General features: G+C 39.6%; 4 protein-coding genes and 1 pseudogene across 5 annotated transcripts; 2 read left to right on the top strand and 3 right to left on the bottom strand.

Moving 5' to 3' along the window:
- Positions 1-10349: 10349 nt before the first annotated feature.
- On the top strand, positions 10350-20620 carry LOC143579819 (ARF guanine-nucleotide exchange factor GNOM-like; annotated as a pseudogene). Its single transcript, XR_013143535.1, has 2 exons — positions 10350-11289; positions 17079-20620. The product of XR_013143535.1 is annotated as an ARF guanine-nucleotide exchange factor GNOM-like (transcript).
- A 1661-nt stretch (positions 20621-22281) lies between these two features.
- LOC143579826 (vesicle transport v-SNARE 13-like) lies at positions 22282-24769 on the top strand. The gene is made up of 6 exons (XM_077063015.1): positions 22282-22296; positions 22410-22522; positions 23850-23908; positions 24000-24188; positions 24275-24445; positions 24525-24769. Exons 2-6 carry the CDS (start codon positions 22429-22431, stop codon positions 24672-24674), a joined length of 663 nt encoding a protein of 220 aa, XP_076919130.1. The 5' UTR covers positions 22282-22296; positions 22410-22428; the 3' UTR covers positions 24675-24769.
- A 976-nt stretch (positions 24770-25745) lies between these two features.
- LOC143579825 (pectinesterase 31-like) lies at positions 25746-28662 on the bottom strand. The gene is made up of 6 exons (XM_077063014.1): positions 28423-28662; positions 27817-27921; positions 27178-27255; positions 26916-27103; positions 26000-26173; positions 25746-25926 (listed from the first exon to the last, which is right to left on the bottom strand). The coding sequence occupies exons 1-6, from the start codon at positions 28660-28662 to the stop codon at positions 25764-25766; spliced, it is 948 nt and encodes a 315-aa protein (XP_076919129.1). The 3' UTR covers positions 25746-25763.
- Positions 28663-30606: 1944 nt separating this feature from the next.
- Positions 30607-33156, bottom strand: LOC143579824 (SPX domain-containing protein 4-like). Its single transcript, XM_077063013.1, has 3 exons — positions 32838-33156; positions 31170-31335; positions 30607-31070 (listed from the first exon to the last, which is right to left on the bottom strand). Exons 1-3 carry the CDS (start codon positions 33138-33140, stop codon positions 30637-30639), a joined length of 903 nt encoding a protein of 300 aa, XP_076919128.1. The 5' UTR covers positions 33141-33156; the 3' UTR covers positions 30607-30636.
- A 14260-nt stretch (positions 33157-47416) lies between these two features.
- On the bottom strand, positions 47417-49268 carry LOC143579822 (transcription factor MYB106-like). The gene is made up of 3 exons (XM_077063012.1): positions 48862-49268; positions 48604-48733; positions 47417-48388 (listed from the first exon to the last, which is right to left on the bottom strand). The coding sequence occupies exons 1-3, from the start codon at positions 48992-48994 to the stop codon at positions 47503-47505; spliced, it is 1149 nt and encodes a 382-aa protein (XP_076919127.1). The 5' UTR covers positions 48995-49268; the 3' UTR covers positions 47417-47502.
- Between the last annotated feature and the right edge of the window lie 22821 nt (positions 49269-72089).

Below are 72089 nucleotides of genomic sequence, written 5' to 3'. Positions count from 1 at the left end.
TATTAGGCTTAAAAGGCTTTAGAACAGTCATTGTGTGTCATGGTAGCTTTTTATGGTGCGTAAAAGTAGATGTGATACAAACTAAATCTACTCGATTTTACGTGGAAACTCCTTAAGAGTTTTGTTTGTCTTCATATATATCTTTCCGAATGATAGGCAGAAAAGCGATTACCCAGTCATACACGAGCCCATAAGTGTTCTGATTCCCGTAAAGATAGTGCATGAAGAAACTGCAGTGATCCAGATTCGGGACTTGCAATTGTTTTACTACTCTGAAGTCTATGTAACATTCACAAAAAAAAAAAAAAAAAAAAAAAAAAAAAAAAAAAAAAAAAAAAAAAAAAAAAAAAAAATTGATTCTTTATGAGTTATTGAAACATTCTAGAGTTAATAATGTCAAGACTTCTCAATTATGGAGTAAGAAAGAAAACGGGAAGCAGATGAAGACACTTACAACCTTAATCAGACACTATGGGTCAAGGTCAATTCGAGGTGACTTGGGGAAAGCCAAATACGCCTTGAGAATAGATAGGAGGCATCATAATCTCTGAGTTGTTATTCACTTAAATTTTGAGACATAATTGAACCTAACTCGTATCACAGAAACGATGAAAACCATTTTAAGTTATTTTCATGCTCATAACCTGTTTCTTTATGTCATAATACAGCTCAACACGGATCTATGTGACAGTCACTTAATTAGTATGAATCCTGTTCGGATCTTTCTCACAAAAAGAATATTCATTATGTCTTGTTCAACTTCGTATATTAAAAAAAAAAAAAAAAAAAAAAAAAAAAAAAAAAAAAAAAAAAAAAAATTTCTCAGTAGATAGTCATATACGTCTGTATGATTTCTTATTATAGATCCTTCTCAACCAAAAATAATGTGTTTTAAATTTTTTTTTTTTGTACAGATGTTTATTTCAGTTTGAATATTATAAAAAGAAACAAGACAAAAATTCAAAAACATTTTTATTCTGAATTAATTTTTCTTTAATTTTATTCTGCTTTAATGTCGATGAGAAATCATTGTGACAGGTAGTCTGATCCCTGTCCCTCCCTGTAAATATTTTGATAAAAACCAAAAAAGATTTTATTTCTATTTATTTTTTTTTTTTTCTTTCTCATTTTATCTATTTCTGTTTGTTTGAGAATCGATGAGAAATCATCGTGACAGGTAGTCTGATCCCTGTCTGTTCCTACTAAATGTTTATCCAGTGTGTAGGAATGAAAGAAAACTTCATGCAGGTTGCTAAATGTTCATCTGTGCAACAGGCTGTGCATGAAAGAAAGAATGAAGTGACAAGAAAACCCAAAGATGTTTGAGCCTGATATTTTTCCATTTGTTACTAATGTATTATGATCTATATGTTCTGTAGGAACGAAGCTCTCAGGATTGGAAAATGTCTACGAAAACTAACCAAGTGTCAAAAGTTTATGTTTTCGTGCAGGTTCAAAGGCATCACGATCGATGGACGGGAAATAAGAAATTTAAAAATTTATTTTTCAAATGTTTTCCCTCATTCGATCGAATAGGTTGCTATTCGAACGAATAACTCGATCGAATGAACAAATTCGATCGAATCAGTGGTTGAGGAATGTAAACAGTTGCGAAGAGACTCATTCGACCGAATAAGAATCTCATTCGATCGAATGGTCCAAACGAACAAGTCCGTTCGATCGAATAAGTCCAAAAATAGTATAAATATTCAAACTCATTCGATCGATCAGTTTTATTCGAAATATTTTACGGATTTTTGCTCTCAAATTGATTTTCCTCAAACCCTCTTTTTGATCCGATCATATTATTCGATTTTTCACGTAGATCACGAAAATGTAAGTTTTACTTGTTTTTAACCGTGTTTTGATCGAGTTCTTGATCGTTTAAGTTTTCCGGGTTCGGTGTTCTTCGTTTCTGGGTTTCTGTTTGAATGAGTCGAACCAGTCCATTCGATCGAACGAGTTTCTTATTCGATCGAATGTGACTTATTCGACCACTAGTTCGATCGAATCAGAAGTCAACGATAAGATCTATCTCATTCGATTGTCTGTGATCGAACCAGATCTCATTCGATCGAATGAATAGCTCAACCGATCGAATGTGTTACTCGTTCGATCGAACTAGTCCAGAAAATTTGAAAAGTTTAAACGCATTCAGTCGTTTCAATATCTGTTCGTTCTAACACGTTTAAGTTTACAGATTCAATGGCTGAAGTTGCAGTAGTGGTTGCCCCGTACAAAACGTCCATCAAGCACAACATCGTGGCTTTTCTAGACGAAAAGTCGAGCCACGGGAAAGACTTTGCAACGGTGATAAAGTTTCTGAAGAGGTCGAGGATCTCTGGACCCATCTCTAGGATTATTGAGCCTATCATGTCTATCCAACAAGAGTTTTGGAGGAATGCCACGCACGACAAAACAGTCGTGCCGTCGGTTATTCGCTCCACCGTTAGAGGGCATGCAATTGTTATATCTGCCCAGGTCATTCGAGAAGTCTGTGGATTTGAAGATGATGAATCAGACCCGACCTCCCTACATCCTGCTGCAACAAGAGGATGTTTCGCACGTATGAAGTATGACGGCGACCTCAATGCCGGTCTGCTTCATAAGGCCAACTTGTGCCCCGAGTTCAAATATTTGGCACACGTTGTGATGCACTGCTTGGGCCCTCAACGAACCAGCTTTGACAAGCTGAGGGAAAGCATGCAGTTCACTGTAGCTGCTTTGGTGATGAACCGACCATACAACTTCTCTCAGATGACTTTCGGTCATATGGTCGAGAACATCACGTTGAAGCAAGGGAAAAGTGAGAAGTTTCTACAGTTCCCACGGTTCGTGCAAATGATTGTCGATACTCAAGCACCAGGGTTACTGAAAGAAAACGAAGGTGATGTGGTGAAACTGGACCACATGAAAAATGAGACTCTCAACCGTCTCAAATCTTACAAGGAACGTCCAACCAGGCCACCAATCAAAAGATGCTTCGGGCATTTGGTGAATCCGTCTTACAGGGCCCCTCCTAAAAGGAAATGGAGAAATGATACCAGTGACTCGGACGTCGAAAACTTACCTTTGCAGGAATCAAGCGACGACTCTGACACTGAGGAGGTGGCGGTCCCTGAAGATACAAGGACCGAAGCTGAAAAGGAGGCTGATTCGTTTCTAAATGAAGAAGAGTTGGAAACTGGTGAGGAAGTCAGAGCCGTGGAAAATCCGGCCGACATAGATGTAGGAGAAGAAAGGCCTGCAAAGAGGCAAAAGAAGAAGGTTACTCGGAAGTATCGAAGCTTATTTCCCGATCAACCGCGTCCCTCAATGTTACCATCCGTCGGGACTTCTGCTGCTCCTCCTGCTCAACCAGCACAGCCACCAACACCGCAGTCAGCTCAACAACCTATTCCTCAAGCTCAACCTGAAATGGCCATACCTCAAAAGGTTGCATCCGAACTTGCTGATTTGCACAAGGCGATGATGAAGATGTTACTGTTCAAGGCAGAGCAAGAAGAACAGAATCGGCTCAGAGATGAGCAGATTGCTAAACTTCAAGCTGAGAACGAAATGCTCAGGCTTGAAAATAGTCAGTTAAATGCTACTGTCGCTGAACAGGGATCTTCGATCAATGAACAAGGTTCTTTGATCACCGAGCTGAGAGAGTCAAATCTACGCCTTGAAGCAAGAGTGACTGAGCTGAAGGGTGATGTTCTTCGTCTGGAAGGTCCAACCAATGTCGATGTGGACACAGACGAACTGGACTCTTCTGATGATGGAGGTGAAGGTAGTTAAGAGTATTTTGAGTGAATGTAGTAAGGACTTAAATGTTAAATCTTTTCAATTAATGATTTGTTTGTAAACCTAGTTTCATATGTAATGATATTGTATTTAATGTTTATGATATTACATATGTTTACTTAAATTTGTTGTTACTTTGTGTTGTGATTATTAATCAAGCAGGTGATGCTGATACATCAAATGTCCAACCGCTGCAGTCAAAAACAGCAGCGGAGTTTTTCACGTATCTCTTGGACAACCCAGATGAACAGCAAATCTTCTCAAGTGGAGACTTGGAAGAAGGTGAGATTTCGCACAACTTCACGGAAGAAGAGCTAGAGCAAATGTTCGAGTTTTCAAACGAAGAAACAGGCAAAGTTCTGGCCTTGCCTTCAACAGAATCCACATCTGCTGCAGCTGCTTCAACCGACTCACCATCACCGACGGCCGCTGATCCGACACAAGTCGATCCTCCTCACTTCGAAGATGTCGAAATAGAAGACTTGACAAGGGAAGAATATCCTGAGTACTACACGTCGCAAACTGACGATATTCCCAACTCATCAAGCTTCTTTCAAAACGTAAACGAGGAGGAAGTGCAGAAGAAGGCTGACGAAAGGTCAAATGCTATGAAACAGCCGTCTGAAGCCGATCAAGCCGAATTTAAAGACAAAACAGAAGAATGCAAGAAAGCGTTCAATGCTATTCTTGAAAAGATCAGGTCTAAACGCCAAGCGAAACCGACCATTCCTCACACAAAGTCATATGATACTAAGGGTCGGAGAACCTCTGGAGAAATCCTAGCTTGGGCGTGTCTGAAAGACCTGAACTGCGTAGCTGTCAAAAGGGAAAAGGGGGTTGAGTACTATCAACGAATCACAGACTTGAAGACTCTTCCAACTTACGATCTTAATCGTCTTAATTACCTGGACATGCTATACGCAAGCTCATCTCCATTCGCATCGTACTATCAGAGTGTATTACGAAAGGAATACAACTCAAAATGGAGATTGATTACACCGCAAAGGCCAAAGCGTTATACAAGTAAAAAGGAGATCGATCCGATCACCAACAGGCCAAAGATTGTTTTGAAGTACATGCCACCACTCACGATGAAGAAGATTCCTCTAAGAAAGATGAAGCAGGACTTCTACAAAGCGTTCAGGCATTGGTACTATGACGGAAGACTGCATGAAGCAGTCATCGTGCTCAACGACAATGGAAATTGGAGCACAATTCGTATCTTTGATCCTATGTGGCTCACAAACTTGTCACGGGAGGACGTCTACACGCTGTACAAGACAGAGATTCTCTACGCCCCCGAAGACATGGAGCAAGCTTTAACGTATAGAAATGTCATTAGGATCTGCTTTGCCTATGACATACATGCAGGATCAAATTGGAAAGAGCAACAGAAGAAGTATGCACAAGAGACTGAAGCTTAATTGTCATGTTTATTTTGTTTCTTGTTGTAATGAAAGGTTTAATCTTCTGGTTGTAATTGTTTTTGAGTTGAATGTAATTTGTTTTGGAACATTGTGATAGATTGTGCTTAAATGTTTATCTAAAGTTTCAATTGACAGCTTCTCAGGATATGCGGAACCTATGGTAAGTCTGACTGACTGGACCATTTGATCCTGAGAGAACTTCATGATGAAAGGAGTTCGTGGATGCAACATGCGCACCATTAGCTTTGAGAAAAGAGAGAGTGAGATAACTCCAAGGGGGAGTTACGATCGAGCAAGAGAACTCGATTGATTGTAAGTAAATAGAACTGGCTCCAAGGGGGAGTTTGTTAGGACATGAAATGTCATGTGTATGTCCCCAGTTCTATCAGGATGGTTCGATATGAAGATAACGATCGTGAAACTAAGTTAACGGACTGAAAATGTCAAAAGAAACTGATTCGATCGAATCAGTGACTGATTCGATCGAACCAGGTCTCGTTCGATCGAATGAGAGACTCATTCGATCGAACCAGTTTTCGATATATAAACGAAACTTAGGAAATTTCACAATAGAGCACACATTCTACACACAGTCACGAACCACCACTCTGCTGAAATACTCTCTGCCCGTTCTTCACGTGTCGGTCCTTTCCTCCGTCCCTAGGTGTCAAACCGTCTTAGGAATCGTTACCGCGCGTTGTTGATCACCACCGAATCGCCGTGTTAGAGGATTCCGCACTCTAACACGTTGCCCCGTGAATCGTTGGGAAACCGTGTCCCGCACCGGTCCGACACCATCTCGGGCGGTAAACGTGGTCACCTCCCTGCAAAACACAAGAAATGTTCTAAGTCATAAAACATACTTATATGGAGGTACGTGCAGCGGGGCAACAAATTAAAACATACCTGCGGGGATGAAGCAGAAACGTCAGCGCCAGCCCCACCAGGAATCTGCGCTGCGAAGTCTTGTGGCATCGCAGGGCTGGCGCGGTCTCCCAAGGAGTCCTCAGCTTGAGCCCCCTCATCCTCCTCATCTTCTTCAATAGGCCTCTTCTCCTGCAACCTGGAGGGCTCCAAACCAGTTTCGCGGGGAGGGCTGCGTGTAGTAGGAGGCGAGGGAGGTCTCGGCGTCGCCATTTCGGCGCGCAATACGGCTTCCTGCTCCTTTGTAATCCCAATAAGGGGAGACTCAGCATTAGCAGGAGCAGGAGCAGAACCAGCGGCGCCGGCAACGGCGCCAGGAGTGTCACCAGCAGCTTCTACGCCAGCTACAACTCCTATGAACAAATCTACAACAAAAAAGGGTTTATGATTTGATCAAAACAAAAAATTCAGAAGACAATGGCGCAAAACATACCTTCGCGCAATTCTGTTCGCACGGCGAACATCGCCATAAAGTTCATTCTACCCTTCTCAGAGGGTAGAACGGGGGACTTCGAAGCAGACCCCGGTACAGCCTCAGCACCTTGTGGCGCCTGCGGCTGATCTGCAACCGTCGCCGGTCCTGCAAACATTCAAAGGAGCAAGGGTTTAATAATAATTCAATCAGATGAAGATAAGCAAAGTATACCTGTCGCAGGCGCGGCACTGCTTCTCTCTTCAGCCGCGCGAACGGAGGAGGTGACGCCACCATACCTCAAGTGGACAGGAGGTCTGCCCACTTTCACAGGCAGGGAAGCTAAAGAACCCTTGGTGGTAAACACCTGGGTTTCCTTAGGTCCCTTCGTTTGAGCATGGGGATGAGCGACAGGGGTGTCATCTTTCTTTTGTCTCTTACTGCCCCCTGCGCCAGATTTCCCCTTAGCTTTGCGCTTTAGTAGGGGCGCCTCCTCTTCCTCCTCCTCCTCCTCCGCGAGCTCCAGCTCGTAGTTTTCGAGCGCATCTGCAAATACAATCAACAGAACTGTTAATAAATTTTGGTATTCTAAAGGAATAAGCATAAATGCGAAGGCTTACCAGGCGCGTCGCTATCAAAATCAAATTCCAGATCCACAGGGATGAACATGTCATCGAAGCGATCTGGGAAACCAACCTCCCCAGCGCCAAGCGCGACGGAGCCACCCTCCACTTGATCATCATAAGCGGCGTGGATATAATCCTTGGTGACTGCACAAAAACAAGTCAAGTGATATCAGCAAAAAGAATTATGTTCGCGCAGAAAAAGAAATAAAGCAATGAAATAAACTTACACAACCCGTCGACTTGGATTACGGGCTCAAGCGCGCTGTCAGCCCACAGCTTACTCATGCCGACCCCTACCAGCGCCTCCTCGCGAATGCTCTTGGCGGGGGATGGTTCAGTGGTCAGCTTATTAACCCAGGCGCCAGTTGGGTTCTTGAGGACACCCTCATCCGCAGGCGCAGAAGAGATAGAGCGCATGGTCATACGGATGGGGATCACACCAGCCCTTATGTAAAAGAACCTCTCAGACCAGTCATGAAGGCTCTTGAATGAAACAGTGGAGCACTTCACCTTCTGACTGCGAGGAATAAAAGAGAACCAATTGTCTTGGATCTTGGGCTTGTAAAAATACTGAAAGCGCCGAGGAGTGGGCTCCTCGCGCTGGGATTTGCACATGAACTCAAGTGAGTCATGCGCACGAGTCCAAACGGATGGACTTGGGATATATGAATCCCATAGAACTTCAGCAGTGCACCCACAAACCTTGTTATCGGGAGTCGAAGGTTGCAGTGGGTGAAAAAATGGCTATATAGGGATATATAGCCGGCAGGCGGGTCCGCCGCCGTTTGCCCGGCCCCAGGCAACATGCAGCCAAACAGGGTGGGAAAGCCCTGAGAGGCGATAAGGCTGTCAAGATCAGCCTGCCTCAATTTGCAGGGGATTTCATTCCACCTCCTCACCACCTTGGTCCTCCTTACCTCCTCCGATGAGCCCTCAGCAACCTTCTTCCCCTTGCCTTTCTTCTTCAACGTCGACATCACTACGGATTTCACGCGGCGTTTTCGAGAAACGATTGAGGTGATCGACGGGTTTGAGGAGTCCGAACTATCAGACATACAACTGAAAATCAAACGGAAAATTCTGAAGAACGGATATTTGGGAAGCAGAAAAAAGGATAACCAGAAGACAAAGAAAGAAAAGCTTAGAAGAATAAGCAAGAAGGTGAAGGATAAAAACTCTAAGGGCTGGCTTTTATAGGCCCAGGAGAGAGAAATTTTGATAAGCGTGATGCTGAACGGACTTCACGCGCCCCCACTCGCAGGTCTTGGCCAATGCGAGCGTCACACGTGTCCCTGACACTGTGTGAGGAGACATGAAAGGAAACTATACGGCTGCTGCCAGAGTTCACGCGCCCCCACTCGCAGGAACGGACCAACGCGAGCGCGACACGTGTCCCTGACAGCATGTGAGGGGACACGAAAGGCAACTGTAGCACCTCGAGCACACGAAATGTCTGACACGTTTCCATCACTGACCCACGTCAGCAACCGTCACGTACACAGACGATTCGTTTTCAACCAAATGGATAGAACTTCGCGCAACGATGGAAACAACCAAGAAAACGACAAAACCCCTTTAAAAGACCAAATCAGTAAGTCTAATATCTATCTTACCGCGCTCGCGCGAGATAAGACACACATTAGACTGGGGGGGCTTGAAGAGGTATGTACCCGCCTCAACATCGAGCGGGGCGGGTCAACTCACAAGATATATACAAGACATTAGAAATCAAAGATATTATCAAGGCACAAAGCCATAACTCATGCTCAGGCATCATCTGCCCAGGCACACATATGCTCGCGCATCACATATGCGCGCGGCGCATCAGCGCGCGGCGCATATCACATGCTCGTGCATATCACATCTGCGCATGAAATATCTGCGCGTGAGAATAAAGAGAAGACCTCGCGCATCCTCAGGATTGGCGCATATCACACATGCACATAATCGACCTCGTCCTTATCCAAATCAGGATTAGGGCAACCTAGATTGTGCACGTCAGACAACCTTCCAGAAGGCATCTTTTTAAGGAGTAAGAATATGCTGATGTTGACAGCTGCCAAATGAAAGGTCGACAACTCAGCATGACACAAGTGCTACCACGCGATTACAACCAACAAGAAAGCGCCAGGTGTCCCAGAGGACACGTGGCGCAATGCGATTGGAAGAGGCCAACGAGGTTGAGCCCAATCAGTGGAAACCCTAGCACTATAAATACAGCATCAACTCCACTTTGATGGACATTCATACTCAATCATTGACAGTTACAGGCAGTGATATCACATTCAATCATATTGAATTACATTCACTCACAGCCAGTTACATACAGAAACACATAGTCACACAATCATACAGTATTCAGCTATTAAGCAATACTCTCAAAATTCCCTTACTCTCACATTATCATCTTCTCCTACATATACTTATTCTCACGCCGGAGGGTTACCCCAAAGAGGACCCCTCTGTCCCTTTCTGAGGGGTAAGTAACGGCGCTGTTCATTTTGTAGGTGGAAGAACACAGATCCAGAAGAACCATTGGTGAGATAGTATAATCATACCCGAGGAAAGTAGATCTGCTACCAGTGAGTAGATCCACGTTTCTTCAATAGTGTTAATTGTAGTTAGTAACAGCATAATAATGGGAGTGAACACTAGGGAAATAAGTCAGATCAAGAGCATCTAGGATCAGAGCAAAGACCTGGTCAAAGATAACAAGGTTGTAGAATCAATGATGGAGTGTATAATTGATAATTTGGTTACAATGTTTATGCCTGCTACTAGTTTATTTAAGTTCATCTTTAGTTTAAAGAGAGTGCAATCTTAATGTGGTGGATATATTGTCAGTTATAAAAAGAAATGAGATATCAAATAATGTACAGGTTATTGAGATATTGAGCTTATAAACTATAACTGAATCTAGGCAGGGGCTAGCAAGCATAGATCTAGGGGCTGGAATGTTAGTTTGGCTTCATGCCATCAATATCAACAAATAAGATTATTATCTTGATCAGATGATTCGTAGGGCGTGGATAAGTGTTTAAGTTTATCACTAAAATAAAAAGAGTACATTCTTAATGATGGATACATTGCCACTCACCTATAGCAAGAACTGAAGTTTCATAAATTGTACAAATTATTGAGATATAGAGGCTAGAATGCTAATTTGGTTTGATGCCATCAATATCAACAAATAAGACAATTATCTTGATTAGATGATTCATAGGATGTAGATAAGTTATCATGTGCTGATTATTTTAGTTTGGTTTACTCACGTTTAAGATCTCTAATGGTTTCAATGCCTCATTTTTTAGGTGTTTATGATCAGCTAAAGTGGTATATTTCTGTAGCTGGATATTAAACACTAATAAAGTTGTTTCATAAAAAGCTTGAAAAGATGGGGTGCCCAAATCAACAGTCTGAAGTTGTTGCGGTTTCCCGAGACACTAAAGATTGTTCCTGTACACCTCCCAGATCTTCTTCAGCATTTATGGTTAATTCAGAAATCGGTGCAGTTTTAGCCGTTATGAGAAGAAACGTACGGTGGGGAGTTCACTACTCAACAGATGAAGATCAACTAGACCACCCTCTTATTAAATCTTTTAAAGAAATAAGGAAACAAGTCTTCTCATGGCAGCATAAGTGGCACACCATCGATCCAGTTGTGTATCTGCAGCCCTTTTTAGATGTCATTCAATCAGATGAAACCAGTGCACCAATAACTGGTGTTGCTTTGTCATCAATTTACAAATTTTTAACACTTGCAGTTCTTGATCTGGACACCATTAATGTAACAGATGCATTGCATTTGATAGTTGATGCTGTGACTAGTTGTCGGTTTGAGGTAACAGATCCTGCATCTGAGGAAGTGGTGTTAATGAAAATACTTCAAGTTTTACTGGCTTGTATGAAGAGTAAGGCAGCAGTTAGCTTGAGTAACCAACATGTATGCAACATAGTGAACACTTGTTTCCAGATAGTTCATCAAGCAATTTCAAAAGGTGAATTGTTGCAGAGAACAGCTCGACACACGATGCATGAGTTGATTAGATGTATTTTTATGCATCTGCCTGATGTTTGTGAGAATAATCAAGATTTTAGTCAGGGTGACGAGGTAAATCAACGTTTCCTGTTTAATGATTGTTGTTTGGCTTGAAGTTTATAATGATGCCATGTAGAGGTGGCAAAATGGCCAGATCTGGTGGGTTGGGCAACAGGTCAAAAGTCAAAACTAAGTCTGGGTAAGAACAGTGGACATTTGTGCTGGCAGAAACATGTAGGGTTGTCCCAAACACCTTGTAAACACCTCGTGTGTAAATTTTTTAAACATTTTTCTATAAACAATCTGTGCATCAATATAGCTACAAAAGTTATATAATTTTCATCATCATCATCATCATCATCATCGTACTCAGTATATCCCACCAATAGCAATGCTATGGTAGGGTCTGAGGAGGGTAAGATGTAGACAGCCTTACCTCTATCCCATAGGGATAGAGAGGCTGCTTCTGGTGAGACCCCCGGCTCGATAGTAGTTTTGAATCAAGCCTTGGACATAAGACACATAACACTCAATCAGCCGGTTAATAGTATTAAATTCTGTAGTAAAATTATTTAGAGGTTTAATGCATTTAGAATATGTACCATGAGCAACTTATCAAACGTTAAAACTCATTTCTTTTATAGCTTGTTAGTTAGTTCATATCGGGTTTTAGCCCGTATATAGTTAGATGGTTAGACAAAGCCCATGGGCCGATTATTTGATGTCATTAGGGTTTATTCCTTGTATATATAGGAGTGTTCACCATTGTATTAATCATTCAGTCAGTAAACATCCTCTTCTTTACATGGTATCAGAGCTACTGCTCTCGATCCAAACCCTAGTCTGAAAAACGAGTTCTGGTCCCCCTGCACAAACCCTAGCCACCACCTCCTGTTCTGTCACAGATCTTTTTCCGACACATCCCCAACCATCACCGCCACCACCATCGTCCCCGGACACCCTCGTTTTAGATAACCCGAAAACCCGTCGCCGAACCGACGCCACACGCGCCCCCACGCGCCACCCTTGTTCCGCCGCTGCCACCCACGCGCCGGCGAGTGATGGCGCGTGGCCCCTTTTCCGGCCACTGGACTTTTTCCAGACGTCTTGTTTTTCACCTCCGAACCTCCCTGTGGTGATAGTTTTCCGATTCGGACACTTTTATTTTTCTGCCCCGGCTCGTGTATTAGTTCTTGCTCGGTGTTCAAATCTTCAGCTTCTATGGCCAACAAGACTTCAGAAACTCAGATTGCTCAGATTGCTCCAGGAATCATCAACTACTCTGCTGTTCTACGCATTCCCATCAAGCTTGACTCCAAAAATTGGAGTTCGTGGAGTCTCTTTGTCCAAAAAGGCCTTACTAGTGTGGACAAAGACGACCATCTCACTAAGCTACCTCCAGATCCGATTACCCGAGAGTGGCGTATCGATGACAGTGGAATACAAATGGCACTATGGAATGCCATGGAACCACAAATTCTCACTATTGCCCAAAACTTTTCCACTGTGAAGAAGATGTGGGATCACCTTTCTTCATCCTTTTCGGCTCAAGAGTCTCTATCTCATGCATATTCTGTGGTCCAGGCCTATGGCAGAGCCGAACAAGGCGATTCTACATTCACCGATTACTTTACATGATTTTCTAAACTCCGGGATGAACTTCGTGCTGCATATCCACCCATTACTGATTTACAGGTCCAGGAGGAGCGAAACACCAAGATGGATGTCATGACCTTCATTGCCGGTTTATCACCCAAGTATTCGAGCGCTCGGCCCTTACTGTTGAGTAACCCTTCGGCTACATCCTCTGTTGAATCAACTTATCATATGTTACGGGAGATGTATGGTCACGATGCAAATCCTACAGACACATCAGCTATGTATACCTCTACTGGTAAAGGTGTTGGTCGAGGCTCTTATACGACCCACAAAAAGGGTATTGGACGAGGTAATGGTCTTGTCTGTCACTATTGCAAGGAACCTGGTCACACTAAATGGGATTGCCCAAATCGTCCCCCAGGAAGCCAGCCACCTCCTCGTCCCAAAGCTCGCATGGCTGCCACCGATGAGGCTTCAGATCCGGTCGCTACTCCGGCCTACACGTTTAGTGAAGAAGACTATTGTCGACTGCAGCATCTTCTAAATTCTCAGACACCCGCCCCCGCTCCACGCGCAGATACGGCCAATTCAGGTACATTTCCTAGTCTCACTTCATCTTGGGTTATTGATTCAGGTGCTACTCATCACATAACTGGGAACCCCGATATCCTTTCTAGCCTACACAAAGTTTCCCACCAGCCAGTTCGACTTGCTGATGGATCTACTTGCCCCGTCCTTGGCATTGGATCCGTCACCAATTCGTCAAACCTAAACCTCTCTTCTATTTTGTTTGTTCCTAAATTTCCTGATAGCCTTTGTTCCGTGAGCCAACTTACTAAACAAAATAATTACTCTGCTAAGTTTTATCCTACTCATTGTATCTTTCAGGAGCTGGGGACGAACCGGCTGATTGGCACAGGTTTTTAATCAGGAGGCCTCTACCGCTTAACCTTCCCGCCACGTCCTACAGCAAACACTTGCGTTTCAAAAGTCAAAGAGGACCACTGCCGGTTAGGTCATCCCTCTACAGCGGTTATGAGGCAAATGAGACCAGATTTACCACTTTCGTCTTTTAATTTTCATTGTGAGTCATGTCAGCTTGGTAAACACACCAGGCGTCCCTATCCCCCTAGAGTGTCTAGTCGAGTCAGTGGTTGTTTTGAACTTTTGCATTCTGATGTATGGGGCCCTTGCCCTACTAAATCTACATTGGGTTTTGAATATTTTGTTACCTTTATTGATGATTATTCTCGTGCTACTTGGGTTTATTTATTGAAATCTCGTAGTGAGGTGTTTTCCACCTTTCGTGAATTTAATGCTTATGTTCAAAACCAATTTAACACAACAATAAAAACTCTACGATCTGATAATGCAAAAGAATATTTTTCCACCGACTTCACATCATACTTAAACACCCATGGGATTGTTCATGAATCCTCGTGTGCATATACATCCCAACAAAATGGTGTCTCTGAACGCAAAAATCGTCACCTGTTGGATGTTGCTCGCACACTCATATTTCAATCTCATGTTCCACATCGCTTCTGGGGGGACGCCGTTCTCACTGCCACATATCTAATAAATCGCATGCCCACACCCGTTCTTCATGGTAAAACACCATTTTCTATCCTTTTTCCTACAGGCACTCCATTTCCTCTAGCACCTAAAGTTTTTGGTTGTGTGGCTTATGTTCATGATCATCGTCCGACGGTCACTAAACTTGACCCCAGAGCTATCCGTTGTGTCTTTCTTGGTTACTCCCGAGTTCAAAAGGGGTATCGGTGCTATAGCCCATCTCTTCACCGATATTTTACTAGTGCCGATGTCACCTTTCATGAGTCATGTCCCTACTTTCTCGAGCCTACCACTTCTGTGTCTGACCCTTTCCCCGACCTTGATCTACCCACCTCTATCTTCATCCCCACATTTCCCATGCCCAGTGTACCAGATTCCCCAGTATTAACTACTTCTGATCCTGCTCCTACGGGTCCACCGACAGACCCTCCACCTCTACTCTTCACATATAGTCGTCAACGTCGTAATCACTCGTCACAGCCTCCTGATTCCCAACCGGACCATGATTTGTCCTCAGTTCCACCTCCCGCTTCCGAGACCAACCTCCCCCCACCCACTCCCGAACCTATTCCTACCTCCACTACACCATATGATCCTCCAGGTGCCCCTTTTCCTGATATACCTATTGCCTTTCGCAAAGAGCCTCGATGTTGCACCCGTTACCCGATTCACGATTATGTTGCCTATTCTCATCTGTCTCCTGAATCTCATGCCTACACTACTACCCTTGATTCCTACCCGATTTCCAGGAATGTGATGACAGCTCTTGCCCATCCAGGATGGAGGCGGGCTATGGAGGAGGAAATTGGGGCTCTTAGATCCAATCATACATGGGATCTTGAAACGCTTCCTGTAGGGAAGCATGTTGTTGGTTGTCGTTGGGTATTCACGGTCAAACTGCACCCGGATGGCTCTTTACATCGCTTAAAGGCGCGATTGGTCGCCAAGGGTTATTCTCAGGCATATGGCATTGATTATGATGAAACTTTCTCGCCGGTTGCTAAAATGCCATCTGTCCGTATTTGCATTGCTCTTGCTGCCATTAATCATTGGCCGCTCCACCAGCTTGATGTCAAGAACGCCTTCCTTAATGGTGTTCTTGAGGAGGAGGTGTATATGGAGCAGCCACCAGAGTTTATTGTTGAGGAGGAGGCATCGAAAGTTTGCAGACTACGTCGTTCTCTTTATGGTCTTAAACAGTCTCCCAGGGCATGGTTTGGTCGATTCTCGAGTGTTATGGGACAGTTCGGGATGACTCGTAGTGCATACGATCACTCTGTTTTTTTTAGACACCACAAAGGGAAAAGGATTATTGTAATTGTTTATGTGGATGACATCATAATCACAGGTGACGATACTACTGGGATCACTGAACTCAAACAGTTCCTTCAGACTCAGTTTCAGGTTAGCGACTTAGGTCGGCTACGGTACTTCCTCGGCATAGAGGTATCTCGCTCTCCACAAGGAATACTTCTCTCTCAACGGAAGTATGTCCTTGATATGTTGACTGAATGCGGCTTGCTGGGTTGCAAACCAGTTGATACCCCAATGCTTCCTACAAAGAAGCTCCTCCCAAAAAAAGGGGATCCTATGAAGGATCCCGAGCGATACAGACGGTTGGTTGGTAAACTTAATTATTTAACTGTCACGTGACCGGATATTTCTTTTTCTGTCAGTGTTTTGAGCCAATTCATGGCTGAACCATGCACCAGTCACTGGGATGCTGCTCTTCGTGTCTTAAGATATCTCAAGGCCACACCAGGCCTTGGCATCCTATATTCTGATCAGGGTCATTGTCGAGTGGGAGCTTTCACAGAAGAGGGAGATGGTCGGATATCAGGTTTCTCAGACGCAGACTGGGCAGGTTGTCCGATTTCACGACGATCTACTACTGGGTATTGTGTGTTTGTCGGAGGAAATCTTGTGTCATGGAAAAGTAAGAAACAACACACGGTTTCTAGATCGAGCGCTGAATCGGAGTATAGAGCTATGGCAGATGTAACATCGGAGATGACATGGATTCGTCGTCTTCTAATAGAACTTGGAGTTGTTTCTAAAGACTTGATGCGGCTATACTGTGATAATCAATCAGCCATTTATATAGCCAAGAATCAAGTTTTTCACGAGAGGACGAAACACATTGAGGTTGATTGCCATCTTATCAGAGACCGGGTAGTAGGCACACAAACAGATCCTCCATCCATTCAACCGATTCATATTAAGACAAACTTTCAGCTTGCGGATATTCTCACTAAGCCTCTTCGGAAACCTCAAATAGATTTTATTTGTAACAAGTTGGGCATGATTAACATATATGCTCCAACTTGAGGAGGAATGTTAGTTAGTTCATATCGGGTTTTAGCCCGTATATAGTTAGATGGTTAGACAAAGCCCATGGGCCGATTATTTGATGTCATTAGGGTTTATTCCTTGTATATATAGGAGTGTTCACCATTGTATTAATCATTCAGTCAGTAAACATTCTCTTCTTTACATAGCTAAACTTTTTTATTTAATCTGTTCAACCCATTGACTCATTCGACCTATTGACCAGTTCCCCTTTTAGCTACTTTTTACCTGTTTGATCAACTCATTTATAACCGAATGTAAATCGCTGCATCTAGACTTAATAGATTTTATGATGTTCTGAGCTGGCATTTTATTATCACATACTTCTGTTTGTACAGATCAGCACTCCTGATAATGATCACTCATCATCAAGTAAACCACCGGATAATGGCTACACCGGTTCAAAAATCGAGTCAGTTGGCAGTCCATTAAACCTTGCCTCCGACGTGCCTGAAGTTACAATGGATCATGAAACTACCGGGGAAGTCGGTCAGAGTAAAAGCCATGTGGCGGAACCTTATGGTGTCCCATGCATGGTGGAAATATTCAACTTCCTATGTTCCTTGTTGAACGCTGTAGAACATGCTGGAGTGGGCCCTAGATCCAATTCGCTAGCATACGATGAAGATGTCCCCTTATTCGCATTCGGGCTGATCAACTCAGCTATTGAGTTAAGTGGGCCCTCTTTGGGCCACCATCCTGAAATGTTGGCATTGGTCCAGAATGACTTATTCCATAGCTTAATGCAGTTCGGGCTTTCTCCAAGCCCGTTAATTCTTTCTACAGTTTGTAGCATTGTTTTGAATCTTTACAATCTTATGCGAGCCAAACTTAAACTCCAGCTGGAAGCGTTTTTCTCTTTGGTTCTTATGAAGCTTGCAGTTAATAAACACGGTGCTTCATATCAACAACAAGAAGTTGCAATGGAAACACTTGTTGATCTTTGCAGGCAACCGGGCTTTATTCATGAAATGTATGCTAATTACGATTGCGAAATTTTGTGTAGCAATCTGTTTGAAGATCTTGCAAATTTGTTATCGAAAAGCGCGTTTCCGGTTAATAGCCCTCTTTCTGCTATACATGTGCTTGCTTTAGAAGGATTAATCGCCATGGTTAGTGGTATGGCTGAAACCATGGGTGATGGTGATCAAGTCACGGGTCCTGAACCGGATGCATCAAATGCTGATTATTATGAGTCGTTTTGGTATGTGAAATGTGCAAGTTATGAAAATCCTGACTGTTGGGTACCGTATATTCATAAGACGAAGCATATTAAGCAGAAGTTGATGGTCGGGGTTGATCATTTTAACCGGGATCCTAAAAAGGCTTTTCAGATTCTTCAAGGGTTGTCTTTGTTGCCTGAAACACTTGACCCGTTGAGTGTGGCGTGTTTTTTAAGGTACACGAGTGGGTTAGATAAGACTTGTTGGAGAGTATCTCGGGAATCATGATCAGTTTTGTGTTGATGTGCTTCAAGAATATGCAAAAACGTTTGATTTTCATGAAATGAATCTCGACATCGCGTTGCGGGTTTTCTTGGAAACGTTTAGATTACCGGGAGAATCTCAGAAAATACAGCGGGTTGTTGAAGCGTTTGCTGAAAGATATTATGAACAGTCTCCTAATATATTTGCGAATAAAGATGCCGCTTTGTTATTATCGTATTCGCTAATAATGCTTAACACAGATCAACACAATTCACAGGTGAAGAAAAAGATGACAGAAGACGATTTTATTCGTAATAATCGGCGAATAAACGGCGGAGAGGATCTCCCCCGGGAATACTTATCCGAGCTTTTCCACTCGATTTGTGAAAACGAGATTCGAATGACACCCGAACAAGGTGTCGGGATTCCAGCTATCACCCATGATAACTGGGTCGGTTTAATTCATAAATCAAGGCAAACCTCTCCATTTATTATATGCGGGTCGGGCGAGCAAATCAACAACAAAATGTTTGCTATTTTGTCGGGCCCAACTGTTGCTGCTCTCTCTGTGGTTCTGGATCTTGTGGATCAAGAAAATGTGTTGCAAACGTGTATTGACGGGTTCTTAAATGTTGCTAAGATTGCGGGTTGTTATCATCTTGATGAAGTTCTTGACGGGCTTTTAGTTTCTCTCTCTAAATTCACAACACTTTTACTCCCAATGTCTATTGAAGAATCTGTTCTTGCTTTTGGTCAAGATTCTAAAGCCCAAAAGTCAACCTTAGCAGTTTTCACTATAGCAAATAAGTATGGTGATTATATACGTTCGGGCTGGCGAAACATTCTTGATTGCATTTTAAGCTTACACAAACTCGGTCTTCTTCCTGCTCGTTTAGCTCGTGATGCAGCTGATGATTTGGAGTCAAATTCTGAGTCAGACTCGGTAAGATCTTCATTGGTTTCCCCGGTCAAACCCGTGCTACCTCCAGCACGTAAGTCATTTGGGCTCATGGGCCGGTTTAGTGAGTTTTTATACTATGACACGGAAAAAACCCGCCCCACAACCTTCTGAAGAGCAGGTTGAAGCTCAGAAACGGGCCATGGAAACCGTTAAAGATTGTCATATCGATAGTGTGTTTACCGAGAGTAAATTTCTTCAATCCGAGTCTCTTTTGAATCTTTCCCGGGCCTTGATTTTAGCTTCCCATGAAGATGAAAATGGTGCGGTTTTTTGCCTTGAATTGCTGATTACCATCACGTTAAACAACCGGGACCGAATTATGCTTTTATGGCAAAGTGTTTACGAGTATATTGCCAACGTTGTCCAGTCAGCAGTGATGCCGAGTACGTTAGTTGAAAAGGCGGTTTTCGGTCTCATCAGAATTTGTAGACGCTTACTTCCGTATAAAGAAGAGTTGACTGATGACCTTCTTAAATCACTTCAACTCATTCTAAAACTCGATGCACGCGTGGCGGATGCATACTGTGAACACATCACACACGAAATTATGCGTTTGGTAAAAGCAAACGCAGGTCAAATAAAGTCCCATTTGGGGTGGCGTATCATCACGTCTCTCCTCTCAATCACAGCCCGTCATCCGGAAGCTTCCGAGCCCGGATTCGAGACTCTCGAGTTCATCATGCTGGATGGGTCCCACTTGCTACCCGCTAACTTTGTCCTCTGTGTCAATGCAGCCCGCCAGTTTGCCGAGTCACGGGTCGGTGACGTGGCAAGGTCAGTTAAGTCTGTGGATTTGATGGCGGGTTCATCGGTTTGTCTAGTCAAGTGGTCCCAAGAAGCAGTCGGGGAAGACCCCGAAACCGTGAGTCAACTATATCAAGATATAGGAGAGATGTGGGTGCGGTTGGTTCAAGGTTTAAGAAAAGTGTGTACCGACTCACGAGAAGAAATCAGGAACCACGCGGTTTTGATGCTGCAACAGTGCTTAACGGGTTTAGACGGGGTTCATTTACCAGACGAGACGTGGGTGCAGTGTTTCGATTCGGTTATATTCCCGTTACTAAACGAGTTGTTGGAAATTGTTGTAGAAAAATCAGCCAAAGAGTATAGAAACATGGAAGGTACACTTATTATCTCCTTGAAACTTTTGTCAAAGTCGTTTTTACATTCGTTACCGCGCGTTTCACGTTCGGCTTCGTTTAGTAAAATATGGGTAGGTGTTTTAAGTTGTATGGAGCATTACACAAAGGTTAAGTTTAGAGGGAAAAGAAGTGAGAAAATACATGAATTAGTGCCTGAGCTTCTTAAGAACACACTGTTTGTCATGAAGTCAACGGGCGTACTTTCACTGAACGGTGCGGATGGTCTTTGGGAGCAGACTTGGTTACATGTAAAAAATCTTGCACCGAAGGTGCAGTCGGAGGTGTTCCCTGACGACGAACCACGGACCGTGGTTGCGGGTGCGGTTCCGGAGGTTAAGGTTCCATGAGGTGGGTTTGGTTCAATTTTGAGGGGCAGGCTGAGAAAAAAGAGTTATAGTTGAGGAGGTTTTTATATATTTGTATACTTTTAGTAGTTTGTATAATTGTTGGTCTTTGATAAAACATGAACAAGTGTTTTTGTTTTGATTTTTCTTTTGGGGTTTTGTTTTTATGAATTTATTGACCTTTTGGTCCATCAAAGGGATATATATAGTCCTTAAAAACATTATATAAACGTTGTGTTACATCAGAAGGTGCATCGTCTTTAGTTTTGTTGGTTTTCAAAACTCACTTGTTTCTTTATAATATCCCATAACTAAATTGTTATTTATTAAGTTCCGTTAATACTAAACAAAATGATCCAATTATAATAGAGAGGCGGGTAAATATATCACGTACAAAGTTTAATCTGTCGTTAAATATGAACCTATTCTAGGTAGATACGCAAGAACTATATAAACTGTATATTTGTACTGCTCTCATTTCATCTCTGGTTACATAGCAAAGTGCTAAGCACAAGTGTATTATTCGATTCTCATAACTAAACTTAAAAATTGTTTTATATTTGCACGAGCGGTATTCAAAATATTAGTATATAAAGAGGCGTTTCATACGTAACCAATTTTAAATAGAGAAGTGAAAGTAAATTACACGATTTTTACCGTCTTACTTAAAATTGATTTTCACCCGAACTCTTCAAATGCATACCTATATTCTATATTCATATCTTGTGATATCGAATTTATTTTATCCCACAAACAATACCATTTTTTAACGATCAACAAATAAAGTTTGTCTATCCGGGGTAACCCTATGGCAAAACCATATACGCTCACGATCGTAGACAACGTTCGGTAGCCTAAGCCCACCATCTTTTGTTCCGAGGAAAACCCGTTGTCCAAAGGCCCACCACAATAAAACTGGGTTTGGATTATATACATGTCTCTTCTCTAAATCTTTACATCCCTCCTATACAAACAATATCATTTACTTGAAGCTTTTAAAAAATGTGAAAATATTTAACAAATTATGTTCACCAGATAAAAAAAAAAAAGTAAATCTTGTAAGTGAGCATAATCATGGAGAATAGAACCGATAAGAATAAGATCGTGCGTGACCGAGCGTAGCGTCAACGCGCTATCGTTTTAATAATTAGCTTGTTCCACCAATTCACCATTCCAATTATAAAAATACAAAACAACTTTCATACTATTATTATTATTATTATTATTATTATAATAAGTGAACAGGGGGTTCTTCAAATATACGGCTTTAGTCAGTTAGAATTTTCAAATTTGCGATTTTTGTTTCCGTGGTTTCATTTACTTGCAATTAAACCGTTAAGTCTGGTCGTTAAAATCATCAGCGTGCTCTTCAAACGAGGGGCACTTCCCCCCCCCCCCCCCCAATACATCCTAGCCCCTTAAGTGAGGGGCCTTGCGAATTAAAATTGTAGTTTATTTAGGGAGAAAATAGACAAAACCGTCATTCACGTGAAGAACACGCTAATAGGTTTAACGACCCGACTTAACGGATTATTGAATTCGGATAATTGCAATTGAAATAAAACTACAAATACGAAAATAAAACCTCTTGTTTACAAATACGATAATAATTTATTTATTATTATTATCACCGCAGACTGCCGAATTTGCCGACCACCTGCAACTTCTCCGATCATCTTCAGGTTCGTCTTCTATATTATTAATCTCTTAACAAACCTATCCACATAATTTCAATTTCAATTTCAATTCTTCTGCTCGTTTCAATCGGTTGACACAATTTACTATTTGTTTGTAGAGTTATTATTGTCGAAGATATGAGTGAGATATTCGAAGGATACGAACGCCAATACTGTGAGTTATCCGCGAGCTTATCGAAGAAGTGTACATCCGCTACTTTACTCGATGGAGGTGAGTCTAAACCCTAATTTTGATCAATTTAACTATGTGTAATTGGTTATATTACTATTATTATTTCTGTTGTTGTTGATTTGATTGTGCTTTAGATTAAGGATGTATTGAAGCAATTAGGAACATCCTAGAGCCTTCACTAGTCACCTAGGGTTGCTCTTGTTAGTTAAGCTTTTAGCTGACAAACGAATGGTTCACGGCATAGTTGTCAATAGCGAATAGCGGTCCATAGTGACAGGCTACCTGTTCGCTACGTGGCGATAGCAATGAAATAGTGTGCGCTATCTGATGTTATATTATTATTGTTGTTGATCTGCTTATGCTTTAGATTAAGGATGTATTGAAGCAATTAGGATGCTAGTAGAGCTTTTACAGTTAGGGCTACGGATGTAAACGAACCGAACGCTCTACGAACTGTGTGTGAATTATTCTGCGGGAAGTTTGTTTGTTTTAATAAATGAACTAAGTAGTTAATGCGGATATATATATATAGCAGCTTTACACTAGCAATTCAGTATACTCTCCTACTATTAACAAATTATCCTTTTGCAACTTACAAAACACTAACAATTGTAGCAAGTAGGAGCTGATTAAGACTCAAAACGCTAACATTAAACACTAAAAGTTGAAAACTAGCACTTAAAACACTGATATCGGGGGTATCAGTGATATATCGGTCAATATCGATGATATTATTGGTACCGATATTCTGACTGATATCGGGGGTATCAGTGATATATCGGTCAAAATTTCTTGTTTGTGTTCGTTTATTAAGGAAATGAACTTGTTTGTGAACGGTTTATGAACACAAACAATGTTTTATTTGATTTGGCTAAGTGAGAATAGTCAGTGCCAATGGTTCAGTCAGGCTATATTATGTTTGTGTTGGTGTTTATTTAATGTTCGTATTCATATTTTAATTTTACGTATAGTTTAATCAGATAAAGCTCGTATATAGTTTTGGTGTGTATTTAAAGATTTTGCTAAAATCTATATGATTAGATCAGAAAAGTCGTTAGAAATATCGAAATCATTTGATGAACAAACATAAACAAACAAACATTAACAAGCATGGCCTCAATTCGTGTTCGTTCATTTAGTTTATCGAACAAAGTTCATTGTTCTTGTTCGCTCATTTATTAAACGAATGAGTGTAGACGGACCTTCCGCCGAACAGCTCTCCGAAAGTTTGGTTCGTTTACAACCCTACCCGCACCATCTGATTTCAAATTGAAATTGCTAAGGTTCTTATTCATTAGATTGTTTGCAAGTACCAAAACAACAAACTTAATGCCATATCAAACTGATGTTTGCTATTAATTTTCAGAGCAAAAGAAGCAAAAGATTTCTGAAGTAAAAGCAGGGATTGATGAAGCTGAATCTCTGGTATTGTGTTAGCTCATTGTCATTATTGTTGCATATTCATCCGACGAACGTATTACGGGTTTAATTTAAACAGTTTTTGTTATTAATCCAGATACGGAAAATGGACATTGAAGCAAGAAACTTGCCACCAAATGTAAAGGCTGTACTCCTTGCCAAATTAAGAGAGTACAAATCTGATCTGAATAATCTGAAAAGTGAAATTAAACGAATTGCATCAACAAACTTAAACCAAGCTGCCCGTGATGAACTATTGGAATCAGGAATGGCCGATGCTGCTGCGGTATGATAACTTATCTACCTCTTAGAAGTATTAAACATTGGTCACTTTTATATACTTTTATAACTAACAAGCGGTTTATATGACAGGTTTCAGCAGATCAAAGAGGAAGATTATTAGTCTCGACCGAAAGATTAAACAAGTCGAGTGACAGAGTTAGGGACAGTAGAAGGACCATGTTGGAGACCGAAGAGCTGGGGGTTTCACTTCTTCAAGATCTTCATCAACAACGGCAGTCTCTGTTGCATGCTCACGGAACCGTATGATAATATATTCTTTTAATAAAGTTTTGGTAAGTTTAAAAAAACACATTTTTAATATCATTTTTGTCTGTTTCAGCTTCATGGAGTTGATGAGAACATAGGCAAGAGTAAAAAGATAATGACAAACATGTCAAGAAGGATGAATCGGAACAAGTGGATAATCGGGCTCATGGTGACTGTACTTGTTATTGCCATCATCTTGATCTTGTACTTCAAGTTGAAGTAGCTGGTGAAAGTGAAAGTTGAGTTTGGCTTGGTTTGTTTATTGGGTCTGTTTTTACTGCAAGTGTGTTATTTACTGTGGATTTGAGATGTTTGTCTGTTTTTACTGCAAGTGTGTTATTTATCGTCGGTGTCATACCTGGTATCTATATAGTATATTCGTATTGATGTTTGTATGCTTGAGATTGTTATGAAACCCTGCAACAATTGAAATGTGTTTCATGTTGTTATGATAATATTTTCATTATTATGCATGCGATTGAAAGTACGTTTGATTGACTAAAACGAAACCTCTTAATCAGTCATAGAGTCTCTCGTCCGGTCATATTAGTCAACCCTCTTAATGATGGCTCAGGTAATGGGTTTCAAACCGCCTATGAGTCAAGTCGTCAACCCTATCATCTTCTACAACAGCATCATTGTCTTTGGGCTATGGGTACGGTGAGTGGATTCGTTGGAAGAGGTGTTTGGGCTATGCAAGGGTTGAAGAGAAGAACTCGCAACGCGGGTCCATGACCATATGAAGCCGGAAGACCTGACCAGAACACATCCCTGTTGAAGTCTGCCTTTGTTTGGTTTTGATTGTAATGTTATGGTACAAACAAGAGAACAAAAAGCCAAGAAATAAATCTCTATTTCATTGCATAAAGATCAAATTAGACAAAGAGAGATTAAATAGTAAATAATTTGAACAAGTCGACGCAATTAGTGTACACTCTGGTTTAATTCGCTTTGATCAGTTCAGTTTTTTCTCACTAGCTCTCGTGTTTTTCTGGATACCGTAAAGTTGTATCTAAATGTTTGACATTGAAATGAAGCAATATGGTTTGAACATTGTAGTTGTTTCCTACAAATAAATAAATAAATTGTTAAAAATTAAAAAATAAGTTTCACTCGTGATATAAGTTAATGTATGGCTTCAACTTCAACAACGGGGCTCGCTTTTACAACCTCGATTACAGTTACCTATAAAATCTTAATTAAGTGCTGAAAACAGAAAACTTTCTTTTAAACCAATGTTTTCTTGGACATTTTACTTATACAAACAACCATAGGTAAATAAACATGTTACAAAAAACATAAGTGGTACATGTTAAGCGGTAAACGGTACTCGAAGTCCGATTCTCTGTGCCAACCAAGGCCTCTCCGGGTTCGGATCAATAAACCTGTGCGCCAAAAACTCCTCCGCCTCTTCCTCCATGAGCTCTCGGGCCCACGTCACTCGTCTTTCCTGACAACTCCCGGGCCCGAAACATCTACATTGTGTAAGGCAAGCGTACCGATTGTAAAAAAAACACATAAGGTTGAATGATTAAATTATAAGTTTACCTGTACTCATAAAAGCAAACACTTCTTTCATTTTCAACTTTGCCATAATTATTCCATCCGTGTCGCTTAATACATGAATCCATGTATGTGTATGTGAAAACCACCCTCCCGAATGGTCCCCATGGCCGCCCGAGGTAAGCATAGGGCACGCCTCCATTCCCGGTTATGATGCACCTGTGATTATTAATAGTTACCAGACACACTTGGTTTAAAAAAGCGCGTCTTAGTCTCAAGAGTGTAATGCGCTTTTTGATACCAATTTAACAAGACATGTTTTTTTACAAATACGGGAAGCAGTGGCGAACCCAGGAAAAACTTCAAAGGGTTGGGGAAAGGGTCGGTGTCAAAAAAAAAAATCATGATTTTAACATATATATATCTCAAAAAAATTTACAGGGGTTCCTACACTTATAGTGTAGGTCCGCCAATGATGGAAAGTGAGCAGTGTGCATAAAACCGAAGAAACCAATCGGTAACCAAAGAAAACAAACCCAAACAAAAAAAAGCGATGGTTTAATTTTAATGTCTTTGTAAAAACCGAATTTTAGGTTCGTTTTTGGTTTTGCGTGCAACTAAAACTAAAAAGACTTAACCAAACCGAATTAATAGATTTTCATTTTTTATTTTGATTGTCAGGTAACTTACAAGAATTTTATAAATAATATAACCCAAATATTTTAGTCCAGATGTATAATAATCTAATAATCATTGTTTTTTCCAAAACTTTTTTGGCCCAAAAGATTAACGCTCAAATATATAATAATCAATTAATCAATAATTAACAAAACTTTTCGGCCCAAAACTAAAACTATAACGGTTTTCGACTTTTCGGTTTTCAAAGATTCAAAATTGAATTTTCGGTTTTTAGTTCAGTTTGAGCCCAAAACCGACCAACATAAAGTAGTTGAATGCAAACCTTAAGAACACGTAACCAGTTGTCTCTTGACACGATTTTCTACTTTGCGCAGTTACGAAACCGGTTGACTTGCAGTGAATGTGGCAATGCTCCAACAATGCAGTGCTGTTACCAAATATAAAGTCCACACTTCCCTCAATGTAACAGTTTTTCAAGTATTGTTTTCCGCAGTGTAAGTACAAAGTGTTCTGCAAACATTATTAACAAATTTTTAGCTTCAAGAGCATAAGATCAATGGCAACATTTGGGATGAATATCTCGCCTGCCACCCGAGAAATCTGCAGTTGTAGAAAGCACATCTATCCGCGGTTACTCTGATAGCCACTGCTTGCCCGGAACCCTGATTTAAAAAGTTAAAAACACCGATGAAAGGGTAACTTCGCGCAATAATAACCAAATTTCTCAAATGAAACATTAAAGTCACTAGCTTCTCAAGCATACCACTCGAGTGATATTCTGTTCTTTTAAGTCGATCAGCTTTCATTAAACTTTTTAAAGTTTTTTAAAATTATAAAGCTTAAAAGTTTTTTAAAATTATAAAGTTATTTAAAATTATAAGTTTTTTAAAATTAAACTTTTTTAAGTTTTCTAAAATTATAAATTTTTTTAAAATTATAAGTTTTTTAAAATTAAACTCGAGTGATTTTCTGTTCTTTTAAGTCACTTGTGAAATTTTTTTATGTGGTTTTAAATTTTTTAAAATTATGCGATACAAATGAAACATATGATTTTTTTTTTTACTTAATTGAACAATTATAAAGCTTAGTTACCATTTAGTGAATTTTCTTTCTTCAAGTTAATTTACAAAAATAATAACTAAGAATAATATTCATATATGTTCCACTTACATTTGTACCACATATTGAAAATATCCTATAAAATTGTCGAAAAGGATGAACACCTCAGGAGCAGAATTCTCAAATGTAATGTTTTCACTGATGAAATCTTCTCCTTCAACAATGACGGTCCCGCATCCGAAGGTTCCTGTTCCAATTACTCGTGACGCCTGTATATACATCAATAACGAATACACAAAACAAGTGAAATCATTTGCGAGAATCAAGGTCGTTTTAACTCGATCGAACTGATAGCGTTATACATATACAGGGTGTAAACGAGCCAACCCGCTCACGAGCTAGCTTGTGCAATGCTCGAATCGAGCCAAGCTTGATCTCGACCCTAAAAATAAGCTTAGCTTAATAAACGAGTCTAGGACCGAGCCTAACTTAACTTTTCGAACTTACGCGAGCTCACGAGCCTAAATAAGTATATTAATCACTTAATAAATATTGTTACAAATAAAAATTATATAAAAATAACTAAATAATTAAAAATAAATATAAAAATAATTAACTCATGTATAATAAACAAGCCAAGCCGGAACAAAACTCCAGCATGAATAAAACTACTCTCAAACTTAGCCACAAAGTGACAAAACCAAGCTGCGGCTTGAAAAACTACTCACACTCGAGATTTAGAAATAAAGCTCTTTATAAGTTAAACGGACCTGATGATGATCTATATTTGTGGCGGTGTTGTCCCAAGTAACAAGGGTGGTTTCGGGTTGTAACCCGGCTAGTGTGATGAGGTTTTTGGTCTTGGGGATGTACAAAGGTTGTTTGTATGTACCCGGTGATATTCGGATCACCGTCCGGCATGTGTTGCCGAGAGGCACGTCGTCGATGGCTTCTTGTATGCTTCGGTAGTCACCGCCACCGATCTGTGCCACCGTTAACACTCGTGCCATCTTTTCTCTCTCTTCTCTTGGTTATATTATCATTATTATTATTAGTTTGTTATAGACTTATAGTTATCTTGTATGCATAATATTATATTATATTTTGTTATGTTTTGCAATGAAGTCCGTGTAGTAGTGCTAGCGATTGACGAGTGTCATGTGTGACATCATTAGTGACGAATAAAGTTAGTTAATTTTTTTTTACAGGTTGTTGGGTTCTTTAAAAGGCTTACACCCTGCTGATTCACGTATAACTAGTGTTGTAAAAAGCAATAATCGCTAGTCGGGTAATGGAATAGGGCTTAGCGATTAATCGGGTTTAATCGAGATTAATTGGGATTGATTGGATTGGACTTTAATGTATGATTTTTAGTTTTATATATGTCAAGGTTGCAAAAGTCGGGTAACTGGATTGGATTGGGCTAGGCATGAACCCTAGACGGGTAACTGGGAAGTTGGGTGTAATAGGAGTATTCGGGGAGTACTCGGAAATGGTAAACATGAATAAAGTTAATTTTGGATATTATATATATGTCAAATATCATAAGTATATTAATATTTTTAACAAAATAATTAAATATCAATATAAATAAGAGAAATACATACTTAAATATTAAATTATTCTGAAATTTGTTGATCATTAACTAAAAAAAGGATATTCTTTTTTTAATACTATAGAAATATGAATTATGTTTTCCTTTTTAAGTCAAAATCGGCCCAAGTTGACCGACTAGATGTGATTTTGGCTGAGGTTGACCGCATTTGATGCCCTTGGAGACCTACTTTTACAACATTACACACACACATTTTTATGTGTAATTTTAAGTTTAATACATACACAAACACATTTTGGCTGGAATATCGTTGAAAACCGCTAATTTTGGGTAGAATCTCGTCCAAAATCGCTGATTTTGGCCTGAATCTAGCAGGAATCCCCGATTTTGGCCAGAACCTCGTCAGAAAAAGCCGATTAAGTCCGATTAATCTTGATTTTGGCTGGATTTGACCATTGACCGATTAGCCCAAAATTAATTAGTGAAGTGGTGACTAACGATTAATCAGGAATTTTTGCAACACTGCGTACAACACACTTTACTCGAGTTCAAATCCTAGAAAAGTGGTGCTCTATATTACTGGAATACATTTGTTGGAATCGAACTGAGACCCTTGGGAGGTTCCTACAAAACTCTTGTCACATGTGTGGTACCGAACCCTGATACATCCCCTTGTCTCACACTTAACCCAGCTAGGATCATTGAGATTGTTTTTAATAACGAAAAGAAAAGTGGCCTAGTATATGTGGCATTAGTGAAATTAGGAGTGTGGATTATTACCGTGAATGAATTCTAGATTGAATTATTAAAATCTAATTTGTGTTATAAATATGTATGGAGATAGATAATAAATAGATAACAAAATGGATTTATACTAAGCCGAGTTTAAGCTCAAAGTACCAGGCTAAACACATTTTATCATATTATTCACACGTCATTGACAACTTAATAAGGCATGTATGATATGTGCAAAATGTTATACGTCCTGTATAAGTCGTCAACGATAAGCTTTTATACGAATCATTTCAAGGTGGTCTACAAAAATTATGCGCCCGTAAATAACAAAACTAACCTATGCATATGTGGTGTGTTGTGCCAGAAGTTATATGACCATATCCTTACATAACTCAACCGAAACTGACTAATGTGGCAGTGGTGTGTCACTGTGTTGTGCGAGAAGTTATATTGAGCGTATAACCTTATACGGTCCATATAACTAACGCTAACGGTGTATCTACAACAACACTCATACAATAATAAACAACAAGCTAAACAGATTACCTTGACACACACATAGTTGTACAAAATCATTGTTCTGATATTCCAATGTCCCACAAAAACATAATGCAAAAAACAAACTATATAAGTTGTCAATAAACCGAAACCGAAACCGAAACCGAAAACCTACTATGATCTATCGACAAGCCGATCATTCCGATCCCACTGTTTTTTCATCATGAACAGAAGACGAGGAGTTTGTAGGCGAGTCACTGTTAGTTATAGCACCCACATCAACATCCTGGTTACCAAAAATAGCTGCAAACGAAAGCGGATTCGAGGTTGAACTCTCTTTTTTTAAACCCTTTATTGTTCTCATTGCATCTATTGTTCTTCTATATACATCTGAAGTTTCTACTTCAATTGATTTGGTTATTATATTTTCGGCATCTTCGGGTTTGCTAGATGATTCCACTACTTCAGCTTCTAAGGGGAAAAGTAGTTCAAGATTTTCCTCACATTCATGAACCAATCTAGTAAGCGGTTCGGTTGTGAAAAACGGTTGACGAAGGGTTAGTTGTGTAAAATGTACACGTAATAATCCCCCGGTTCGTTTGTCATACTTCTTCAAAATTTTTATAATCCCTAATCATAACAAGTTGACAACAAGAACACGATTTACAAGCAGCAGTGGCGGATACATGAATTTATAAACAATTATTAAAAAAGTTAAAAATGTGGTACCTGCAAAGTTTAAGGAGCTATAGTTTTTAAGAAGCACCATTTCACCATGAATCGTGACAAAGTCCCTGCGTATTGACATCATCTCGTCACTAAATTCGCTTTCTGATGAAAAGTTTCCATCTTTCCAGCTTTTCGCCTGCACTCGCTCGATTCTTTCCTTTAATTCCTGATTAAATCAAGAAGTTATGAAGCAAATGTGATGCAGCAGAGTGATGCTCAATATAATAATTGTTTACAGATTCAAATTACATGAGACCACAATAAATTAGCATGTAGAAACACTGAACATGTATGAACCTAGAAGCTATTAGATAGAATCAGAAGTGCAAACGAGCCGAGCCAAGCCAGTCGCAAGCTACTCAAGCTTGGATCGATAAAATGCTCGAAACAAACCAAGCTTTTTCGAGCTGGAGCCTCAAACAAAGCTGGTTTAGTTATTGAGTCCAGGCTTGAGCCTTGTATGGAAATCCCGTTTAGGCTCGTCGAGCCTTAACAAGCCTTCTGTATTTTGAAGTTTTACCTCTTCAGGACTTATGTGTACTAATTTTACACTGCACATTGAGCTTGAGCCGAGCTTTGGCTCGTTTAAGGTACTACACGAGCTCAAGCCAAGCCCGAGCCTCAAATAAAGCTCTTTTACTTATCGAGCCCGAGCTTGAGCCTTGTATGAGAAGCTTGTTTAGGCTCATCGAGCCTTAACAAGCCTTGTGTATTTTTAAGTTTTACCTCTTCTAGATTTATATGTACTAATTTTACACTGCACAACTGAGCTTTAGCCGAGCATTTGCTCGTTTAAAGTACCACATGAGCTCGAGCTTGAGCCTTGTATAGGAAGCTTGTTTAGGATCGTCAAGCCTTAACGAACCTTATGTATTTTTAAGTTTGACCTCTTTTAGACTTTTAAGTATTTAATTTACACTGCACAACTGAGCTTAAACCAATCATTTCGCTCGTTTAAGATACCACACATGAGTAGAGTGAGAGGGCTGTTCAAAAAGCTCGAGGCTCGAAGCTCGGGCTCGTGGCTAGCTCAATAAAATCTCGAATAAAACTAGCTATAAAAAGTTGATTTGAAACATCATGAGCTGATTTATATCATTTTTGTAACCGAGCCAAAATCGACCTAGGCTCGCTCGAGTCATGGCTCGATCTTAAGCTTGTTTTAACTTCAAAATCAAGCTATAGAGCCTAGCTAAGTTGCCTCATTTAATTTCGAACCCAAGCTCGAAACGACCCTGACTCGACTCGTGAACAGCCGGCAGATGAGCTCTCAAAATATATAAAAATAATAAAAAGCGTATACATATTAATTAATAAATAATAAATGAGTCAAGCCTAAACTTTAAAAAACACCTCGCAAGCCGAGCGCAATCTCAAGCTCTCGTAAGCCAACTCGAGCCACGCCAAGCTCAAGCTCGGGCTCTCGTAAGTCAAAACGAGCCGAGCTTGAGCCTAGCTGAGCTCAGGCTCAGCTCATTTAAACCCTAATAATTTATCTATTCTTTAGATACTATCAGTTAAAATATCTATTGATTCATATAGATTCAAGTTCATAGCATACAATCAATACTTACTGATAATTAAAAACCCCAAAATTCTATTCTAATAATAACAATTGCATATTATATCATTATATAATAATAATAATAATAATAATAAATCAAACACCTTAAACCGGATGACGAACTCCTCCTCCTTATCAACATAAAAATCATTAAACTTCTCAATTTCTTCTTCCAAAACCCTAACGAAACAGTCCTGAAGATCGGCCAGGTGCGACGGCAACGGCGGAATGTTCCAATCCACGGCGGCGGCGGCCGGCGGCGGACGGCGATCGTCATCACCGGCCGTTGGATTAGGGTTTGGTAAGTGTTTGAGGAAGCTTTTGAGGAGCTTGTAAGAGAGGTATTTGTCTCGCCATTCAGGTAGGGTTTGGTCGAGGTGTATTCCGAATTCTTTTCCGAATTTCATTAGTTTGATATTGAATTGGATTTAGTATATAATATAATATAATATAATATAATATACATAATATGATATGATGAAGTAATTGAAGAAGATGATAATATTGGAATTGGAATCTGGGAATTGGAATTGGAATGTGGAAATGGAAGTAGGAATATTCTTCTTTTGTTTGGAGTACTATTTTGTCAAAACTCGTAGGCTGAGGGGTGTGGGGGGCTCTAACGGAGGCGCGAGTGGGGGCTCCAGCCAATAATATTGTGACGTGTGGCAGAGAGAGAAACTGGATAAGATGGGTGTTGGAGCCCCCGCTGGAGCCCCTGGCCCTGGTGTGGAGGGGCGCGAGCAGGGGCTCCAGCGGATTTTTTTTTTTTTTTATAAATATATTCACGTGTCCCAATGCTAAGCAAACCACCGGATCAGACAGACAGACACCATGGCTGCTACAACCGCCACCGCCGCCATCAGCTCTCCGTTCTCCTTAAAATCAATACCATGGCCTTCCGATCCCATGTTTCTTACATTAAAATCCACAACACCCATGCTGCAAATCTCAACATCATTACCTCAATCTCGTGTAAGAATCGAACCGATACCCATGTCCGGCAAGTGGCCGGCGATGAGGGTGTCGGCGTCTGTGGCTCAAGAAGAGGCGGCAGTGTCGGCGACGGAGGAGGAGGAGACGGTGGCCGTGACGGAAGAAGAAGAACAAGTCTCCGGTGACGGAGGAGATCAGTCTCCGACCGACAGTAGCTCGGTAAATACAAAGCTGTATTTTGGGAACCTGCCGTATCTATGTGATAGTGCTCAGCTCGCCGGAATAATTCAAGACTACGGCAGCCCGGAGCTTGTTGAGGTACATATTACATATCCCTCATATATGATTCTTTCATATACTTTACTTTTATTATCATGTAAATGATCCAACGGCTATGTCACGTCTCCCAATGCTCCTAACCGCCACCTTTCTCCCGCGACCCACCTTGCGCCCGCCTAGTTTTCCGCTCTCGCGGCCCTCTCGCGCCCCTCTCGCGCCTCGGTGGTGTGGTGCTCGCGCCTGGGGGCGCGAGTGGAGGGGCTCTCGCGCCCCCGCTGAAGCCCCACACCCCTCAGCCTTAAATATGGATTGTTTTATGATTATTTTAATTTGAAAAAGAAAATTAATGTTTTCCTAGAACCTGATATTTGGAATTAGGGGTGGGGTGCAACCGAGGCAAATTTGAGCTCGAGCTCGGCTCGTTTAATTTATACAGAGCTCGAGCTCGAATATTTCGAGCTTTGTTTTTAAAGCTCGAGATTGGTTTGTGAGTAGATTTTTAAGCTTAAGTTCGGCTCGGGCTCGACTCGTTTACTATTTATCAATTATTTTTTATATGATTATAATTATTTTTATATATTTTTTTATTATAATTTTATGTATAAAATAATTATATTATTTAGTTATTTTTATTTATTTTCTTCATAACATTATATATATATATATATATATATATATATTAATAATTATTAAATATATATTTCTAAAAAATTATATAAGTGGCCACTCGTTTAGGCTCACGAGCCGGCTCAAGCTTGATACGTGAAGCTTGAGCTCGGGCTCGTTTATTAAATCGGGCTCGATGAAGCTCGGCTCGATTGAGCTTTTTAACAAATCGATCTCGAGTAGCTCTACTCGTTTGCACCCCTATATTTGGTTACTGATTAGTAGTACAAGGGTGTGTATGTTTTGATTCGAGTTGATTACTAGCCCTCTTGTTAGACCAACAAGTTGAGCTTGAGCTTTCAGTTGAGATTGCCTTAAGTGTCTTTGGGATTTTTTATGAACTCTTTATAACTTTTCAATAAGTTAATAAGGGGGTATTTGTGATTCCTTATTTTACCTTCTTATAACTTTCATTATTATAGTTACTAAGTTATAATTTTGTAACTTATTAACTTATTTCCTCACAATACCAAACACCTTTTTACTTTTTCAAAAGTTCATACGTCATAAGTTGCTCAAAATAAGCAACCCTAAACACCCCATAAGTTACAAAAGTGTAACTTATTAACTTGTCACTCTCACACCAAAAACAAACCAAAACACTTTATTACTTTTTAATATGTTAATAAGTTATATGTAGGCTATAATAACCAATCCCAAACACCCCCTTAGTCGAGAAGTGTGCTCCTTTCACTTTCCTACTTATTCATTAAGGTTAGTGGCTATGCACTTACAAGAGAGCTGGTTAGTCGTACTTTCCTCACCAGCTAGGTGTTTGTCGAAGAGGGGATTGCGAAAGTTGTTATGCTTTCCTAGTTTCACTCACTCAAATTAATCAGCTGGTTTTCAGTTAAATGATTCAGTTTATTCGTTTGATTTTTTTTTTTATTTTTGTTAGTTTAATAACCAAAACTAAATCTGTGCTAAAATTTTTTTACTTAAAAATAGATGAAATTAATAAATAAATACATGAATAAGGTATACATAGTTAAATTGGATATGTAAATACATGAAATGGAGTATAAATATTTGCAATGATGGTGTTAAACATGAAATACATAAATAGAAATACAAAAACTATAAATATATGAAAATATGCATGGTTCAATTCGATTCGGTTAATTTCAGCTAACCAAAGGTATAAAAAATAACCGGTAACTAATTTTAGGATATCGGTTAATTATGGTTCGGTTTCATCGATTTTCATCTCGGTTCGATTAGAGCAATTCCAATAACTCATTTGTGAGAGATTTGTGGGCTACAATGAGAGAGAAAGGAGAGGGGCATACATTTGCACGCAATCGTGTGCTTACTTTATGTGGAGACATGGCATTGTTTGTAAGCATTTTATTCGAGAAGCTCTTATCCGTATCTAATAGAAACGTGGTAATAAGACTGGTTTGGTTTTTAAATTTGTTCGAATTGAGTTTTCATCTAGAAGCATAGGATACTCTTTATGCTAAGAAATACATACAGCTCTGACCTCTCATGTTTATCTAAATATTACTCAACTTTATTTATATTTTTTTTTCTTATTATAGGTTTTGCAAAAGTATTATAAAAATACTCAAACTTGAGCTAGCCTTGGCTTGACTCGCTAACAATCTATCTACAAGTGTTGTAATCCGCTGCATTGTGCAGGCCAAACTAGTTATTATTGATAAAGGAGCATATCAATAATAAAAATATGCTTAAAGTAGAATTTCACGAGGAATCATATTCATTTTATGATATGCTAATTTGTGCAGGCCAACATGGAATCATATTCATTTTATTTAGAATTGTGCAGGCCAACAATGCATAAAGGAGCATTGTGCAGGCCAACATGGAATCATATTCATTTTATTTAGAATTTCACGAGGGTTGTGAGTCGAATAAAAATATGCTTAAAGTAAATCAATAATTATAAAAAATAAAAAGAATAGCACAAAAGCATGTGTTTAGTTGTTTACTTATCCTTCACGCAGGATACTGCTGTGCCGACACCCCACCCATGGCCCACCAAGCCCATAAAGTAACACCCACCGGCCCACATGCCAGATGCCACCCACAATATTTAACGTCTTCTTTTAAACCAACTTCTATTCTAAGAAACATGATATGCTAATTTGTGATTAAAATGGATTGACACAAAAATTAAAATTTTCTACAAGTTTGAAAGATGATTTATGTAACTTACTTTTAAAGTATATCACTTTCTTATAAAATACTTCATTTGCAATTGTATTTAATTCGGTTCACACATTTGACGCTAGAAATATCAATGAAGTTTTAAGTTTCGTTTGCAGGACAACGAGTCCACTGATTGATACCTCATATAAGGTGGCGTGTAAAACAAAGCTAGGTGTTCACGTATCTAATTTTAGTCGATATCATAATTCTTGTGTTCGATTAATCGTATATATATATATAAGTATAATTAAAATAATACATTTGTATAACGTATATTTAAAAAAAAATATAAAACCTTAATACAAGAGAATAAGAATGAAACTAAATTTTAAATCCTAAAATTGAGAGAAAAATAGAATGAAACTAAATTTCAGATTCTTTTTCTATATATAAAAATAAATGTTGATATAGAATATCTATGTAAAAGGTAAACTCGGTATATTAATAATCATTTTCTTGCATTTCTATATGAAATTTTCCCCCGGCTTGAAAACGTGGCCTCCATATCATTTCACAACAAACGATTCAAAATACATACAATGTTGAGGTATAAATGAGTTATACAACTAAAACGTTGAGGTGTAAATGAGTTGTGAATTTATACCGACTATGCACTAAAATTTGGATCAACGACTTATTTTTTCCAGTGTTAAAAGTGGTTAATAAAAAATAATGGCTGTAAAAATCACGCCTAATCGTTGATTAATCGCTATCTATATAAAAACCAACAAAATTGAAAAGTTTATCTATAAAACTTTGTATATATGTGTATATTTAAAAAATTACCTATAATTTACAATCTTATTAATCATTGGTTTCTATCCCACTATCCGACTAGCATTTAGAGAAAACGGTTTGGGTTAAAAATAGTTTGGTTTGGTCAACAAAAGTCAAAACCAGTTTATGATCAGTTTCGGTTCAGGTTGAAATCGATTTCTTGATCAGATTACGATTGGTTTCGGTTTTGACCGGTTTCTGCCCGGTTTCGATTCGGCCAACCAATTTGAAACCAGTTTCAATCGGTTCCCAACAGGTTTCTATATAATCTATTTCAGACTGATTCGGTTTCAGTCGGTTTCAGCTAGGGTCAATACATCATTTGTTGGTGTAGAAGTTGCCAAACATATTTCTTCCTATTTTAAAAACCTAAAATGGTTAAAACTTCAAATGAGAGATTTGATTTTTGAAATGGTTACGTTATTTTAATAACCTTTTATTTTATTTTTTTAAAACTAAACGTGTTTGTAATATTTTAATTGTAATAAGCAAGATTGGGATAGTTTTTTTTTTTTTTAAACTAAACATCGAAACAGAAGACAAGCGGGTAACAAGCTGCGCCGTTACCTCATTTTGAATTGTAAAACCCAATCTTTTAAAAACTACATTCGCTGACCTTGGAGTCATAACACTACTATGCATTACCCGTGGAACTTGGGTAAGTAACTCCATAGTAGAGGTGCACAAGACTGTTCGGTTTGGTCAACAAAAGTCAAAACCGGTTTATGATCGGTTTCGCTTCGGGTTGAAACCGGTTTCTTACAATGCTACGATCGGTTTCGGTTTGGGTTTTGACCAGTTTCAATTCGGTTAACCGGTTTTGGTGGAGAAAATTACAAACCGGTTCCGAACCTACAATTTCAATCAGCTCGAAACCGGTTTCTACATAATCAATTTCAAACCAGTTCAGTTTCAGTTTAATTTTCAGATCGACTTGTTAACCGCTTTAATTGTCCACCTCTACTCCACAGCAGTGATTAATAAACACGCAAACGGTAACACGCGTCCCCCTCCCCCACTAATAACCGCTATAAAAGCTTTGTAACTCCTCCACCAAGCTTCCAAATACCATCACAATATTCTTCATTCACACACCACAGAGCAGGTGAAATCATCATCATCAATCAAAGAGAAGATGCCTTCAGAAGGTACTCTTAACTGCATCGACATCATTCTCGCCATCATCCTCCCACCTCTCGGTGTCTTCTTCAAGTTCGGCTGTCAAGTAATTAATTATTAACTCTCTATTTCTCCATTTCTAATAATAATAATTACTCTGGTCTAAAAGTTACAGTGTAATAACAATTACTCTAGAGTAATTATCTATGATAAAAGTATTATTATCTATAACTTTTAGACCAGATTAATTATTATTATTATTTTCTAGTTTAAAACTGTAATTACTTTAGTTATTTAGTTATTTGTATGCTAGAGTAATTATCTATGATAAAAGTATTATTATCTATAACTTTTAGACCAGATTAATTATTATTATTATTTTCTAGTTTAAAACTGTAATTACTTTAGTTATTTAGTTATTTGTATTTTTAGTATGATAGTTTTATTTGTATCGAATATAAAAGTATTATTATCTACAACTTTTAGACCAGATTATTATTAATTATTAATATTATTATTATTTTCTAGTTTAAAACTGTAATTAGTTATTTGTATGTTTAGTATGCTAATCTTATTTGTAGCGGATCGCACCATATAATAATAATAATGTGTGAAATTATGATTGTAGGTGGAGTTTTGGATCTGCGTGTTGCTGACGTTATTCGGATGGGTGCCTGGAGTAATCTACGCGATTTACGCCATTACTAAGTGATTCTTAAGCAGTCGGATGATCGGAATTAAGATTTCGTTTATTTTAGGTTTTGATTTCGGTTGTTTGCTATGTGTATGTATTTTGATTAAGCTTTTGAACTGAAATTTGACTGGATTTAATTGGTGTTTGTTATGCATGGATTGATATTATTATTATTATTATTATTATTATTATTATTATTATGCTGTACATTGTGAATAAGTGTCACTGTTTGTTTGATTAGATGTTAATCGTAATTTGAAGAAGAGTAATCGATATGAAGGAGATTATTATTAATAAATTGGAGTTGGTTACAGTCGGCAATGATGGTGACGGTTACACGAAAGATGATGACGTGGACGGTTTACGGAATATTTGAGTCTATAATTTGCGAAAAAGCACTAAAACGCCAAGGCTCACCACCCCGGGCGGGTGTTTTGTACACAGCGCTGATGGTAGGAGTAATGATTGAAAGGGGCTTTTATCACTATATTACTTGTTAGAGAAAAAGTTTATTAAAAAAAATTTATTAATGAGCGTCGCGTATCACTAGGGGTGCAAACGAGCTCGACTAGGCTTGCACTTCACTCGTTTAATTTACACCAGAGCTCGAGCTCGGCTCGTAAGTAGATTTTCAAGCTCGAGCTTATCTCGGGCTCGGCTCGGCTTGTTTACCATTTATCAATTATTTTTTATATAATTACAATTATTTATTTATAATTTTACCATTATAATTTTATGTTTAAAAAATATATGCTATTTAGTTGTTTTTATTTATTTTTTTCATAACATTATATGCATTAATTAATAATTATTAAATATATATTTTAAAAAATTATATAAATGACAGCTTGTTTAGGCTTGCGAGCCAGCTCGAACTTGATAAGTGAAGCTCGGACTCGAACTCGGTTATTAAACGAGCTTACTTTTAGGTTTGGGCTTGATGAAACTCAACTCGATCGAGTTTTTTAATGAACCAATCTCAAATAGCTCGCAAGCAATCTGGCTTGTTACAACCCTACTTATCACAAAACCGGTAAGATGGGGCTTTACCACAATAAATGGTCTAGCAATAACTTTTTTTCTTAAAGTTATAATAAAGATGTGTGGGGTTGGTTAACAATCAATAGGTTTTTGTTTTTACAATATTGATAAAGACGTGTGGTTTGTTAACAAATAACTTTTCTTAAAAGTTAAGATACTGATAAAGCATTTTTTTTTATTAATAACCAACGGTCATGCTATTAAGTATTATCTCTGCATATCATACGGGTCGTATGTTGTCATATCAACTTAGCTCGGCTACGCATACATCAATGTGACAAAGAAAAATAATTGTGATTTGTTACTATATAAGTAATTTTCTTTGTTAGTCAAACATATTATATAGGTCGTATGATTTGCACCCTGTAGACCCACATGACCTTTTTAGCATGTTATACGACACCTTATGATATATCGTATGATATACACCCGCATGACCATCTTAGCATGCTATATATGACCGACCGTTTACCATGTCATACATACAACCCATTCACATCGTAAGTGATGTTCGTAAGTGTGTTGGTGTTGTTTGTATAGCTTTAGCATAAATTTAAAAAAAAAACGAAAATAAGTGTCGGTGCGTTTGTATAGCTATAGCATAAATTAAAAAAAAAACGAAAATGACTTGACGTTAGTTTTGTAAACTTTGATAAAGACAAGTTCGATAAGCACCAAAGAAATAAAAATAAATTATTTAGATAAATAAAAATATATATGTTCTTACATTTGATGTTTAAATTGAGGCTCGAACACACAAATTTATTAGATGAGACATACACTTTTATCATTAGCCTCAACTATTAGATTGCAACATTATTATCAGAAAAACTCAAATACAAAGACAAAATTTATAACTAAGTACGGCCGGTTGGATTTAAATAGCCCGGTCGAGCCGAAATACAAAGGCCATAACGAGTAACGAAATATATAAATTAATTTTCTTAAACGGCGGTTTTATATCATCAATAAACATAGAAAAATATAGTTTATTTATTTTTCAGGCTTTTATTTTAGTTTGGGTCCGGTAACTTAAACTTGATTAAGGGGGTGTTCGGAATTCCTTATTTTATCTTCTTATAACTTATAGGTTACAAATTATAAGGTTTTTGAGAAAATTAAATAAGTCATAAGGAGGTAAGATAAGGAATTAAAAATGTTTTGGGTCCAATATTATAAGATGATAAAATCCCAACCGTAGTTTATAAGATTTATATTTTTAAATATATACATAGGAAATATAAAAAATTTGGCCCTGTCTCGGCCGACCAATCAATGACACTAAGAACTGGGTTATTGTTTACCAATTGAGGAAAGCCCAATAACCATAACCCAGAAGCCCAAACCAACTGATTCGGGCATAAGCCCAGACGTAAGGAATCAAATGTCAAGCAAAGAATACCAATATTTTCTGGCTACTCATGGTCTCATGGATGGTTGGTTATCTTAGTCTTCAATTTATTAGTTCATAATTTATTCTATTCTTGCATTTATACTTTTTGCAGTATGTTTATTTACATTTTACACCAACTGGGGAGAAATCCTTGAAAGAACGACAACAAGCGATAGGTTTTCGAGTAAAGATAATATCTTAGTTACAAGTGATTTCGATAAAGGGCAAACATTGATGGGTCTTAATGTTGTAGAAGAATCCATTTTTCCTAGCAATGAGCGATAGGTTTTCGGCTTACTCTCTTAGTGTACATGAAGGATCTTAATGTAGTAGAGGAATCTTTTTTTTAATTTTGTTTACTAGCAACATGCCCATCAACTTATTGATGAATTGCCCATCACTAGGACCATTTATATTCACTTCGATGTTTATCTGCAGCCTTTTTCAAGTCCGCATCGATAAACAAACACGAACTAAAAGACTAGCTCTCGTTTAGATTAATTAGAAAATATAACTCAAAACACTATTAAATCTCTCAAAACCTAACTCGGTTTGACTCTTGAACTCTTGATGAATCCTAACTCGGTTGCATCTCACGTGTCTTTCTTAATGTCTAACCATGACTTTGTTTATGCAGACTAACCTAACTTGCTATCCAAGACATAACCTATTTTAATTACAATACAATTGGGAAATATTTTATAATTAGAAAACATAATCAACTATGACATACTTGTCAATGTTGATCCCTCAATGAAGCATAATCAATGTTGGACATAATTTCATACTCGACTTGTGACTTGGAGTATGAAATTATGTCCAACATTGATTATGCTTCATTGAACTAGCGTAGAATATAGCTTCAATTCGAGTTTTGATGCATATGCACTAATGCACACCTATATCTTGGAACAAAGATGTTTGCAATATATGCTAAGAGAGATTGATTCTCTAAAACCTTCCGTAATGGATGGCATTATGTGGTATTTTGGAGCCATAATGCCTGGAACACTGCCCCCAGGCATTATGGATGACATTATGGTGAGGAGCGTTATGTACATAACGTTGTGTTGGCTCGAGTTTTGAGGGTTTTGTGTTTTGGGGACATTTCCCTACTATACTCATTTTTTGCAAAATGCTCAAAAGCTGACGAGGCGCTACATGGCGCAAAATGCCCGGATATGCCTGGTTTTGAATACGCATGGTCTAAGGAAGGAAAAATAGAGGATTCATGCTTTTTGGTTCCAACAAATTTTACACGAGTGGCTGGCTACTCCTCGTATTACTGTACATCTGCCCCTGCGGTATATTTTATTACAAAATCAATAGTCAATGAGTACTTTTACACCAATGTCCATGACAAGTTTTGACCTCTCGATCTTTAAAGGAGAGAACATCTTATAACACCCAAAGAGAACATCTTATAACACCCAAGATACTACTAGGCCAAATGTGTTTGACCAATACATACAAGAGTTCTAATTGGTTCTATAATGATCCTTGATTCGATATTGCATTTATTTATATAATAGGAGTTAATTAGAGAATTTGATACATACTTACCATTGAATAGTGGTTCTTTTTCAAAGATAAATAATAGTTGTTAAGTATGGTTAAATACTTAAATTCAAGTGAGAAAGTTTGAGACTACACACTTGTGCATATGTTAACAATGTCAAAATATTGTGGAGTTAACATCATACGATTTCGAATATTGGTGGTTTTGTTATGTGGATCAAGCGTGAGTGACCAAACACAAGTTTTTTAGTGTTGAGTTGTTTGATGCCGACAAGGGATTGGCATGTCGCATGAGATTACTAGGTTAGCGAGGACCACTAATATCTTTTAATATATTTATGGCTCTGTCATGAGTTTGATCTTCCATATAATGACATTCGTATCTAGGCTGATCCAAAATGTAGTCTAGCGTGGACGTCACCGGTTAGCTTCAACATGTGGCTGAATTCCGTCCACTCTAAAGTGACTCATTGTGCATGTGCTACTTGGTCCGAGTGGATCATGGGTCATTAAAGAACTTAGAGTACAACAACCGATTTTGAACTAAGCAAGCTAACAACATTAAGAACAACATGACTAGATACAACAAGCTACAACTACTTAAGGATAATAATAAGGACAAAAGCAATAGTCTCTTGCTAAAAATTCTCCAAACATTAATCCTGAAAAAGAAAAAAAATATAATAAAGAAGCCAAAAGTTTCAAATTCCAAATTTGTTGTACATCAAATAATTAATACTTTATTAATAGAATTTATTGAACAAACCCCACACTGTTTAAGTGTTTTATTAGGAGGGCAATGTTAGTTGAGATTTTTGAGGTCTCAGGTTCAAAAGCTAACTCATGAGTGTTTTCTCCTTGGGTGGGCATGTATGAGGCGTAAAAAACAGTATCGACGGTTGACATCCCGCCTCAAACAAACTGACTCGCTATTGAGAGTAGTACCAAGAGTTGTTCAAAATAATAATAATAGTAATAAAATAATGACATAATAATAATAATAATAATAATAATAATAATAATAATAATAATAATAATAATAATAGGGGCCATTATAGTTTTAAAGACTTGAAATCCCACTTCTTGTAATTTAGTGATCTTCATTTAACCCTTTCTCTGTTTCTAATAAACGCTTTTATTAAAGAAAAAAATGATGATTTCATTCACCCGTAAAAGCGGCCCATTATAAATTTATAATGTCTATTTCTTAATATTTTTTATTTATTTATACACTTATTACATTCTCTACGGTTCTAAATAGATCTAATTTGACCCTAATCAATCGACTTTATCAAGAAATATTACTTTTCTTTTTTAGATTAAGAGGTTGATAGCGAGATCTCAAATCAACCAACTGGTTTTATGATATATCTCATTAACAAAGATGATACCCAAAGTTTGTATTTGTTTATAAATAAACTCTTTTAGCGGATCGTTAATATTGAGAGTGACACTTTATGATACTATGTAATTTGTGGCTTTGTGCAACCATATGTACATACAATATGCATGGGAAATCCGTAAATAGGTCCACTCTTTTATTCAAGATAATGAAATATATAAAATTAATAGCTATATTTTTGTTAAAAGGTTTCTACAAGTATATGACAACTTGAAATGAAAAAATGTAATCTGTTTTATAAAGAAAAAATAATATGAAAGTATTTTTATAAAATGTTGGATGATTCACTTGTCATGACAGCCACTTTTATATTATTCTTATTCAGTTATTTGCTTGTGTCTAAAAATACTTTAAAATGACATTTGACATTAATCTTACAAATATAAGGATTTAATTAAGAGGATCTAATGTCGTATTCTTGAATTTTGGATGATTCTTGACATTTGACAATTGACTAAAAATACTTTTAAGTATCCATATATACATATTAATCCAAAATACCTATTAATTAAGAGGATTTAATGTAGTATTCTTGAATTTCTCAACGAGTAGATATCTCTCTGAATCACGAAGTTCACCTTAAGACCAGAGTATTTCGTTTAACACAAATTCGTTAATCGGATAAGACCAAACGATTTTCTTATATAGAGTTCAACAGGGGCAATGAACCGTCGCAAATTTTCATGAATGTCATGAAAATTAACGGTTATAACATAACTGCTGCAATACAAAACTTTCACACAGAAGAACAAAGTTGATTTTGATCCATAGTTTGGTTCTAAAGACCAAAGTTATGAATTATGATAACCAATTATAAATCTCAATACCAAAGTTAATACTAATGATCAAATTCAAGCACCTCTAAGCAAAACTTTGCGATTCTTGAACAACTTCTAATGAAAAAGAGTTAATCCCATCCAGATGCTTTGCTTCTTGGACCACATTAGGTAGCCCTGCGACCTTGCTACTTACTATGCAGTCGATATCTCCAATATATTACCGATATATCATTGTTGGTCCTTTGGTAAAATATCAGTTAAAATATCGGTCAGAATATTGGTACCGAGATATTGACCGATACTGGACTAATTTTTGATCGATATATCACCGATATTCCCGATATCAAAGTTTAAGTCTTAATTATGAACTTTTAGTGTCCAATGTTAGTGTCTTAAGTCTTAATAAATTCTTATTTGCTACAATTGTTAGTATTTTGCAAGTTCCAAAAGGTTAATTTGTTAATGCTAGAAGACTATACTGAATTACTAGTGTTAAATTGTTATATATATAAATTTTACATGGTACTAAAATTACTAATATCCCAACGATATCTCAATGCGATAACCGATATCTCAGATATCGGTCCTTGACCGATATCCAATATTTTTCCGCATTAACTGCATAGCAACCAATGACGCCGCCACCGTACCTCGTCGTTTAGTGGGCTCCACTCACTTAATCTATCGATCACAAAGTTATGCATAAGAAACTAGAAAGAACAAGTTCTATAAAATCTGAACTTCACACCTTCTAAGTTAGATTAATGTATATTCTATATTTTTATTTGGTTGAATATCATATTTCCAAACTAAAATGATGATACTAAAATCATATATATTACATAAGTTTAAAAGATAAATCATCACTTATATTTTTCACCATGCAAATTTTTTTCTTTCCTTTTATCTTAAACCCCTACAAAATTTGTATAAACAAATATATTTCTAAACGTCATGCACGTTATATCAAAAAACTAACATTTTAGAATTTGTGCACATAAAAATATGAAGATATATCCTTTGGATTTTTATTGAAAATTTAGAATGTGACGTGAAACAAACAGCAATAAATGCGTTCCATCCCATCCGAACTATAAATGCACTTCTAATAATTCATCAATACTATTTAGTATTTATTATTATATTATTAAATGCAATAAATAAATGTCAATATAAATATATAATCACTCTCCACAAAATATGGTTACACATTTTTGTTCGTTCTCTTTTAAATATAAAAATAAGAGTAAGGCTCTAAACAAAACTAAAATTAGCAATCGACACGAACACATGTCTTGCTCAACGTTTATAAACATTTGTTTGTGTTCATTTATCTTTACTTACATATATTTTAAGTTTATTTATTATTAGTAATTAGTAATACCATTATCTTTTATGCATTTTTACATATAAAATTAAGAGTAAGCCTCTAAACAAAACTAAAATTAACAATTAACATGAACATATGTCTCGCTTAACGTTTATAAACATTTGTTTGTGTTCATTTATCTTTACTTACATATGTTTTTAAGTTTATTTATTATTAGTTATTAGTAATACCATTCACTTTTATGCATTTTTATAACAAAAATACAAATAGGAAACTAATAAATGTTTATGACATCTCTTTATTGTGTTACTATAAATATATATTAAATTATTTGCTACATAATGATATTTTTATAGTTGTATACTTGAATTATATTCGTGATTCATCCAATGGTCCATGTGTTTTCTTTTAAGAGTCTCATTTGATAGGACTAAATAATGGAAAGCAATGCATGTGAAACTATAGCAAAAAAACGAGTACAAGTACAATAAAAGCATTAAAATCGAAATTAAACACCATTTTGGACCAAAGTTTTTAACTTTTTTTTATTTCTGAAAAGTTGCTTTAAAATCATTTTCAACTTTGGTAGTAAATAATATAACATTTGACACAATGAAAGGGTTTATAATAGTAACTATTACATGGTTAAACTATTTATTAAAACTAAGGAAACCCTAGAGGTGGATCTTGTAGTGAAGAATTCACCAAATCAAGAATGTTATTCCAGTAATTCTTGTTATTGTCATCATAGCAAATGCCATTGACTCCGGTATCCTCGTGAGCCACGTTTGACTCGCCTTCGGTTTCATGAACACGAGGATTACTAGTACTTGAACTGCTTAGTAGAAGATCTGTAAAACTCGCTAGGAAGCTGCCACTAGGTATTTGCTGGTTTCCATTGTTATGATCATCAACGTTGGGTTGCATGCTAATTCCGTTGAACCCTGGAATTGAATTCACCATATGATCATTGTTTTCGTCTTTGCATTCCCATTCATCATCACATTCTTCGCCTGTGTTCCCATCATCACACGACCCAGACGAGTGCCCACCAACAAACTCGAAAAAGTTAGTCGAGCTTTCTCTTACACCCGTGGTGGAAATTTTAGATGTTGGCGATTCCAAATCTCCGTTTCCATTCCCCTTATTAATGTCATTGTGTTTATTTCCCCAAACCTTATTCCAGGCCTTCAATATATCAACACATGACCTAGTAGGTGCCCCAGATACAGGCGTAGACAATTTATTAGTCATCGACGATGATTCAGTTGAACCTACTGTCTTTTCAGCTGGGCTCGAGGATCGAAGCCTAGATTGCTTGACTAGTCTGGCTTCAGCCTCGAGCCTAGCACTCTCCCACTGGGCCATGTGACTCAAGTTAGCCACACTCTTGGATTGACCATCAATACACAAAAGGGTATCGTTTTTCGGTTTGTGGCTAACCGGATCAATCCCCATTTTTGTCAACCTCTTTTTGAGATGAGTGTTCCAGTAGTTCTTGATCTCATTATCTGTTCTTTTTGGTAGGTGAGTTGCTATTGCTGACCACCTAACCACACGAGCATAATACAATATTAGATTTGTTTTATTAGACCATTTCCATCGCGACCACTTCACAAGCGGCATGCCCCGCCTCTATGTCAGGGCATGAGCCACTCTTTGTCCCCTTTCCTCTCACATCCTTCGCACGGACGATTGAAGGCCACGATGGAGACGGTCTTGGACAACAAAAACAACACCCTCAAAGGCTAGAAATCACATTACCTATTTCCCAAAAGAGCATGCAGTTGAATGATTGTTTGTTCTTCTTGACCAGTGAATTTGCCTCTCTTAATATCCGGTCGAAGATAATTCGTCCATCTTAACCTGCAACTTTTCCCACATCTTTGCAAGCCTGTTTCATGTTTTCACATCAACATTTGTATGATCACACAAGATGCTAAATTACTAACTAGCATTATATCATATCACACTACTAAATTCTACAAGTTCACAGAATTAATCAAGTAAAAGAAGTAAAACCGGCTTTTGTAGGCAAAGCATGCCAACTTCCATGGCCATGTTCTTCAATATAAGCTAAAAGCTTTTGATCTTCTTCTGGAGTCCATGGTCCTTTCTTCAAGCCGACCTTGTCACAACATGGAGATCGGCCCATTCGACGATATTGGTTTGAATATCAAAGGAGCAAAAAGGCTACACAACAAGCTTCTCTTTATATACTTGCAACAACACCTTCTACACCTCTCTATATGTTCTTAAAGACTACCACCATAAATACCATATGATTATATGCTCAGGGATATAAATAATTTTATGGTTATGATTTTTTCAGAAGTAATAACTACACATAGGGTAATTTAATAAACAAACTGAATAATGCAGTTCATATATTTAAGAGGGTTGTCCAGCTAGTCATTCCTTTGCCATCATCAAGTTGAGAGAGAGTCGGTATTGAATTCAGTGGCGTATCTATAAATTAATTTAAAGGTATCTTGAAAAAACTTTCTGGACCTAGGAGTTTACTAATATTTGCTCAGACAGGTTATCCGAATACATAAAACGAGAAGAATATTATAGGCACCTTATTAGATACACAATGATACTATATATTAGGTCAAAGTGATTAAAAGTATAATAATAGGTTGTTTGGTTTAAGGTGTATCAAAGAGTGAAACTAAATCCACAACTTTTAAATCATATGTCACTTTTAAAATAAGCATTTTCTTTTAATTTCAAGTGGTATATTGATTATGATAAATCTGCCTTAAAACTCAATTTTTGTCACATATAATTAAAAGATGTCATCAAAATGGTTGTTGTCATTTGATGGATTTTTTTGATAATTTTAATTACTTGATTAGCAGGTGTTTTAGGGTACCCGTTGAATAATATATCAACTACGAGTTTAAGTTGTATACGTATCTTGGTAGCGTACCAAATTGATACCGGGCAAACATCAATGGAACCATACTAATATTCTCTATTTAGGTTTTCGGTATAATTAATAATATTGGAATCGAACTGACAAAACTAATACAGTATAGTGTTTATGTTTCCATTCGTTTTTAGTTTGGGTTTGATATGGTACTAACGATACCCCTACTTCTTGTTGAAAATGAAAGAAAAATCTATAAACTCGCAGTTTTTAATTAATTCAATGGTATGCACATTTTTATTTACACACGAAGAGAAATGAAACAATTACCAAGAAAAATACAGCAAATGGTGTAAATTTAAAAGTATGTCCGGGTGTGTGAGTTTGACATTATAAAAGGAAAGAAACTATAAAACACTAAGTGGCACTTGTTATCCGTTCCGTGCTTGATAAGATTCTAGAATGGTTTTCAGTTTTATAGTTCAAAGCGAGCTATGGGTATTGAGTTGGAGCTTACACCACGATCCACCATCGATTAATGTGGTGTTAGGCTTTTTATTACATATAACCCGTGTCTTTCTTAATGTGGTGTTAGGCTTCTTATTACAATGCTAATGTAATATTGTTAACTTGATGTAAGAAGTGTGAGTCTCAGGGTCAAAACAGTCATTTCAATACCTCTTTTAACACCTATTTCAATACCTCTTTTAACACCTAACATGTGGATACTAAATCACTGGACAAAGTAGTCATAACTCATAACGGGACCCCTACCATTGTATTAAAACAAACAATTAGTAGTAAGGGAAAATAGAAAGTTGCCAGAGTACATACTCTTCTCAGAACCAACGATAAAAGCAGTGTAAATAGCCATATATTTTTTATTGAGTAAACCGCGTTTTCCGTTCATGTGGTTTTCGTTTGTCTAAATCTGCGGTTTTAATTTAATAGTTTTAAATTTGCAATTTTCGTCATGTGGTTTCATTTCACTTGCAATTAAACCCGAATTCATTAACCACGTTAGGTCTGGTTGTTAAATCCATCAGCGTGTCCTTCACGTGAGGGCAGCTTTGTCCTTTTTTTCCCAAAATACACCTCCGCCCCTCACGTGAGCAGGCTTGCGAATTAGGACTGGGGTTTATTTTGAGAGAAAAATGACAAAACTGCCCCTCACGTGAAGGACACGCTGATAGGTTTAATGACCAGACTTAAGGGGATTAGTGAATTTGGGTTTGATTGCAAGTGAAATGAAACCACATTGACGAAAATCACAAATTTGATATTATTGGACTAAAACCATAGATTTAGGCAAACCACAGGGATAAAAACCGCAGTTTACTATTTATTTTTATAATGCTTTCATATTGTAACTCAATTCTTTTACTTTATGTTTTATGCTTAGATCTAAGGGTTACAATCTAGTTATGTAAAATAGACCGATTAACCATCCGAACCTGCAGGATCGGTTTGTTTCGATTCAAATTTAGTTTATGAATTTTTAACCTTCTAGTTACTGGTCCGGTCGAGTCTAAACCTATTTTAACTAAGAGGAACTGAAGGACCGGTTTTCGACTACTTTTAACTTCAAAATGTTATAATTTATCACACATATAAAAATACTTGCAAAGTATTCGTTCAACTTAAAACATATAACTACTATATACTATTTTTTATTTTTAATGTGCATTAAAGAAAAACAATGCCCAACACACGTTTCTTTAAAAACCACTGGTCTGGGTGACGTACCGTCTAAACTTAACCGATCTTGACCGAAACCTAATCAGACTAGTCTTTGGTTTGGAAATTCTTACATTTTTGGTCTCCCCCGGCTCATTCTAGACGGGTTCGGTTTTCAACCATGAAAGCTCCTGGTTGTAATGTTAAAAAAAATCTATTTAAAAAATATATATTACAGTATAGAAAACATTTTAGTTGAAGCTAGATATTGTGATATTAATCATGGGGTTAATGGTCTATTAGCAAAAACATATACGGAGTAACAAAGGTTTTATGTTTAACTCCCACATACAACAAGGTTAAAAGAAATTCGTTGCTAATAAAAATAAAAGATATTGTGATGTTAAATGTTATAATATTTTTGGGATAAGAGTATTTATTATAACTGATGAGTCAATATGCAATAGCAATACTACTCTGCCAAAATAAATGAGAAGCAGTGCTCTTTTCACGATAAGAATGTCTTTTTCAACTTGCATAAAAAATAAATTCGGTTACGTTACTATATGAAACTTATTCACATATAAGTTAAAGATCATTTATTACGCTATATATTCTAATATTCTACATGCCTTAGTGTTATATTTTACAATTTTTATAGTGTAACAATGTGTTAATTCACCTTGAGACGGGTTAAATATAACATTTTGAGTTGGTATGCAATATTAAGGAAATGATGGCCGACGAGTAGAGGTGCACAAACCGGTTTAAAACTCAAAACCGGTTTGGGTTGAAACCAATTCGGTTTGGTCAACAAAAGTCAAAACCGGTTTATTACTGGTTTCAGTTCGGATTGAAACCGGTTACTTACTATGTTATGATCGGTTTCGGTTCGGGTTTTGATCGGTTTTGGTTAAGGTTTTAATCGGTTTTGGTTCGGGCTTTGTTTTTGCCCGGTTTTGGTTCGGTTAACCGGTTTGGAACCGGTTTTAGTGGAGAAAATGACAAACCGGTTCCGAACCTACAGTTTCAACCGGTTTCTACATAATTGGTTTCAGATTGGTTCAGTTTCGGTTTGATTTTCAGGTCGATTTGGTTAACTGGTTTATTTGCCCACCTCTGCCGACGAGTACTTAGGTAGTTTAGTGATACGTTTTGTGAAAACATACTAGTTACTTAAGTTAGTAAGACATCTTGTTGTGGGGCTTCAAAAAGAGTGGCAAAATGACATGGCATGGCTTTAAAGTCCTTAATACGCCAAGGCTTTAAATTGGGGGCGGTAAACGGGTGGGCTGCAATGTGTTGCCGAACGTGAAAGGGGATTGTGATGGGGCCAACTCATGTTTTCAAGGTAAGAGCGTTCCCATCATATCGACTATTTTATAGTGAGTGGATTTTTTATAATTTAGGATGATTTAGGGTGTTATGGGTAGAGAAGAGAAAAAACGCAGTGATTTTTTTTGTATATTTGAAAAGTTATTATAGCACCCTATAAATTTTTTAATATATTTTGAAATTGGTTCTGGGTGAAATATAGAGAAAATGTAATGATAAAGATATTAAATAATATTATTTAATTGAAAATGAGATGGAAAATATAGTGATTTTTAATGTAATTTTGAATTTGAAGATAGAAGAATGAGATGAGAATGATCTAAGAGAATTGGACTTTAAAAAATATAATTTAAGTTAAATGGTAATGAGATTTTAAGAGAATTGGGTTTTAAAGCCCTCATTGCATACGTGACAGTGACGTAACACTTTAACCGTCTAATTATTGAAGGTTGAAGTTGTCAGGACACAAGATGTGAAGTTGGTAGAGCAAACTAATTTGTAGGTTTTTAGGCTAACGAAGTCGTATAAACATCAACTTAAACTTTGCCATATGTAAATGGAGACCTTTTTATAATGAGATAAAAATATATATGTGAGTTTTTCTATTTACATGAAAGCTTAAGTCATTAATAGAATGTCAATTATATTAAACTTTTGGTGAATAATGGAAGACATGAAAATTGCAATTGCTTGTGGTTTGTTCTCACCAAAAGTAGAACTCTATGTCCTTTAAAAAGTTTTAATTGGGACTTACCAATTAGTATCATAGTTCCACCATTTTTTATTTTTATTTTTTTAATGCTGTATAATGAAAAGTATTAAAAAAAATCCTGAACTCATAAAAAAAAAATTTAGCTGTATTTAACAAGTGGACATCTTTTTTGTTTGGTTTTACTTTATATTATTCTTAATTTGGCTAACATTTAACATGGGTAAGCCTAAACCTAAACAAGGCCCGTATATTCGTGGTCTTACCCTAATACAATTCGTTTGACCAGTTGAGTTTTTCTTCTAGGTGTTAAGCGGGTCACACTCGCAGGTTTGCGGTTCCAACGCGACTTAAATTCGAAAACCTGAAACAAATCCGAAAACGACTTGGGCCCTGTACGTTTACGCCTATATACGTGTCCGGGTCAGGGCTGGCTCGTGTAAGACTGGGTTAAGTTGTAAAAACACAAACGAGCCGATCTGGAATACAATTTGTTTTTTACCTGAACAAACTAATTTAAATCGTTAAAAAATATAAATTTAAATAACAAATTTCGCCAGGTCAAAACATGCAAAAGGCTCCCTTTATGAGCAGCAAACAAATGTACCACAAATTGTTGCTACACTGCCACACACAGCATCTGCTCTCAGAGGCGAAACTTGAATGAAAATATTAGGGTTACCAGATTTAATACATATAAAATTTTTAATAAACCGAAGTGGTTGGGCTAAAACGGTTTAATTTATACTGTGTGTAAAAATTTTCGAACAAAAATGCATATGAGAAAAAAACAAGGGGTGGCCAAAGACACAACATGAGATGTGGTTGGCTCAAGAATAAAGCTGAGCAGTCTTTGATTTTGTAATGGGTCAAAATGTTTATGTTTTTGACGTCTACAAAATTTCATTTTTTATCGAGTCAAAACAGGTTTTGTTAGATTAAAAATAAACCCAAATAGAATCGACCCATTTGTTCTTATATATGAAAACCCCAAAGTAAATATAAAGAAGGGGTTTTCATTGCTTCGCCGCTTCAGGATCCGGGGGGGGTACCCTATCTATCGAGTAGTAAGAGTATGTGAAGCCTTCTACTACTAAACAAAATAAATTGATATAACTCACCAAAACAAAAACGTAATTGGCTAATTCCCAAACACTTTATTAATCATAAAAGCTATCTCAAAAACTTGATTACAATTCTCGATAAGCCTAACATGAATTCTTTGGGGTTATATAGAGACTCGATTAATTAATGAGATTGATCCATTAACTCGAACTGTAACCTATTTAACTCGATTAATTAATGAGACTCAATAAGCCTAACTAGATTACCATTTATTTTTTAACCATTAAATAAAATTCGTTACGTATCTAATAAATAAAATAGATAATTATTTCTAATTGCAATAATTAATTAATTAATGAGATTGATCCATTAACTCGACTGGCCCTACCTTATTGACCCATAACTCAGGTTTGGAAATTAACTCCAACAATATACGAGTGAAAGTTTTTGAATTTAGTGTCAACACCATTCAGGTCAAAGACTAACAGGCAAAAAATATGGTATGATTAAGTGAAGTGATATTAACACAACCAAAATATCAATAGAATCAGACAATTAGAAACTAGATTTCAATGGATAGACTGAAGGGTTACAATTTTGGTGAAAAATGAACCGTACACAATCATGAACAAACAAAAATTACAAGAAGAGATGAGAAATTAGACTAGAATCTGAGATGAGAGAAGAACCATCATTTACTTAACCTTTATAAACTCTAAATCAGCCCATATTTTATATCTGAATAGGTTTTATTCATGCTCCCCCGGTTCCTCTTGTTGGGCTTCTTATACGGACTGTTGAGTTAGGCCCATAAGATTCATAACATATCAACGCGACAACGCGGATTGTCGCAACGTTTGGGTAAAATTATTGATAGGATATAATTAAGTAAAGACAATTCACAAACTTACAAGCTAAAGCCACAAACTAAAGCTCTTTTGTCATTAAATCAAGCAAGTGGTTGTGTGATTAACTTAAAATATTAAATAATACATATTTTCTTTCATAAAAAATATAAATAATTATTTTATAAAAAAGTTTCTCGTCTAACAAGGTGTCGGGACCGGTGACGGTCGACCACCCTGACTCTAGAAGGTCGGCCCTGAAAAAAGACGTAGCCTACATGCTTTATAGGGGAAAAATAATGAGAAAGCACAAATTCTAACTTACCTTTTCACACGGATCTACAACATGGCAGAAACACGGATTGCCACCCTGGCAAAGCAATTATTTGATAGAACTTTCAAACATTTTGGGCCGACTTTTACTCATTTAAAACTTGGAAATATTAAAAAGCCCAAATGCAAAACTGATAACGCCCGATTCAAATCTCTTAGGGGGTGTTTGGTACAGAGAATGAAAAAGGAGAGAAAATAGAAATGGAAATGGAATTGTAGAGAAAGAGAATTGGTATGGAGAATGAGAATCATTTCTCTTGTTTGGTACATGAGAAAATAAACAGAGAACTCTACCATACCCAACCCCACCTCCACCCAACCTGACACCACTCACCACCGCAGCCCCACCACCACCACCACCAGCCCCACCACCACAGCCCCACACCACCAGCACCACCACCACAGCCCTTTATTCAACCACAGCCCACCACCACCGGCTGCCGCCACCAAATCCCCTTCTTCAACCACAGTACACAAGAAATTAAAAAGATTCAAATTTTTGGAACATAAGATATAGAAAAAGGAGGCTCATATCTGTCATCACTGCCTCTTTGGAGATTTTGTGGTGGTGGTTGTGGTGGCGATGATGATGATGATAATCAGAAGCCACTTGCGACCACCGCCGATTTCCACCACCACTGTCACCCACCTGCGACCACAAACACCCGACCATCTGAAAACCCTAACCTACCACGAACCACCACTTGAAACCCTAATCTCCGTTCACCCGTACCACCTGCAACCTACAACCGGTTACCATCTCTGTGTTCACCATTGCGAACGGCGGAGACGGGGTGGTGGTTGCAGACTTGGAGACGAGGTGGCGGTTGCAGACTTGGAGACGAGGTGGCGGCCGAAGACGGGGTGGTGGCCGGAGACGGGGTGGTGACATGCTATGAGGAGGCTGCTGAGAAATGGATTTCTCTTTGTTTTAAAGAGAAATGGAATTATCTAGTTTTAAAGAAATAGAAAGAGAAATAGAAATGAATAGTGGAAAACAAACAAAAGAAATATTTCTAATTCCATTTCTCCCCAATCAAATCCATCTACCAAACACCACCTTAGTTCAATATTAAATCTTTTACTATCATCAAACTTCCCAGATGATATTAAATCTCCATTAATTATGCTACTTAGAGGGTGGTTGGGATTGTTTATTTTCATCAACTCATCAACTTATACCTTATCAATTTTTCAAAAAGGAATAAGGTGTTGGAATTGTTTTTAATATGAGAGGAAAAAATTAATAAGTTACATTTTTGTAACTTATTAACTTAATAAAAAGTTTTAAGAGCATTCTCAGCCCGTTCCCTACCCTATATCCATATATATCATATAATTATACTAAAAAACATTTTATTTTCTCTCTCATGTTTAATTAATTAATATTTTTTATACCTTTATCATCACATTTTCTCTCTTTTTTACTCACAACTACTTTATTAAAATATTAAAAAATTATACAGCATCTATAGTAAAATCTCAAATTTAACTTTTCCATATAAATTTTCTTTCTCCTCTATTCACAACCACTCATAACAATACCATATAATTTATAAATCCACGTCACATAATTTTAGAGAATGGATTGAGAATGCTCTAAAGGGGTAAAATAAGGAATCCCAAACACCCCCCTTAATTATAACTACTTCTAATTTATAAACTCCCTAGCGATTTACCCAACGTACATTTGGTCAATCCATGAATCATCCGACGCTTTTAAGTCTAACTTAGACGTGTCATTTGGTCAATCCATGAAACATCCGACTCTTTTAAGTCTAACTTAGACGTGACATCTGGTCAATCCACGAATATAGGTACTTGATTTTCTCTATAGGAGTTGAGTAGGATAAATTTGTCTTGTTTAATCGTGTGAAGATCATCATTATCGTACCATCATTTGACCGTGAGTTCTCATGGCCCCATTTATACTTTGACTGAAGTTATGTATAATCACTTATCAATATCATGTCTATGCTTTAAATAAATTGTGTTTGATTGATTTGCGTGGGTTAAATATCACTGAAGAGGTAGGTCCCAGCAGAGCCCAGTTGGACCCGCAAGACTCACCTTGAACAGGGACGTCTGCGCAATGACCAACTGCTCCAGCAGGACCCACCATGCTCAAAGAACCTTACGCGCAGTACGCCAGCTGTACCCGCAGGGAAAGCCTCCCAATGGTGAAGTACCCCGCCTGTTCCCGCAGCTGCGGATACAAGCCATCAGGGAAGGCTACCGCCTAAATGAAGGAACGAGCACATGAAGGAACGAGCAAGGCTACACGCACAAGGCATTCGTTACTTCAGTAGTCACATGAAGGAACGAGCAAGGCGGGAATACTCCCGCCTAAATGAGCCAGTCTGTATGCTTCTGGAAGGTCTTTCGTACTATACCTACTAAGGTATGGGCGGAACAGACAATTTGACCAGAGCAACCCATGAACTAATCACAGGGTGACAGCTCACCGACAACAATACGAGGAGGAGCACCCTCTAGTACTGTTTGTCACTATTAGCCGCTGCCTACTCACCAACCCTTACGATGGGACGTGCGCAGCCTACAGTTGGTGGAACAGTGCGTAGCCGGCAGTAAAGGAACAGTATACAGCCGACCTTATTACTGTTGGCCGTAACCTATCCACCAACCAGCATGGCCTGAGCGTAGTCCACTGTTGGTAGAACAGGAATACTATTCAGCCGGCTGTACCTGCTTGGAAACCTACCTTCGGCTATAAATACCCCAACGCATTGGAATGGTAAGGACATCATCATCTGATATCTCAATCTTATCTAGCAATCTCTTAATATACACTTATATTCAGAGCAATCTAGTCTGATTCTCACGCCGGAGGGTGGTCACAAGGAGGAACCCCCCCCCCCTTCTCAGTGACGAGCTTACGGTGTCTGTTTTGCAGGTCCCCTGAAGAACAACCTTCTCTACTAGACCTCATCTTCGTGGGAAACATTATTTAACCCCCAGATTATCTATAATCTGCCTGTGGGTTCACTTAGTGTTTCTTCATTGGCGCCATCCGTGCATAAAAGCTAGAACTAATTTAGTTTTTTCAAAATTTCTGAAGAAATGGTTAACGTTACTCCGGTCCCAAGGCCAGTAACCGACCAAGAAACCCCGGTAACCACAACCCCAGCAACTGGGGGGAACACCGGCTGTTATACAAATCTTACGAACACTACCCCGACTACCCAAGCCGGGGCAAGTGCAGTAAATATTCCACTGGGGTTCACTGATACCCAGTTGGAAAAACGAACGAGAGCCCCTTGCCAAACACTAGATCAAGTAAAGGCGTGGGCCGAAGCACGTCAAAGAGAGTTCCAAGCTGAATTGGATGAACGCTTGCGTTCAGTTCAACAGGCTGACGAATTCGGCAGTACTCGCCAACAGCTCAATATGAACAGCGAGTGCGAGTACTCAGACGAGGAGAGAGAAGAATCCGATACCGACGCAAACCCTCGCCATAAGGCGAAAGGGAAGCGTAAGGAAACGGACTTCCAGCCAAAAAGGAATTTTGGGGAAGCTTTTAAACCAACAAATGCGGAGAGAAACCCGCGTGACTTCTCAAAAACCTTTAGGCCAACTGCTACAAATGCAGGAAAGTCAAAGCTTGCAAGGGACATTGCGGAAGCAATCGCCCCGAGAAGTGCCAAGCAAATGTCCATCATTGGCACTTATGATGGTCTATCCGACCCAGACGACCACTTGAACAGATTCATTGCGGGGGCAACCGTCAGTAACTGGACGGAACCCTCGTGGTGTTATATGTTCCAGATGACTCTGGTTGGAGCGGCCAGGGCATGGTTCGACCGTTTACCGGTCCACCACATATATGACTGGGCAGACTTTCAGAACAAGTTCAGCCAGCACTTCAGCCAACAGAGGAAATACACTGAAGAACAGTGGACGATCCTCAACTGCGTTAGAGAGGAGGATGAATCTTTATTAGACTTCATCACCCGCTTTAACTCCAAAAAGCTAAGTCTCGGCAACGTAAGTGAAGATCTTGTTCGCGCCGCTTTCATCCAAGGCGCCGAATACCCGGAGCTTATCCGCACATTGACGGGTAAGGATGGCATGCCATCAACATGGGATGCCATCATGACGGCGGCCAAGCGCTTTGCCGAGACGGAGAAGCAACTGGGAAGGGACCTTCCCCAGAGTACACACCTCTACACGCAGAGGACAAGAGAGAACAATGTCCGGATCGCCCGACAGAACAAAAAGAGGAAGCTAGGCATCTGGCAGTCAAGGGTAAACTTTGACACCTCATCCAGCTCTCGCCCTCTTGTTGGCGGAAGAAATCACACACACCCTTCAAGCCAAAAGCACCGGTGGACGCCACTCACCAAAAGCGTCACGGAGATATTTGCCACTGAAAAGCTACCGTGGCCAAAAGCTCCAGTGATCCGGCACCGACCTAATGCGGATCAGAACAAATCCTGTGACTTCCACGGGACAAAAGGTCATGGTACGGAAGAGTGTACATCCTTGAAGGATATTGTTGAAGCATTCGTCAAGGATGGAAGACTGGCACACCTGGTGGCATCAATCAAGAAGGGAGGACGGAACGACAACCGGTACAGAGGCAACGGACGAAAGCCCGTTGACATCAGCATCAACATGGTTCATGGTAACATCAGAGGAAGAAAAAGGCGAACGCCAGAACCATGCGCGTGGAAGGAAGCTGAGGTGCGCTTCCCGCGAGTGCCAGGAGGACCCAGCAAAGAAGGCCCTATCGTCATAAAAAGCCAGCTGGGGCACTACATCACTTCTCGCACTCTTGCTGACAACGGCGCCTCGTCAACGGTGATGTACAGGCAGTTCTTCGACAAGCTAGATGACGAAGACAAGGAGCGCCTGGAAACGATCTGCGCCTCGATGGAAGGGTTTGATGGCAGCACAAACACCCCCCTGGGTATCCTATCTTTCCCCGTCACTCTTACAGATGGAAAACACTCCCGCACAGAAGATGTGGACTTTGTCGTGATGAGGAAGCCACACCACACGTACGACATTCTCTTCGGGAGAGACGGGATGGCAAGATTCAACGCCGTGGTATCCTCAGTCCACGGCATGATGGGATGGCCAACAGCTGAGGGTGTAGCGATGATCACCGGCATTCCCCAGGTATGCATCGCATCTGTCTCATCTAAACCCAAACCAAAGATGGCTAAACCAACCATCACCGAACCAGAAAGATGGGCCTTCAACGGCAAGTACCCTGACCAGGCCGTAACCATTGGCCCAACAATTGTTGATCCCACATGCACCTTACTTAAGCGCTTATTACAAAGGAACGCCGACATCTTCGCGTGGACACCAGCTGACATGACTGGTGTACCCCGGAGTAAGGCAGAGCATAAGCTCAAATGCGATCCGACTGTCACGCCGATCGTACAAAAGCGCAGAGTAATGGGGCCAGAACAAACTAACGCGTGTAGAACCCAAGTCAAGGAACTCCTTGACGCAGGCATCTTATGCGTTAGTAGATATCAAACTTGGGTTGCAAATCCCGTTATGGTACCGAAGAATGACAAACAATGGCGCATGTGCATAGATTTCAAGGATTTGAACAAAGCATGCCCCAAAGATTGTTATCCGTTACCTGAAATTGATCTTAAGGTGGATTCGTTGGCACCATTCCGCCTTAAATGCTTCCTGGACGCGTATAAGGGGTACCATCAAATCCACATGGCCGTTGATGATCAGGACAAAACCGCTTTTCGGACGCCCGATGGCACATTTTGTTATCAAATGATGCCATTCGGACTTAAGAATGCCGGGTCCACATACCAACGCCTGATGAACAAAGAGTTTCATTCCCAAATTGGGAGGAACTTGGAAGTCTACATGGATGACTTGGTCATCAAAAGCCCTGACCCAGAAGCGATGTTGAAAGACATCGAAGAAACTTTCAACACGCTCAGGAAGATAAACATGAAGCTCAACCCGAGCAAGTGTGCCTTTGGAATGGAAGAAGGGAAGTTCTTGGGGGTCATCGTCACTAAAGATGGCTTCAGAGCGAACCCTGAAAAGGTCGAAGCCATTATCAAAATGGAATCACCTACTACCATCAAACAGGCTCAGACACTGAATGGACGACTAGTGGCACTTAATCGCTTTTTGGCAAATCACGCGGATAAGTCGTTTCCCTTCGTGTCAACGTTGAGAAACTGTTTGAAGAAAACGCACTTCCGCTGGACACCAGAAGCGGAAGCAGCTTTTCAGGAGATTCGGTCACGCTTGATCGAACTCCCAACACTCACAGCACCAGAAGCGGGAGAGGAGTTAATCCTATACCTTTCCGCAACTGATAGAGCAACCGGGGCAGTCCTGCTAGTAGAACAAAAAGGCATCCAGATGCCAATCTATTACGTTAGCCGTATCCTAACAGACGTAGAAACCCGGTACTCTACCCTCGAAAAATTAGTCTTAGCACTTATACACGCTTCACGCAGGTTAAGACGATATTTCCAGGGTCACCCAATCACCATTCTCTCCAACTTCAAACTTGCAAACGTTCTAGGCAAACCCGAATTATCGGGACGCCTAGCCAAATGGGCAATTGAGTTGGGGGAATACGCGATAAAGTATAAGCCAAGACCAGCCATAAAAGGCCAGGTTCTGGCCGACTTTATTGTAGAAGTGCCTGCATCACGGGAAAAAGAGTGCCAGGAAGAGGCTCAACCCTCTCCAGCACAAGACATCAATGATGTATGGCGACTCTACACTGATGGGGCAGCCAATAACGAGGGTTCAGGCGCAGGGCTAAAGCTAACCAACCCAGCGGGCCAAGAATACACTTACGCTATTCGACTGGATTTTCCAAGTACGAATAACGAAGCCGAGTATGAGGCATTCTTGGCTGGGCTGAGAATTGCGCGTAAGATGGGAGTGAAAAACTTGGAAGCCCACGTGGATTCCATGTTAGTGGCCAATCAAATCAACGGGGCATACACGGCCGTGAACGACACAATGGCCCTGTACCTCGCACAAGCAAAATCCCTTATGCGCGATTTCAATGACTGCAAAGTCATACACGTCAAGCGAAGTGAAAACAAATCTGCGGATGCGTTAAGCAAGCTTGCATCATTAGCCTTCACCCACTTAGGAAAGGATATCCGCATTAAACTCCTCGAGACACCTTCGGTCCCGTACAAGGAAATTTGTGTCATCCAAACCGGCACGGAAACGTGGATGACACCAATAATAAAATACCTTGCGGCAGGTACACTACCGGAGTCCAAAACACAGGCAAGAAAACTACGCTGTAAAGCACTGAATTATCAACTGATCGATGACATCCTTTACAGACGTAACTTTCTTGGCCCACTCTTAAGATGCGTGGACAACCAAGATGCTGACTACCTCCTAAGGGAAGTACACGAAGGCATCTGTGGAGTACACGCAGGTCCCCGCGCTGTTGTAGCTAAGCTAAACAACGCGGGATACTTTTGGCCGGGGATGCATACGGATGCACTGGCATACATCAGAAAATGCAGGTCTTGCCAGCTTTACGCACCGAACACGCACCGCCCGAAGAATGAACTTGTTCCAGTCACTTCTTCATGGCCATTTCAGAAGTGGGCCATCGATGTGACAGGCCCATTTCCTACAGCAGCAGGAAACGTTCAGTTCCTAGTGGTAGCCATCGACTACTTCACCAAGTGGATAGAAGCAAAACCTCTAGCCCAAACAACCGCGAAACATATCAAAAAATTTATTTGGGAATTTATTATTTGTCGTTTTGGACTTCCACAGAATTTGGTGAGCGATAACGGCACCAACTTTGCTGACAAGAAGCTACAACAGTGGCTGAAAGAACTTCAAATCACCCACACCTTTACCTCAGTGGCACACCCGCAAGGTAATGGTGAGGTGGAAAGAGCAAATAAAAGCATCGTCGAATGCATAAAGAAAAGACTCTTGGAACACAGATCCGGCTGGGTGGACGAGCTTCCGCACGTCCTTTGGGCAAACAGAACGCTGAAGAAGGCCAGTACGGGAGAAACCCCGTTCAGCCTCACTTATGGCACTGAAGCCATGGTCCCGGTCGAAATTGGTTTACCCTCACCAAGGGTCTTGATTCAGCCAGAAGACAATGATGCGGAAAGACGGTTGGACCTTATGCTAACCGAGGAACGCAGAGACTTAGCCGCAATGCGTGAAGAGAACTACAAGCGACAAATGCAAAAGTACTACAACACGCGGGTAAAACTCTGCAACTTCAATATATGAGACTACATACTGCGTAACAACGAGGCTTCGAACCAAGAACGCCCAGGAAAGCTGGCCCCGTTCTGGGAAGGGCCATACATTATCAAAGAAGTCCTGGGAAAGGGCGCATACCGGCTCGAAAGGCTCGATGGCACTCCCATCCCAAGAACATGGAATGGAGCTCAATTACGCAAATGCTATATGTAGATCAATTCCAAACTTGTAAAGAAAAGGCCTAGAGCCACTTCTAATGGAAATGATTCTCCTTTCACAATGTGTTGATAGCCTTACCTTTATACTTATGAACTTCCCACACTGGTGCCGGTATTCACCGCACAAATGGGGGAAGAAGTAAGTCGTTACGTGTGGAAGGCGGCAAAACCCGCATAAACACAACGCTAAAAATAAGGAAAACCTATACGCAGGTCAGATGTAAGTAAAGTTTAGCCATCCTTGTAAGTGCAAGTGACGGTCTTACCCGCACAATCACGAACAAGGAAGCAAAACTTCAACCTATCATCTACCACGTTCAAAGGTTAACTTATTCCGAACACTTAGAAATTTCAAAAAAAAAAAAAATGGATGAGGAAAACCTACACGCAGGTTAGATATGGGTAAAGTTTAGCCATCCTACTAAGTGCAAGTGATGGTCCTACCCGCACAATCACGAAAGAGGAAGCAAAACTTCACACCTATTATCTACCACGTTCAAAGGTTAACTTATCCTTAGAAAAGATGAGGAAAACTTCCACGCAGGTCAGATATAAGTAAAGTTAAGCCATCCTACTAAGTGTAAGTGACGGTCATACCCGCACAATCATGAAAGAGGAAGCAAAACAAACTTATAATTTACCACGTTAAAAAGTTAACTTATCTAAGTACTAAAGAAATTACTAAGTTAGATCAAAACATGCGTAAAATAAACAAGGCAAAGAACAAACACAATCTTTATTTCATCAAATTCAAATATTACAAAGCTATACAAAAGCAAAAATCTACGCTAGTGGTGGAAAGGGATCTTCAGAATCAAGCTTCAGGACCACTTCCATTTGGACCCGCTCCATCAGTAGAGCGTGGTGGTTCAAGAAAAGCTCTAAGGATAGCAAGCCCATCATCAGCAGCAGCGACTTCGTTCACCTTCTCCACCACCGGATGCGGGAAGGCGGCATACTGGTTCACTGCTTGGTCATAAGCAGCTTCAGTATCCACATTATACAAAGGGAAGTTGGAAGGCGGGACGCCTTTCTCAACGAACCCTAGACCAAGCAGGAAGCCGGCCCGTTCCCCATCCTCGTGAGAAGCGTTGAGGGCTGCGCTCATAGCATCGTCGTAAGATGTCTCTGAGAAGACCCGATGCACAACCTACAAGAAAATATACAAGTATCAGAACCCTTTCTATTTACAAAGAAAAGCGTAAAGACATGAAAGCTTACCTGAGACAACGCTTTTCGAAGAAGCCATTCCTTGGCAACCAGAGCTTCTTGGAGGGCAGCTTGAGCTTCGTTACGGACGCGTTCGGCTTCACTCTTGTTAAGGTTGGCAAGCAACACTTCTTTAGCCGCAGCCTCTTCGACGCCCTTTAGCTTCCTCTCGGTATGGTCAAGCACCCCCCTCTGGTCCAAGATCTCCTGGAGCTTTTTGGCGTCTTCCATCGCCAAGGCATCATGAGCCTGCTGAAGAGCCTCTAATTTGGCTTTAAGCTCTTCATTCTCCACGCGTAGAGGCTCAGCAACAGCTTCAGCCTTGGTGGCCCTCTCGGTTGCGTTCCTCGCAGTTTCCTTAGCCAGCCGAAGCTGTTCATTAACAGCTTGGGCAGCCTTGGAACGGGCCTCGAGTCGAGCCTGAACTTCAACCTCGAGGGCCTTGAAGGCCTTCTCCTTCTCCGCAGCCACTGCGGCAAGTTTTTGGTTCTCCTCCCGGACAGCCCGCGCCTGAGCTACTTCCTTAAGGCGAGCTGCTTTTAACTTGTCGTTTTCACGACAAAGCAGCTCGACGCGCGGCTGCATCCGGGCCAGGAGAACCCGAAGCTCATTGGTTAGCCTACCCTCTTGGTAGCTAGCCATGGCTTCCCCCAACGCACCACTGGGAGCAGCGTGACGAGCCCATTCCACGCACTCCACAGGGGTGCGAAGGGTTGTTCCTCGGCGAATGTTCCATCGTGGAACATACACTTCATTGGAATCCGACACTGCAAAAAACACAAAGCAGTTAGGAAAAGATGATAAAATATATATATATAAAATGGGCCAGAAGAACCCTACGCACCTGTAGGGTCAATAACAGGCCGATAGTCGCCGAACCCATCACCTGAACCCAAAGGAAATCCATCCAAGAGGTCAGGCAGATGGGAAGGTGGCAAAAACTGGCGAGAAGCCCCATGCGTACCTGATGGACCGGCCGTCGTTGCCGATGGCGGAGGCACGGTAGCAGCCGCCGCGGTCGCCGCCGCGGGATCCGCAGCAATAGTAACCGCCGGCTCGGTGAAAGATGCTGTAAAAATAGCACTCACAGCCGGCGGTGACGTCATCTCAGCTGGAACAGTCGGCTCAAAGGAGTGAGCAACTAGACCAGCGGAAGCAGGCGCAGGCGCCTGGGTCGTCGCCTCAGGTAGGCTGACCAAGCCTACCGTCATTGGCGGGGAGGTACTACTCGGCGCTCCACCCTGGAATGCGTCAACATCCACGCCTGCGTAAAGAAGAAAAGTGTTAAAAGATATTAAGCTATGAAGATAAAAGCTAAAGGAAAGTTGTACTTACGGGTTTTCTTGAGCCTAAAGGTACGGAGAGGCGGGGACGGACCCGATGGAGCCGGCCTCTTTGCGCCGGTCACCGTCGTCTTCTTTGGCTCTCCGGAGGTGACAGTCGCAACCTCCGGAGCTGTGGTCTTATCACCACCGGGATTCCCCGCCACCTCTTCGCTCTCGGTCTCCGAATCAGACCGAGGCGCTGGATCGGCAGTGGAGGCCTTCTCCTTCCCCTTCCCGCCGGCAGCCTTCTTCTTCCGCACCAACGGAGGACCATCTGCGGATTCCTCATCAGAACATACGATTAGAGGAATTCCAGCAGAGGTTTCAACATTGAGGGGTCGAGGGTCGAAGAGCGCCTTACCTGGCCGACGGGCGCTAAGGATCTCATGGCCTAGCGGATAGACCTCCACGAACCGATCTGCCGTTTGTTCCAGGATGGGCAACTCGTTCTCATCTAGAGCGCGAGTACCCATCCGTGCGGGACCGTCAGCCTCCCGCGGGTTCAGGAGCGACTGAAAGTCGTTCCCCTCTGAAATAAACAAGAAAGAAGTTAGAAGAAATTCAAAATCAACAAAAGGGAAAAAGGCATACCGTAAGGAACAGAGTTCGAACCGTATTCGAGGACGATCGGAATCTTGCGCGCATCAGCCTCCTTCCACACCCGGCTCATCCCCAGCATCACCATCCCGGACTCCGCAAACCGGTAAACCGGAGATTGGACCCGAGATATCTTCGCAAACCATTCCGCCTCCTGGTAGCTGGAGGCGTGAAGGCTGGGAAGTGCTTGCCCGTTCTTGAATTTCATGGCAATGGGGATGGCGCGAGCGGATATGAAGAAGAACTCCCGCTTCCACGAGCGAAGACTGCGCTCGGTCGCGCAGATCTTTAAACCCTTTATTCGGGTTGTCAGGGTATACCACCCCTGGATGCACCTCCAAGTGTAGAAGGTCATCAGGCGGTCAACATAGGGCTCAACGCCCAAAATCCGGCACACCCACTCGAAGTGGCGAATCTTGGCGATCGCCATGGGGTGCAACTCGGTCAAATGAACACCGTGCCTCTCAAGGACACGGTAAACAAACTTTGTCAATGGGAACCTAAGATTCCCATAAACAAAGAATGCTGCATAAACCCCGATCTTGCCTCTGGGGGCATCGTACACAGTATGATGGGGTTCAGGAAACTCAGGCTCGAGAGACTCGAGCATGAACTTCCTGACGACATACCGGTACAGATCGCCAGGCAGAGCACACTGGCACTCGCCAGCAGTACTCTTGTCATCGGCTGTGGATTCAACATCACGAGACGACATCTTGTGAAGGAAAGAAGAAGAAAACGATTTCGGGAGAATGCTTGCCTGAAAAGGTGAGTATTCGCCGGAAATCGCAAAGAAGATGAAGAGAAGAGTGAAAGTGTGGATTACAAAGAACCCTCTCCCCCTTTATATACTAATCGCAATTAATGCGATGAAATTAATGCGGAAGAGAGAGAAAACGAAGGTGCAATGAAACTATGACACGTGGCAAAAAGCAAGCTGGCAACAGCTGTTGACAGGACGCATACCATTAATTTCGCGGCCACGCGCCCGAAAAATCGCGCCCACGCGCCTGAAAAAGCGTCTGGAATGACCATGTAGTGTCACGTCACCATAACTTCCTGCACGTCCTGACACAGTCAGAAGAAACCGTCGCACGACGTTTCAGAGGTTTGGACTGTTCTTATCCTTTCACCAACTCTTCGAATTTCAAAATTCAAAATTCAAAAAGATTCAAAAGTAAGCGGGAAAATACCCCTTACCTTGGCAACCAAGTAACCGTAAGACGGATGCGGGTACAGTGTTAAGGCAAAACCCTTCACATACCTAGCACCCGCAGGGAATTTAAGCCAAGAATAACTTGGCAACCAAGTAACCGTCAGACGGATGCGGGTATAGTGTTAAGGCAAAACCCTTCACATACTTAGCACCTGCTGGGAATTGACGCCAGGAATACCTTGGAAGTAAAGTAACCGTAAGACGAGTGCGGGTACAGTGTCAAGGCAAAACCCTTCACGTACTTGGCACTTTGCAGGGAATTCAAACCAAGAAGGATCTTCTGGGCCATGCTTGCGGAAACGGGAATAACATCCCCGCACGACGGGAACGTCGAGAACTATTTGTTTTGAAACTCCAAGATGGAATTGGTGGTTTTAGCATAATTGATCACTATGTTGAAAACTACCAAGACCCCATGGAGAATCCACACAAGTGGGACTCAACGCTCCTGACGTGCGAGGAGGTTACAAACCTACCCGCTTCACACCCAAAGATCAAGCAGAAAAGTCGGGAATTTCTGCGTGACATCAGGAAAACCGCGGGATGAATCACCACGGAAAACCGAAAAACTAAACCCTTTTCAAAACCCCTTGCTAAGTCCAAAAGTTCACCTCACTTATTAATAATTCATGAGAAGAACATTGGACTAGGGGGACTTGAAGAGGTGGGTCCCAGCAGAGCCCAGTTGGACCCGCAAGACTCACCTTGAACAGGGACGTCTGCGCAATGACCAACTGCTCCAGCAGGACCCACCATGCTCAAAGAACCTTACGCGCAGTACGCCAGCTGTACCCGCAGGGAAAGCCTCCCAATGGTGAAGTACCCCGCCTGTTCCCGCAGCTGCGGATACAAGCCATCAGGGAAGGCTACCCGCACTAACAGCAAGGCTACACGCACAAGGCATTCGTTACTTCAGTAGTCACATGAAGGAACGAGCAAGGCGGGAATACTCCCGCCTAAATGAGCCAGTCTGTATGCTTCTAGAAGGTCTTTCGTACTATACCTACTAAGGTATGGGCGGAACAGACAATTTGACCAGAGCAACCCATGAACTAATCACAGGGTGACAGCTCACCGACAACAATACGAGGAGGAGCACCCTCTAGTACTGTTTGTCACTATTAGCCGCTGCCTACTCACCAACCCTTACGATGGGACGTGCGCAGCCTACAGTTGGTGGAACAGTGCGTAGCCGGCAGTAAAGGAACAGTATACAGCCGACCTTATTACTGTTGGCCGTAACCTATCCACCAACCAGCATGGCCTGAGCGTAGTCCACTGTTGGTAGAACAGGAATACTATTCAGCCGGCTGTACCTGCTTGGAAACCTACCTTCGGCTATAAATACCCCAACGCATTGGAATGGTAAGGACATCATCATCTGACACTCAATCTTATCTAGCAATCTCTTAATATACACTTATATTCAGAGCAATCTAGTCTGATTCTCACGCCGGAGGGTGGTCACAAGGAGGAACCCCCCCCCCTTCTCAGTGACGAGCTTACGGTGTCTGTTTTGCAGGTCCCCTGAAGAACAACCTTCTCTACTAGACCTCATCTTCGTGGGAAACATTATTTAACCCCCAGATTATCTATAATATGCCTGTGGGTTCACTTAGTGTTTCTTCAATCACTTAAGTCTGCGTTTCTCACATAACCATCCCCCCCCCCCCCCCCCCAAAAAAAAAAATTTATGGTTGGTCGCACCATCTAAAACACAACAAAATATGAAAAGCTATGAACTAAAATATTGTATATTAAATAAGTCAAAATAACATGACTCAAACTTTGAGATATACCCAAACACGGTTGAACTCTGCCATGCAATTCAAGTTTTATATACACACACAACAATAACATCATCTCTCTCGATCATTAGCTCCAAGCAACTGATCATGTCTTCAAAGTTATCCAGCAACGAAACAACATCGTTCTTTGGATTTTTCGAAATCGCTGCTACATCAACATTTGGATAAAAGTACAAAAATATGAACTAAACCATTGTAATTCAGGTGATGAACCAAAACACTTTAATCTAAACTTAATATAACAAATATATATATATTATACTAAAACAGTTTTAACTAATAATTTTATGAACTATAACACTATAAAATCATGTGTTGAACTGAAATAATTTAATTCTTGAAAAAACAATACAAATAATAATATAATAATAACAATAATAATAATAATAACAACGTGAACATCGAGGAAGGATTTTATATATATTATGGATTATAAATTGTCACCGGGTCCATAGGAAGAAACAAACACAACTTTTGCCAAGTTGTGCAATCCATAGGATACAAATTGAGCCATTGATTGCCACGTTGGCAATCCGTGTGAGTCCACGGTGGAGATCCGCGTGAAAATGTAAACATTATCCCTATTAATACCCACCTTTTCAATTTCGACTGATTCCACTTCTCCAAAAATCATTTCTTAAAAATGTAAATCGCAAAGCTTGTTTCGTTGTTGTCTGTTGTTTCCCCCAAGTTGCGGGCGGTGGTGCTCATGTAGACTCTCAATGCCGCACACAATACTGATGCTGATATAAATAATTTGGTGTTCGTGAAGCAGAGTCGTCCTCGAAAATTATAAAAAATATTTGAGTGAGGGTAAGAAAATTTTGGCTTTTTATAAAAAAAATTATTGTTGGGTTTAAATAACTAAATGTTTAAATTGACTTATTATTTATGATTTTGGTTTGTAATTTTTTTAATATAAATTGATTTAAATGAATTAGTTGAGTTTATACGTCAAGAATCCATCTCTTTTTCTTAAAAAATACATTGAAAAAAAACTTTGGTCTACTGGGTGATCAGGCCGAAAAAGGTTGCCCTACTTGCCAACTATGTCGGCTGCTGCGGTCAGAAGAAGCAGCAGCCAACTAAGCTGGCTGAAAGACAGAAGTAAAAATAGGTGATGAGATGGCAACTGAGTAGGCAACTAAGGGTACCTAAGGACGGCTGATTGACTGCTAAGGGCGTATAAGAGCTCCTTTAGCATTGGAGATAGTCTTAATCAATTTCAATTTCATCTGAGAAAATGAAAATCAGCAGATTCCTTTTCACTTCTGTTGCGTGACGATCTAGCTAAAGTTCTTCCACGTAGTCGTTACCATCGGAAAGGTTGTTGACGAACCCGATCCATCCGGAAAGTCTCTAGAAATAACATGTTGCACTTATACATATGAGGGTTATGAAATCTAGGAACTCAATCGGTATCTTCCATTGACACCCTGCAGCGGTGATGATAGCTTTGTGTCGGAGCTGGAGAGTCGATCATGGAATCTGCCGGCCAAATTATTTCCACTATCACTGGCACCATAGGTGGTAGTTAGGTTTCGGTCGGTGGCTGAGGTGTAATACTTATAATTTTGGGTATAATCTTTTGGTTTTATGTTTTGAATATATGGTATGAATGATTATTGGTGGGTAACACACACCAACGTTAGAGCATTTATCCAACCCTTCATTTTATGTGAGAGGTGTTTTTATAATTTAGAGAGTGATTCAGGGTGTTCTGAGTGAAAAGTTTCTTTATTTTAGAAAAAGTAGTGATTTTCTGTATATTTGAAAAGTTACTGTTCACCCCCTATAAATTTTTAATATATT

The sequence above is a fragment of the Bidens hawaiensis genome, unplaced genomic scaffold (genome assembly GCF_021521415.1).
Source record: "Bidens hawaiensis isolate Kalapana, Puna unplaced genomic scaffold, B.hawaiensis_p1.1 tig00029987_1, whole genome shotgun sequence".
In the NCBI taxonomy this organism is placed as follows: Eukaryota; Viridiplantae; Streptophyta; class Magnoliopsida; order Asterales; family Asteraceae; genus Bidens; species Bidens hawaiensis.
Note: the sequence above shows the minus strand (reverse complement) of the source record. Positions and strands in the feature narration are given on the sequence as shown.

Excerpts from the sequence above, each read along its gene's own strand:
- LOC143579824 (XM_077063013.1), bottom strand. The coding sequence starts at position 33,140 with ATGAAATTCGGAAAAGAATTCGGAATACACCTCGACCAAACCCTACCT. Across the intron at positions 31,336-32,837 it reads AGTTCGTCATCCGGTTTAAG|GAATTAAAGGAAAGAATCGA; the intron begins GTGTTTGATTTA and ends TGATTTAATCAG. Across the intron at positions 31,071-31,169 it reads TAGCTCCTTAAACTTTGCAG|GGATTATAAAAATTTTGAAG; the intron begins GTACCACATTTT and ends TGTTATGATTAG.
- LOC143579822 (XM_077063012.1), bottom strand. The coding sequence starts at position 48,994 with ATGGGCCGATCTCCATGTTGTGACAAGGTCGGCTTGAAGAAAGGACCA. Across the intron at positions 48,734-48,861 it reads TGCTTTGCCTACAAAAGCCG|GCTTGCAAAGATGTGGGAAA; the intron begins GTTTTACTTCTT and ends AACATGAAACAG. Across the intron at positions 48,389-48,603 it reads CATGCTCTTTTGGGAAATAG|GTGGTCAGCAATAGCAACTC; the intron begins GTAATGTGATTT and ends TCGTGTGGTTAG.
- LOC143579825 (XM_077063014.1), bottom strand. The coding sequence starts at position 28,662 with ATGGCACGAGTGTTAACGGTGGCACAGATCGGTGGCGGTGACTACCGA. Across the intron at positions 27,922-28,422 it reads CAAATATAGATCATCATCAG|GCGTCACGAGTAATTGGAAC; the intron begins GTCCGTTTAACT and ends ATGTATATACAG. Across the intron at positions 25,927-25,999 it reads GTTTGCTTTTATGAGTACAG|ATGTTTCGGGCCCGGGAGTT; the intron begins GTAAACTTATAA and ends TACACAATGTAG.
- LOC143579826 (XM_077063015.1), top strand. The coding sequence starts at position 22,429 with ATGAGTGAGATATTCGAAGGATACGAACGCCAATACTGTGAGTTATCC. Across the intron at positions 23,909-23,999 it reads TTGATGAAGCTGAATCTCTG|ATACGGAAAATGGACATTGA; the intron begins GTATTGTGTTAG and ends TTATTAATCCAG. Across the intron at positions 24,446-24,524 it reads TGTTGCATGCTCACGGAACC|CTTCATGGAGTTGATGAGAA; the intron begins GTATGATAATAT and ends TGTCTGTTTCAG.